The 72089-nt window shown below is 43.9% G+C and overlaps 1 protein-coding gene across 1 annotated transcript; it reads right to left on the bottom strand.

Annotated features, from left to right (window-relative positions):
* Positions 1 to 24617: 24617 nt before the first annotated feature.
* Positions 24618 to 57653, bottom strand: MPHOSPH6 (M-phase phosphoprotein 6). Its single transcript, XM_056525821.1, has 5 exons — positions 57438 to 57653; positions 40507 to 40619; positions 30274 to 30364; positions 26978 to 27078; positions 24618 to 25373 (listed from the first exon to the last, which is right to left on the bottom strand). The coding sequence occupies exons 1-5, from the start codon at positions 57483 to 57485 to the stop codon at positions 25235 to 25237; spliced, it is 492 nt and encodes a 163-aa protein (XP_056381796.1). The 5' UTR covers positions 57486 to 57653; the 3' UTR covers positions 24618 to 25234.
* Between the last annotated feature and the right edge of the window lie 14436 nt (positions 57654 to 72089).

Raw genomic sequence — 72089 nt, 5'->3', positions numbered from 1 at the left:
TGTATCTGCCTTCTCTGTACCCCTCTCTGCCTGTACTGCACTGGCTGTGGACATTGTAAGAAATGGCATTTCTAATGTATGGCACATGTGGTTACTAGCTTAGTGCTTCCATGTGTCTCATACTAGTAGTAACATGAATGTGAGGTACATAGGGTTATTCATCTATTCACTTTATTAACTCTATGGGGAGGGGGAAGTTAAGACGGGTCTTTTATATGCCAGTATTAAACTAAAGTATCTTAGGCTGTCTTTAATAACTTAGTAATTCCATATGCCTTAAATTAATAGTAAAAAAAATACTACCCCATTTTACCATGTGTCCTATTTTAACCATGTGTTTACCGTCTCCTGACGGAAGACCCAAGTAGGTGGACTTTTACAAAACTCCAGGCACAAATGAAACACTTTTACCTCGTGTAGGCCTTGATCAGCATAATGTATGGAGGATACATGGTGTTATTTAAATCCTCATGTCATGTATTAGTTCAAAACATGTGGGAATATTTAACAAAACCTGTGCAGAGAGAAAAGAATGGACCTGTTGCCCATAGCAACCAGATTGCTTCTGTTAGATTTAAAACGGCCTCTGATTAGTTGACAAGGGCAACTGCTCCACTTTTCCTTTCCACAGGTTTTGATAAATCTCTGCACATGTGCATAAGTATTCTCCCAGGTTTTTCTTAAAAATTAGGACATTTGTACATTGTCAAATCAGTGCTAAAATAGTGGACGCAATTCTTGCATATACAGGATGTAAAGTGTGCAAAATAGGGAGCAAGGAAAAGAGGGTCTATCTGTGTAAGAAAAAGAGGGTCTAGCTGTGTAGGAAAAAGAGGGTCTAGCTGTGTAGGAAAAAGAGGGTCTACCTGTGTAGGAAAAATAGGGTCTAGCTGTGTAGGAAAAAGAGGGTCTAGCTGTGTAGGAAAAATAGGGTCTAGCTGTGTAGGAAAAAGATGGTCTACCTGTGTAGGAAAAAGAGGGTCTACCTGTGTAGGAAAAAGAGGGTCTACCTGTGTAGGAAAAAGAGGGTCTACCTGTGTAGGAAAAAGAGGGTCTAGCTGTGTAGGAAAAAGAGGGTCTACCTGTGTAGGAAAAAGAGGGTCTACCTGTGTAGGAAAAAGAGGGTCTAGCTGTGTAGGAAAAAGAGGGTCTATCTGTGTAGGAAAAAGAGGGTCTACCTGTGTAGGAAAAAGAGGGTCTACCTGTGTAGGAAAAAGAGGGTCTAGCTGTGTAGGAAAAAGAGGGTCTATCTGTGTAGGAAAAAGAGGGTCTACCTGTGTAGGAAAAAGAGGGTCTACCTGTGTAGGAAAAAGAGGGTCTACCTGTGTAGGACAAAGAGGGTCTAGCTGTGTAGGAAAAAGAGGGTCTACCTGTGTAGGAAAAAGAGGGTCTACCTGTGTAGGAAAAAGAGGGTCTACCTGTGTAGGAAAAAGAGGGTCTACCTGTGTAGGAAAAATAGGGTCTAGCTGTGTAGGAAAAAGAGGGTCTATCTGTGTAGGAAAAAGAGGGTCTAGCTGTGTAGGAAAAATAGGGTCTAGCTGTGTAGGAAAAAGAGGGTCTATCTGTGTAGGAAAAAGAGGGTCTAGCTGTGTAGGAAAAAGAGGGTCTACCTGTGTAGGAAAAAGATGGTCTACCTGTGTAGGAAAAAGAGGGTCTAGCTGTGTAGGAAAAAGAGGGTCTACCTGTGTAGGAAAAAGAGGGTCTACCTGTGTAGGAAAAAGAGGGTCTATCTGTGTAGGAAAAAGAGGGTCTATCTGTGTAGGAAAAAGAGGGTCTACCTGTGTAGGAAAAAGAGGGTCTACCTGTGTAGGAAAAAGAGGGTCTAGCTGTGTAGGAAAAAGAGGGTCTATCTGTGTAGGAAAAAGAGGGTCTAGCTGTGTAGGAAAAATAGGGTCTAGCTGTGTAGGAAAAAGAGGGTCTACCTGTGTAGGAAAAAGGGGGTCTAGCTGTGTAGGAAAAAGAGGGTCTACCTGTGTAGGAAAAAGATGGTCTACCTGTGTAGGAAAAAGAGGGTCTAGCTGTGTAGGAAAAAGAGCGTCTAGCTGTGTAGGAAAAAGAGGGTCTACCTGTGTAGGAAAAAGAGGGTCTACCTGTGTAGGAAAAAGAGGGTCTATCTGTGTAGGAAAAAGAGGGTCTATCTGTGTAGGAAAAAGAGGGTCTACCTGTGTAGGAAAAAGAGGGTCTACCTGTGTAGGAAAAAGAGGGTCTACCTGTGTAGGGAAAAAAAAGAGGGTCTAGTTGTGTAGGAGAGAGTCTGCCTGTGTAGGAAAGAGAGAGGGTCATCTGTGTGGATAGTTAATATAATGTAACTAAAATAGAATATCATGTGTAGAAAGGATTCTTGAAACGATAGCTAGGACTTCCCTCTACCCTAAAAAGAAAAAAAAAGGGGATATCCAGGAGATTTGTAGACATTAAGGTCAGGAAACGTATAATCGGATTGTCACACGAAGGCAATAAAAGCGGATTATCTGTTCTGGACACATTAATCCTGGAGCTAAGAGGACAGTATCATTTAAGGGGATTAGAGGTATAAACCGGGTGATTTGATTTTACTGTCTGGACCTTGAAAAATTTTGGAAAGAGGGCGCTCTGTCTGCTAGTAATTCCATCAAAGGGAATACTTACAGCAAGAAAAATCTCTAACAGAAGACATTTACTGTTAAATATTTTAGGAGCAGAATATAAGGTGTTTTTCTGCAGTTGGCCGCACATATATCTTTAAAGGGGTACTCCGGTGAAAACCTTTTTTCTTTTAAATCAACTGGTGGCAGAAAGTTAAACATATTTGTAAATTACTTCTATTAAAAAAAATCTTAACCCTTCCTGTACTTATTAGCTGCTGAATACTACAGAGGAAATTCTTTTCTTTTTGGAATGCTCTCTGATGACATCACGACCACAGTTCTCTCTGCTGACGTTATTATAATAATAAATTGTTGTCCTTAGTGGGATTTGAACCCAAGTCCCCAGCACTGCAAGGCAGCAGTGCTAACCACTGAGCCACCATGCTGCCCTTAGCATACATCTGCTATGCATGGTTGCTAAAATTGACAGAGATGTCAGCAGAGAGAACTGTGCTCAATTGATGTCATCAGTGTTCCAAAAAGAAAGGAATTTCCTCTGTAGCATTCAGCAGCTAATAAGTACTGGAAGGATTAAGATTTTTTAATAGAAGTAATTTACAAATATGTTTAACTTTCTGCCACCAGTTGATTTAAAAGAAAAAAGGTTTTCACCGGAATACCCCTTTAAAGTTAGATACATACTGTAGATTAACCAGCTAGTCATTTTTTATTATTATTTATTTCATTGGGGCCTATGGACCCATTAAGTGTATTCCCTGGTGCAAAAGCTAAATATAAGCTAAAAGCTAAATATACACACTCATTCGGTGAACTGCGCTGTGAACATTCGGTACCTGAGGATAAGATGGCTCCAACTAGAGACCATAGTGGAAGATTGTAAAGATCTGGTTGATGGAGGTCTGACTTCTAGGACCTTCCTCAATCCAGATAACAGGGTGTTGAGTTAGCTACTCCTAAAGACAGGTACCCAACACTATGTCATTGAAGTCTCTGGAGTAAGGGATCAGCTGAGAGTACTTAAATTGTGAGATCCCTACCAGTCAGATATCACATAAAATGTCTCTACTGGGAATACGCCTTTAAGTTCTGAATGCAAACTTTAGGCATCATGTAAAAAATGTGCTAGCTCCGATTTCTGTGTGTTTAGGAGAGAGAAGAAGTAAATGCTGAATAAAAGCATTTTGGCAAAATTGTTTTTAATGTCTAGAAGTGCTAGTCTAAGCAAAAAGGTGAAATTGTTCTATTAAATTTGTACACTGAGCTGTGAAACCAACTGGAACGTTTCAAAGTCGAAACGGACACACAATAAGCTTCTCTAGGCTACATGCGGAAATCTAAGACAATCTGCAGTGAGGGCACACTGTTTATCCAACTCCAATAATCTGATTGTGAGGAGGACTAATCCCCTTGTTGGGTTAAGTGGGCGGTCATAATGCCATTAATGACCTATGGCCTAAGGTCAAAAAATGTATAAAAATTATGAATTTCAGAAAAATATAATCAATGTAATCCACATGTGAGCCGACTATTTCTCAGATATATTAAGTTATTTTAATATCTATAAGGCTAGCAAAAATATCTATACCAAACTAATGGTATGATGTAGTGTCCCTAAATATATGATATTCACCAATTGAACTAGAGTATGCCCACAAACAACTCAAAATGAATTCTTTATTAGCAAATACAATAAATATAAAATCACATTAAAAGTACATAGACACCAGGACACACATAGGACAATATGTATGAAAAAAGGCACACAAACAATAGACCCTGGGGTATAAAAATATGACAAATAAGCATGGGACATTGCCTATTAATGCCTAAAATACAGGAAGGTAGATAAAACGTATACTGCTTGAACCCACTATGTCAAGGTGATCACTACTTATGCTGCATACTGCAAACTAAACCCAAGGGGGACAAAAGGAACAAAAAACCTAAGTCTCCTGAAGCGATGAAACATACGTTGTGGTATGTATGTATGGATCTGGCTCTGTACATGGCATTAGCTTTATTGTTACGCTAAGAATATAAAAATATGCAGATTTATTCATTATAAGTAATAAACATTAATAAAGACAATGATATATATGTATATATATATATATATATATATATATATATATATATACGGTATATATAAATTAATAATAAGATGAGTATATAAAGCTTTATAAGCTTATGTTAGTTAGCTACAAGTCAGAAGTTAGCAACTATGTCACGATATAACATCAGTTAAAGGTTTAGGTTAGATATCATATATGGATAGAGAAACCTACATCATATGATACCAGGAATGGGTAATATCTAATCTTTGGATATATGGAATGGGAATGTTAAATAAAACTCCCCGTCCACTCCTTACATATGACTAAGGTAAGAATTCTTAAAGACACAGTACAGGATATCTCATCTACTGTACACTAATCGGGAATGCTCCCTATAATGTGGAAGTGTTACTTATATTATATGGTGAAGGGTAAATAAAATAGACTATGCTATATGTATTATATGAATGCACTAATATGCATAGATTATGCCCTGTTCTCTGCAAAAGAAAGAAAACGTGATCTATATGCTAATCAACCTGGAAATTAGAACAAAAAAATCTATTCACTATATTATTGATTTCATCCACATGTTCAAATGTCCAGAGGTGCAGCTTAACCTCTTAACGACCACGGACGTAAATGTACGTCCTGGTTTGGTGGGACTTCGCGCACCAGGACGTACATTTACGTCCTGTGTATGATCGTGAGCATCGGAGCCGTGCTCGCGTCATACACGGCAGGTTCCGGCTGCTAGCAGCAGCCTGGGAACCGCCGCTAATGGCCGACATCCGCGAACGCGCGGATGTCCGCCATTAACCCCTCAGATGCCGTGATCAATACAGATCACGGCATCTGTGGCAGTGTGGTACTTTGAATGGATGATCGGACCGCCCGCAGCACTGCCGCGGCGTTCCGATCATCCAGCATGGCGGCCGGAGGTCCCCTCACCTGGCTCCGCCCACCTCCCGGGGTCTTCTGCTCTGGTCTGAGATTGAGCAGACCAGAGCAGAAGATCACCGATAATACTGATCGGTGCTATGTCCTATGCATAGCACTGAACATTATTAGCGATCAAATGATTGCTATAGATAGTCCCCTATGGGGACATAAAAAGTGTAAAAAAGAAGTTGAAAAATGTAAAAATAAAAAGTAAAAAAAAGTGAAAAATCCCCTCCCCCAATAAAAATAAAAATTGTCAGTTTTTCCCATTTTACCCCCAAAAAGCGTAATTTTAAAAAAAAATAAACATGTTTCAAAATATAATTTTAATGATCGCGTAAGGTGAATGGCGTAAACGTAAAAAAGTGTATGGTGTAAACGTAAAAACAGTCCAAAAATGCTGCTTTTTTGTCACATTTTATTTAAAAAAAATGTTTAAAAAATGATCTAAAAGTTTTATATATGCAAATGTGGTATCGATAAAAAGTACAGATGACGGCGCAAAAACAGAGCCCTCATACCGCCCTATATACGGAATAAGTTATAGGTGGTCAAAATAGGGCGATTTTAGATTACTGATTTTGTACAAAAAGTTTTAGATTTTTTTTAAGCGGTACAAAAATATAAAAGTATCTAGCCTTGGTTATCATTTTAATTGTATTGACCCACAGAATAAAGAACACATGTCATTTTTACTGTAAAGTGTATAGTGTGAAAACAAAACCCTCCAAAATGTGCAACATTGTGGTTTTCATTTAAATTTCCTCCCTAAAAATTTTTTTTTTGAGTTCGCCGTACATTTTATGGTAAAATGAGAGGTTTCATTACAAAGTACAATTGGTCACGCAAAAAACAAGCCCTTATATGGGTCTGTAGATGGAAATATAAAAGAGTTATGGATTTTAGAAGGCAAGGAGGATAAAATGAAAACGCAAAAATAAAATTGGCCTGGTCCTTAAGGTTAAAATGGGCTTGGTCCTTAAAGGGTAGCTCCAACCATCCATTTTTTTTCTATCCCTGCCTATTGCCCATCTATCCCTAACCCCCTCCTTACATTTTTTTTTTTACTATATTAAAAATGCTTTATTTGTCTGCCTGGTAGTGTGCTCACTACCAGGCAGACGTCCCTAGCAGGCACAACGTCACTGATTGTAAATACAACCAAATACAAGTAAATACAAAGTCACTGATGCCTGCTGGGGCCGACACTTCCGCCCTTAGTTCACTATACAGAGTGCCTACAGCTGTTTCACCACTACAACTACCAGCTTGCCCTGACATCTACTGGGTGTGAGGGCATGCTGGGAGTTGTAGTGGTGAAATAACTGGAGGCAACCTGTGGTGAAAACAATAACTGTGTTAGCGCCACGGCGTTACCCCGAACCCCGCTCCCCCCCTGTTCAAATCAATAGTTGCCGCATGCCGCAGTGCAACCCCAAACCCCGCTTCCCCCCTGTTGAAATCAATAGTTGCCACATGCCACAGTGCTACCCCGGGAGGCGGGGCCGGCGTGTGAAGCCAGGGAACCAATGCGCTGCGCAAATTCATGCGTGACGTCATGCCAGCCTGCAGCCGGCCACTAGGAGGGAGACCCCTAGTGGCCGGTTTTCAACATTAAAATAAACAATTTTAATGACATTTTTTTTAAATAGATTTATATTAGAGATATGTTGTAGTACATAAGTACTAAAACATATCTAAAAAAAAAAATAAAGTTTGGTGACAGTGCCCATTCAAGGGGTTAAAACTCTCATGCCAGAGTATATTATATATTTTTTGCCCCCCTCCTAAATCTCTAGTGGAGCATAACCAATGACTTCTTCTACAGACTGTAGGCTGTCCACATAGAACACATCCGCCACTGCTTCCCTGTGTCCTTAGGATTAGATACCCAAAAGGATAAATAGTAAAAGCTAGTAATAACACCCTAACCCCTAGGAATAGCATGGCTGACTGTAGCCAATGTGTCAGTGACTTGGCAACCAATAAGAAGGTGAATATATTGCACGCAGCCCCCTTTCGCCATACTGTCAAAAGCATTCAAAGGATGTTCCTTAGAGAGGTCACTTACACGAAAGGTAAGGAAGGCTAATACTCGCTGGTACACTAAAATCTCTTTTTTTAAAAGGGGTATTACAGATTTTTTGGGTTCTGTAAATGAGACAGGGACAGCAAACTTAGTAGTTAGTTACCAATAAACTTTCCTTACATGTGTTTGGTGGCTGGTATCAAATTTCTTTATCTTTCTTTTCTTTACAGCCCACAAAATTACAAAATGGGTGTCATCTTGGACCTTTTCTAGTTTGCTGTGCAGCCAAAGTCAATACATCACAAGTCCGGCGAAAGAGGGCTTGGCTGCTTCGTCTGTTGTGTGTGAAGTCATTTCATGTGATCAATGGGAGTGTTGATGTGCTCCAATGAGTGTGGTGGCCGATGTGTAGGAAGGAAAAAAAAAAAAAAAAGGTTTTCTCCCACCTTGAAACAAAGTATCCTGGGGATTGTAGTTTGAGGAAGGCCATGAAAACTGGAAGTAGCCAGTTGCCAAAAACAAGCCAGCAGCGCGATGGGGTACATAGATCACGGCCATTTACTACCAACACAAGAACAGATTCTTGGCAAGGATGTCCATTGCTGTAAGGCCCTTACTTAATTTGAGCAGATTTGGATCGGTCATTTATATTTTGTGTGAATATAGAAAAAAAAAAACAGTTTTAGGCAGTTTCATTATTTTTCATTAGACCCAGTGCCAGGCCAGGACTTGCAGTCTTAAAATTACATCTGTGTTATGCAATGTCACACTAAATAACCTGTTTGTTTGATACCTTAGGCTATTACAGTTGTATGGATAATCAAAAAGTAGTTTTTTTTTGTTGTTTTCACGTTACTTATACACAATAAAATGTATTTTATACAAAAATAAAAAATCACTTTGATGTTTGGTTGTTTATTAACCCCTTGGGGACGGAGCCCATAATGACCCTAAGGACGGGAGCATTTTTTGCAAATCTGACCACTGTCATTTTAAGCATTAATAACTCTGGAATGCTTTTACTTATAAATTTGATTCCGAGATTGTTTTTTCGTCACATATTCTACTTTATGTTAGTGGTAAATTTTCGGCGATACTTGCATCCTTTCTTGGTGAAAAATTCAAAAATTTCATGAAAAATTTGAAAATTTTGCATTTTTCTAACTTTGAAGCTCTCTGCTTATAAGGAATATGGATATTCCAAATAAATTATATATTGATTCACATATACAATATGTCTACTTTATGTTTGCATTATAAAATTGATGAGTTTTTACTTTTGGAAGACATCAGAGGGCTTCAAAGTTCAACAACAATTTTCCAATTTTTCGCAAAATTTTCAAAATCGGAATTTTTCAGGGACCAGTTCAGGTTTGAAGTGAATTTGAAGGATCTTCTGGTTAGAAATACCCAATAAATGACCCCATTATAAAAACTGCACCCCTCAAAGTATTCAAAATGACATTCAGTCAGCGTTTTAACCCTTTAGGTGTTTCACAGGAATAGCAGCAAAGTGAAGGAGAAAATTCAAAATCTTCATTTTTTACACTGGCATGTTTTTGTAGACCCAATTTTTGAATTTTTACAAGGGGTAAAAGGAAAAAAATCCTCTCAAAATTTGTAACCCAATTTCTCTCGAGTAAGAAAATACCTCATATGTGTATGTCAAGTGTTCGGCGGGTGCACTAGAGGGCTCAGAAGCGAAGGAGCAACAATGGGATTTAGGAGAATGAGTTTTTCTGAAATGGTTTTTGGGGGGCATGTCCCATTTAGGAAGCCCCTATGGTGCTAGAACAGCAAAAACTCCCACATTGCACACTATTATGGAAACGACACCCCTCAAGGAACATAACAAGGGGTACGGTGAGCCTTAACACCCCACAGGTGTTTGACAACTTTTTGTTAAAGTCGGATGTGTAAATGAAAAAAAAAATATTTTTCCACTAAAATTCTGGTTTTTCTGGTTTTTCCCCAAATTTTACTTTTTTACAAAGGGTAATAGGAGAAAATGCCCCCCAAAATTTGTAACCCCATTTCTTCTGAGTATGGAAATACCCCATGTTTGGACATTGAGTGCACTGCGAGCGAACTACAACGCTCAGATGAGAAGGAGCGCCATTGAGCTTTTAGAGAGAGAATTTGTTTGGAATGGAAGTCGGGGGCCATGTGCATTTACAAAGCCCCCCCGTGGTGCCAGAACAGTGGACCCCCCACATGTGACCCCATTTTGGAAACTACACCCCTCACAGAATGTAATAAAGGGTACAGTGAGCATTTACACCCCACTGGCGTTTGACAGATCTTTGGAACAGTGGGCTGTGCAAACAAAAAAATTAAATTTTTCATTTTCCCGGACCACTGTTCCAAAAATTTTTCAGACCCCTGTGGGGCGTAAATGCTCACTGTACCCCTTATTACATTACACGAGGGGTGTAGTTTCCAAAATGGGGTCACATGTGGGTATTTATTTTTTTGGGTTTATGTCAGAACCGCTGTAAAATCAGCCACCCCTGTGCAAATCACCAATTTAGGCCTCAAATGTACATAGTGCGCTCTCACTCCTGAGCCTTGTTGTGCGCCCGCAGAGCATTTTACGCCCACATATGGGGTATTTCCGTACTCAGGAGAAATTGCGTTACAAATTTTGGGGGTCCTTTTTTCCTTTTACCTCTTGTGAAAAAAAATTTACAGCGATACCCCATATGTGACCCTAAACTGTTTCCTTGAAATACGACAGGGCTCCAAATTGAGAGAGCGCCATGCGCATTTGAGGACTAAATTAGGGATTGCATAGGGGTGGACATAGGGGTATTCTACGCCAGTGATTCCCAAACAGGGTGCCTCCAGCTGTTGCTAAACTCCCAGCATGCCTGGACAGTCAGTGGCTGTCCAGAAATGCTGGGAGTTGTTGTTTTGCAACAGCTGGAGGCTCCGTTTTGGAAACACTGCTGTACAATACGTTTTTCCTTTTTATTGGGGGGGGGGGGACAGTGTAAGGGGGTGTTTATGTAGTGTTTTACTCTTTATTAGGTGTTAGTGAAGTGTAGTGTTTTTAGGGTACATTCACACTGGCGGGTTACGGTGAGTTTCCCGCTAGGAATTTGCTTTGCGACGAAAAATTTGCCGCAGCTCATACTTGAAGCAGGAATCTTGCTGTAAACCCGCCCGTGTGAATGTACCCTGTACGGTCACATGGGGGGGGGCAAACCACCAGCTGTTTCGTAACTACAACTCCCAGCATGCACGGTCTGTCAGTACATGCTGGGAGTTGTAGTTTTGCAACAGCTGGAGGCACACTGGTTGAAAAACCTTCAGTTAGGTTCTGTTACCTAACTCAGTATTTTCCAACCAGTGAGCCTCCAGCTGTTGCAAAACTACAACTCCCAGCATGCACGGTCTGTCAGTACATGCTGGGAGTTGTAGTTTTGAAACAGCTGGAGGCACACTGGTTGGAAAATACTGAGTTGGGTTCTGTTACCTAACTCAGTATTTTCCAACCAGTGTTCCTCCAGCTGTTGCAAAACTACAATTCCCAGCATGTCTGATCACAGAAGGGCATGCTGGGAGATGTAGTTATGCAACAGCTGGAGGTACGCAACTACAACTCCCAGCATGCCGAGACAGCTGTTTTCTGTGTGGGCATGCTGGAATTTGTAGTTTTGCAACATCTGGAGTGCTACAATTTAGAGACCACTGAACAGTGATCTTCAAACTGTGGACCTCCAGATGTTGCAAAACTACAACTCCCAGCATGCCCAGACAGCAAACAGCTGTCTGGGCTTGCTAGGAGTTGTAGTTTAGCAAAATCTAGAGGGCAGTATAGAGATCACTGTGCAGTGGTCTCTAAACTGCAGACCTCCAGCTGTTGCAAAACTACAAATTCCAGCATGCCCACACAGCAAACAGCTGTCTGGGCATGCTGGGAGTTGTAGTTTTGCAACATCTGGAGGGCTACAGTCTAGAGACCACTATAGTGGTCTCAGACTGTAGCCCTCTAGATGTTGCTAGGCAACTACTCACCAGCTTCCGTCGCATCCGGGAGCCGTCCTCTTCTGCCGCACGCCGCCGCAGATCTCCATCGCCGCTGCAGATCCCCGTCGCTCCGCTGCCTCAGGAGGGGTAAGTGGACTCCGGCGCCGCTCCTCTTCGTTTTCCCCGTTCTGCCCCGCCTATTGTGGGAGGGCAGGACGGGGAAAACGAAAGTAAACCCCCCCGCCCCTGATCTGCCATTGGTGGTCGCGTCTAGACCACCAATAGCAGAGATAGGAGGGGTGGCAACCCTGCCACCTCACTCCTATTGCTTTAGGGGGATCGTGGGTGTCTTAGACACCCGCGATCCCCCTTCTATTCCGGGTCACCATAGACCCGTAATGACCCGGAATCGGCGCAAATCGCAAGTGTGAATTCACTTGCGATTTGCGCCGATCGCCGACATGGGGGGGGGGGGTCTAATGACCCCCCTGGGCATTTGCACGGGGTGCCTGCTGATGGATATCAGCAGTCACCCCGGCCCGGTCCCCGCCCGGCGCGCGGCGGGGGCTGAAATTCCCATGGGCGTATGGATACACCCTTCGTTCTTAAGTACCAGGACGCAAGGGCGTATGCATACGCCCTTCGTCCCCAACAGGTTAAAGTGCAACTCTGATGTGCTTTTTCTTTTAATTATTTTTATTTAACTATTCCCATAAAGAGACTCTTAGCAGCAATCTTCTGATTGCTCATAGAATACACTGCTATGCTCCACCCCGCTACCTACTCACAACTGCCATATTTGATGCAGAAAGGCATAAAAACAATATATATTAAAAAGTTGTCCCCCGTTCCTATATCATGATGCCAGGCTCAATCGCTCCATTCTCATGGATAGCATGGGGGACTCGATCCTTGCAAGGCTAAAGAGACTTAAAGAGTACCGGTCACCAAATAAAACTTTGAATATAGTGTTCCTTGTGTAATTAGCATACACTTTTTTTTTTATCTGACTATGCTACAGGGGCTGTAAAGTTAGTGTAGTTCATAATATAGTGTCTGTACCTGTGTGTGACGGTTTTCACCCCAATATTTATTTTTAACAGCATACAAAATGACTGTTGTCTCGGATTTTCCCCAGCTTGCAATGCGGCCTGACTCAGTCAGCTGATGACAGGGAGCCTGTCTGCTTCAATGGGTAGAGGGATCACTGATGTGTGGGAGGGAGGAAAATGGAATTGTGGGATTTGTAGTCAAAAAAGAAAAGTCAAACAGGAAATACAAGTTCACAAAAAGCTAGCCACAGTGTTATGGTAATCTCATGACATAGCCATTTAGCCCCAAGACAAGCGCAGATCCTTCCTAAGCATGTCCATTACTGCCTGCCAGGTACGTACTAAAATCACGTATGTACCTGTATCATCATTAAAATGTAATAGAAAAAAAGGTGCCTAGGTGGCTATTAGTGTTGAGCAGCATAGGCCATATTCGAATTCGCGAATATTCGTGAATATATGGCCGAATATTCGTCATATATTCGCATATTCATAATATCCTCGTTTTATTTTCGCATGCGAGAAACATGCGCGAAAATTTGCATAAAAATTAACATAAACGAAAATTCGCATATGCGAAAATTAGCATATGCTAATTTTCGCATATGTGAAAATTCGCACGCCAGTTTCACACAGTACTATTAGAGCCTTCTTTACACCAAACAAGCTAGAAGGAGAGAGGGATGATCACTGTGATGTGTACTGTGAAAAAAATAAATAAAAAAAAAACGAATATTCGTAATTACGAATATATAGTGCTATATTCGCGAATTCGCGAATATGCGATATTCGCAAATAAAATTCGCTTTGCGAATATTCGCGAGCAACACTAGTGGCTATGTTTTGTTTCTTGCTGCAGATAATACAGTGAGTTTGGTCTCCTCCCGGCCTGCCAGGAGTCCAAACTCAGGAAGTGTTTCTCTGCACTGAGCTTGATTGTCAGCTGCACAGAGCCTTACTGAAAGATGCATACAGCCTCACTGAAAGATGCACAGAACCTCACTGCAAGATGCAGAGCTTGAGGTCTCCTACTCATCACAACACTGCAAACATGTGAGGACAGAAGTGGTCCCCCAGCAGGCTCCAGTGATGTCATGCCTCCTGGGAAACTCCCAAATGTGAGCAAGAATAAAAGGTATGATACACAGCTTTTTAAAGCTCTGAATTTTTTTTTAAGGGTGGGAGGAGTGTTAGGCTAAGTTTCCACTTGAGTTATTGAGCCAAAGCCAGAAGTGTATTCAAAAGGAATGGGAAATATAATGGAAGGCCTTACACTTCTCCTCCCTTATGGATCCACTTCTGACTTTGGCTCAAAAACTGCAGTGGCAGTTTTCCAAAAACTGCAAGAAAAAAAACCTGTGGAAACTTAACCTTATGAGTAGTTAGTTAGTCTGAGTTTATTTAGAAAAGTTTATTTGGTGACAGGTACTTTAACTTGATAAGTCATTATTCTCCTGCTAATATAAACATGCAATGTTTTTAAAATGTATCTACATTGGTTTGTAGCAACACATGATATTAAATCATAACATCACAGGATCACTTGAGAGAGAAAAGATAAGGAGAAGCAGATCTGTTCTCAGAAAACATACTTGAAACAAAGTGTGGATGGCCTTATACATCGTTTCATCGTATTGTGTGAAATAAAGAAAACACAATTAGATATGTGCTGAATACCCGGCTGCCAATCACAATGCCACTTAACTATGCCAAGATCGTTTGTTGTACAAAACACTGCATCAGTTACTAAATGCAGCTTGTCTCTTTAAAGTACACAATTAACTTTGCATAAAACAATGAATGGAAATGTCTTCTCACTCTTAATAGAAAAAAAAACCCTGCAAAATAAAAGAACAACATAATGCAGCTATTGTTTTATAAGAAATGTTATTGTCTTTCTCCAGCAATACTTTATAGGCCTTTCTTAAGCTAAAATTGGGAGCCAATGTTCTATAGTGCCTCCACTGTTAAGAAACAATATTAAGAGCTTTATAATTGTGTAAAAATACTCCTTATTGTATTTTAATAATTATTCTTTGTAACAAAATATAATAAAAAAAGAAAGAAAGAAATATATACTAGTAGGACTTACTATGGCATTTGCCGCCTCTCAGTAGGTCCAGATAGCATCCCACCTAGATATCTTAAAAAAAATGGATAATTGGCCACCAAAAAAAGGCAACTTCTTGGACCCAAACCAGTAACATTATTAAGGGCAGATGTTGTGAAACTAATCTCATTGGATTTTTATTATGTCACAAAAGTGCTGCATAAAGGTGGTGCCGTGGAGAATGCCTATCTTGACTTCAACAAAACATTTGATACGGTTCCATGTAAAGAGCGAACAAACAGTGAAAACTGGATTTAATCCCTGGATACTTCAGTGTATTTGCAGATAGTTTAGGAATAGATTCCAGAGAGCTATTGGCAATGGTGTGTATTCTGAACTGGTTACAAATAGTGTGATACAAGGGTCAATTTTGGGTTCAATGACCTGGAGGAAGTCATGTAGTTCTTTCCATTCCAATTGACAAAGTACTCCCTGCTGCCACCAATGTGGGTTGTGAGTAGAGGTTTATTTACGCTGCTCAAAAAAATAAAGGGAACACTAAGAGAACACATCCTAGATCTGAATTAATGAACTAATCGTATGAAATACTTTTGTTTTTACACAGTTGAATGTGCTGACAACAAAATCACACAAAAATTATCAATGGAAATCAAATTTATCAACCCATGGAGGTCTGGCTATGGAGTCACACAAAATCAAATTGGAAAACCACACTACAGGCTGATCCAACTTTAATGTAATGTCCTTAAAACAAGTCAAAATGAGGCTCAGTAGTGTGTGTGGCCTCCACGAGCCCGTATGACCTCCCTACAACGCCTGGGCATGCTCCTGATGAGGTGGCGGCAACTCCTGGACAGTCTGTGGTGCAATGGGGCATTGGTGGATGGAGTGAGACATGATGTCCCAGATGTGCTCAAACAGCTTCAGGTCTGGGGAACGGGCGGGCCAGTCCATAGCATCAATGCTTTCCTCTTGCAGGAACTGCTGACACACTCCAGCCACATGAGGTCTAGCATTGTCTTGCATTAGGGGGAACCCAGGGCCAACCGCACCAGCATATGGTCTCACAGGGGGTCTAAGGCGCTCATCTTGGTACCTAATGACCGTCAGGCTACCTCTGGCAAGCACCTGGAGGGCTGCGAAACCCCCTCCCCCCACAAAGAAATGCCACCCCACACCATTACCAACCCACCACCAAACTGGTCATGCTGGAAGATGTTGCAGGCAGCAGAACATTGTCCACGGCGTCTCCAGACTCTATCATGTCAGTCACATGTGCTCAGCGTGAACCTGCTTTTATCTGTAGAGAGCACAGGGTGCCAGTGGCGAACTTGCCAATCTTGGTGTTCTCTGGCAAATTCCAAACATCCTGCACGGTGTTGGGCTGTAAGCACAACCCCCACTTGTGAACGTCAGGCCCTCATACCACCCTCATGGAGTCTGTTTCTGACCATTTGAGTGGACACATGCACATTTGTGGCCTGCTGGAGGTCATTTTGCTAGGCTCTGGCAGTGCTCCTCCTTGCACAAAGGCAGCGGTAGCGGTCCTGCTGCTGGGTTGTTGCCCTCCTACGGCCTCCTCCACGTCTCCTGATGTACTGGCCTGTCTCCTGGTAGCGCCTCCATGCTCTGAACACTACGCTGACAGACACAGCAAACCTTCTTGCCCCAGTTCACATTGATATGCCCTCCTGGATGAGCTGCACTACCTGAGCCACTTGTGAGGGTTGTAGACTCACCACCTGCAGAACCACTCCTTTATTGGGGGTGTCTTGCTAATTGCCTATAATTTCCACCTGTTGTCTGTTCCATTTGCACAACAGCATGTGAAATTGATTGTCAATCAGTGTTGCTTCCTGAGTGGACAGTGTGATTTCACAGAAGTGTCATTGACTTGGAGTTACATTGTGTTGTTTAAGTGTTCCCTTTATTTATTTATTTTTGAACAGTGTATTTTTTTTTTATCTGAACTAATAGGCATAGTTATTTAAAAAAAAAAAAAAACTTTAAATAATGTTTAGGAGAGAAGGGTTTATAATAAGAAGCTTCACCAAGGAGAGATCAGAAGCAGTATCCTAGAATTGTTCACTGAACGACTAGTAGATTTTTAAACAAATTTTCAGCAGATTTATAGTAAATTAAGTTAAATGGGATAAACACAAATATGCTAAGATAAAAAGGAAAGAATATAAGTTTGTAATTATTTTCTGCTGACAATCTACTGTGTCATACCTGCCAGGCTGTTTATATACCCCTAATTATTTTGCGGCAACTCATTCATTGCTTTCATCATTCAACACCTTTAAAAAGGAACCAATCATCAGATTTTACCCTATATAACGCTTGGCAAAGCATTATATAGGGGAAAACCTTTATCCTCACCATCCCAGGGGGACGCTCCTGCCTGCAGGGATGGTGAGGATATGCACTTATAAGATGCCCGCCCCGTAAGTAGTCATCACTCTGCTCCTTTTTTTCAGTGAGCAGAGCGATGATGCAGCCCATCAATCAAGCGGAAGGGGCAGCGCTGCCAGCCGAAGACACGAGACTAGGTGAAAGGAGCTCCCCGCCCAGGGGACTACTTACGAGTGTGGCAGGGAGCAGTTTATAAGTTCATATCCTCACATTCCCTGGGGGCAGGAGCGTTCCCCTGGGGATGGTGAGGATAAAGATTTTACCGATATAATTAGGGATGCACCGATATATCGGCGGCCGATACATATCGGCCGAAAATAGCTATTTCGGCAAAATGCCGAAACAACAAAAAGTGCCGATAATGACCCACCTCCCCTGCCCGCCCACAGCACAAGTTACAAACACTGCCAGTGGCAGAGGCACTCGTGGGCGGTGCAGGGGGGGCCGGCCGCAACATCTGGGGGGGGGGGGGGGGGGGGTTTGCGCTCTCCGGGATAGGATTAGGAATACTTCTTTTTATGTGCCCTGGCCGGCTCCTGTGTGTGGCTGCAGGCGGGGGCCGACCAGAGCATATAAAACCTAATACTGTGTACTAAAAACCAGGGGGCCTCCAGCTGTTGTGAAACTACAACTCCCAGCATGCCCAGACCGGCAAAGTCTGTCCGGGCATGCTGGGAGTTATAGTTTCACAACACCTGGAGGCCCCCTGGTTTTTAGTACACAGTATCAGTTTTATATGCTCTGGTCGGCCCCCGCCTGCAGCCACACACAGGAGCCGGCCCAGGCACATAAAAAGAAGTATTCCTATCCCGGATATCCCTGTGTCCCGAAAAATCTTTTCGGGACATAAGGATGTCCGCCGGTCACTCACCATTCTCCGGCGTCCTCCCGCGATCCTCCTTCGGTCCTTCGCCTCTATGGTCGTACGCACGGGACGTCACTGGCGTCCCGTGCGTACAACCATAGAGACGCAGGAGGACCGCAGGATCGTCGCGGGAGACCGCACGCTGGCCGGGGCCTGGTAAGTGACCGCGTCATCTTCTTCAGTGTTCCGGTCACCGCTCCTTCGGTCCCGGCACCTACTGCTATGGTCCATAGCAGTAGATGTGACCCCGGGCCGGAGGAGCGGTGACCGGAACACTGTGGGGGCAGCATATAGACATACAGCCTCCAGCCATACACTGGAAGCTGTATGTCTGTGGGGTGGGGGAACTGCTGACCTAATGTGGGGGGGGAGCTGCCTAATATTGTTGGGGGGAGCTGCCTAATATTGTGTGTGTGGGGGGGGGAGCTGCCTAATATTGTGTGTGTGTGTGTGTGTGTGTGTGGGGGGGGGCTGCCTAATATTGTGTGTGGGGGGGGGAGCTGCCTAATATTGTGGGGGGGGGGAAGCTGCCTAATATTGTGTGGGGGGGGAGCTGCCTAATATTGTGGGGGGGGGAAGCTGCCTAATATTGTGGGGGGGAGGGAGCTGCCTAATATTGTGGGGGGGGAGGGAGCTGCCTAATATTGTTGGGGGGGAGGGAGCTGCCTAATATTGTTGGGGGAGCTGCCTAATATTGTTGGGGGGAGCTGCCTAATATTGTTGGGGGAGCTGCCTAATATTGTGGGGGGAGCTGCCTAATATTGTTGGGGGGAGCTGCCTAATATTGTTGGGGGGAGCTGCCTAATATTGTGGGGGGGAGCTGCCTAATATTGTGGGGGAACTGCCTACTATTGTGGGGAACCTGCCTACTATTGTGGGGGAACTGCTGACCTAATGTGGGGGGGAGCTGCCTACAAATGTGGGGGGAGCTGCCTAATATTGTTGGGGGGAGCTGCCTAATATTGTGTGGGAACTGCCTACTATTGTTGGGGGGAGCTGCCTACTATTGTGGGGAACCTGCCTACTATTGTGGGGGAAATGCTGACCTAATTTGGGAACCTGCCTACTATTGTGGGGGAAATGCTGACCTAATTTGGGAACCTGCCTACTGTTGTGGGGGAGCTGCCTACTGTTGTGGGGGAACTGCCTACTATTGTGGGGGAGCTGCCTACTAATGTGAGGGAACTCCCGACCTAATGTGGGGGAGCTGGCAATCTAATGTGGGGGAGCTGGCAATCTAATGTGGGGGAATCTAATCTAATGAGCGGAGCGCTGCATTTTACCAGGAGACTGGGAGAAGTCATTTTCGGTATCGGCCGGACATTTTTTTTATTTCGGTTTCGTTTCGGTTCTGAAATTTCCATTTCGGTGCACCTCTAGATATAATGATTTGCCAAGCATTCTATAGGGTAAAATCTGATGATTGGTTCCCTTTAAGGATGCAGGGGATACATGTATGCGCTGCCACCACTCCTGGTCTATGAAGAGCGTTCAGAATAAAGCGCACGTCATAGCAGGTTGGACCCATCTGCTATTAGCAGCCGGGACCTGTGGCTAATGCCTGACATCACTGATCAGGGTGATGTCTGGCATTAAAGGGGTACTCCGGTGAAAAAAAAATATATATATATATTAATAATTTAAGTCAACTGGTGCCAGAAAGTTAAACCGATTTGTAAATTACTCCTATTAATTTTTTTTAATTCTTCCTGTACTTATTAGCTGCTGAATACCACAGGATAAATTATTTTCTTTTTGAAACACAGAGCTGTCTGCTGACATCATGAGCACAGTGCTCTCTGCTGACATCTCTGTCCATTTTAGGAACTGTCCAGAACAGCATATGTTTGCTATGGGGATTTCCTTTTACTCTGGACAGTTCCTAAAATGGACAGAGATGTCAGCAGAGAGCACTGTGCTCATGATGTCAGCAGACAGCTCTGTGTTTCAAATGGAAAATAATTTCCACTGTAGTATTCAGCAGCTAATAAGTACAGGAAGGATTAAGATTTTTTAATAGAAGTAATTTTCAAATCTGTATCTTTCTGGCACCAGTTGATTTAAAAAAAAAAAAAAATAAATAAAGTTTTTCACCGGAGTACCCCTTTAATTCTTTAGACACCAAAGAGTTGATTGCAGCATCTAAGGCCTCTTTCACACTATGAAATAGTTCCGTTTAGGAACTTCCATCACCAATTCCATCAATATATTGGCGAAACCCGGCCGTTACAAAACCCCTGACGGCCGTGACTAAATCGCATTGCAGCCTAATGGGTTTTGTAACTGCCCGTTTGCACCCGTATATGCCCGTAATTCATTACGGACGTGATACAGTGACGGGACATCGTGGCGGAAAAATTACTGCATGCAGTAAAAAATTACTGCATGCAAAAAAAACTAATCCGGAGGAGGAGCTGATTGGGACACCTTCAGAGAAATCACAGGGTCTTGATCAGCTGAGAGGGTGGCCCTTACCTGCCTCCTTACTGTCTGATTAGCACTTCAATTCTCCAGGATGCCATGGCAGGCTGGAGTAATGGAGCGCCAATAACACTGATCAATTCTGTGCTATATGAAAACAATATTAATTACAGTAAACATCTTCCATGTTTTCAAATACCTTATGGATATGTGAGATACATACACAAAAATATATAGGGGGACATTTTTCATTGCCTGGCTGTGACATAAGTGTAGGTGAACAGGATTTTCTGTGGTGATGTCTGTTGTCCTGGGACAAACTTTTGTACAGTCGCACGATCTTGGATAAATTTGTCCCGCACAGAAATCACCAGAACAACTGTTGCGTACACATGCTTTCAGCTTGTGTACATTTATGTAGGGTTTCTAGTTGTTTGACAAAATCTAAGACAAATTCACAAAAGTCGCAGTTGATAAATCCATTACCACTGCATTAAAGTTTTCACAAATCAGTGTATATCTACCCACCTTGATTTCTTGTGTAAATAAAAAGTTGCATGAAAAGTCGCAAATTTTACACTACGACAATTTTACACACAGGAAAACTAATTTCCGGGCTGCAAGAAAATAAAATAAGAGGACTCACATGGGTGGGGCTTAGACTTGCTTGGGCTTTATTGTAAGTAGAGAGCAGCAAGCAGCTTACATCAGAATAGATAGTATCTAATAAACCCTTTCAATCTCCACCTCTCTAAATCCTGCAGCTAAACATTAAAGGGGTACTCCGGTGGAAAACCGTTTTTTCAGATCGGTTCAAGAAAGTTGAACAGATTTGTAAATTACTTCTATTAAAAAAATCTCAATCTTGTACTTATCAGCTGCTGTATGCCCCAAAGGAAGTTGTGAAGTTCTTTCCAGTCTGACCAGAGTGCTCTCTGCTGACACCTCTGTCCATGTCAGGAACTGTTCGGAGTAGGAGCAAAACCCCATAGCAAACCTCTCCTGCTCCAGGCAGTTCCTAGCATGGACAGAGGTGTAAGCAGAGAGCACTGTGGACAGACAGAAAATAACTGTACAACTTCCTCTGCAGCATACAGCAGCTGATAAGTACTGAAAGGATTAAGATTTTTTTAATAGAAGTAATTTACAAATCTCTGTGAACGAGAATATATTAGACCCTTGCTACTCTGTTGGCTTTCTGCAATACTGATTGCTGCACATGTTCTAGTAGATTGATACATGGCTGATTACTGGAAGGAGTGTGGACTGTATTGTAAATTTGTGAAGGAAAAAAAAAAAAAAAAACTTTAAGTGGGCACTGTCAGATACAAAAGCTTTTGATATGTTGTAAAGCATGTATAACCAATAGGTTTTGCAATTGCTTTCATTAGAAAAATGTTCAGTATTTCATACTGAAAAAGCCAGTCAAACAACTGTCCCCCCTGCCTGCTTGGACACATACTAGTCCTGCTGTGTCCCTGCATCATCACCTATGTCATGGACACACTTCCTTGATTGACAGCTGTGAGCGCAGGGCTCACAGCTGGAGGAAAAATCCTCCCACTGTCAGCTTGTGTCCCGCTTCTGTCAGTGAGGACAAGCTGGGAGTTGTAGTTTTGCTAATGCTAGGGGAGATGTGAGCAGACAGCATACTGAGGGAGGGGGCAGAGACCTGCACAGTGAGGCCAGGCCCCTTTGAGAGGAATTCAGACTAGTGAGCTGAATTAAAAATGGAATAAAGAAATAAATAAAGGTGCAAGACACAAAAATGATATGTACATGGTCAGGATTTTTTTTTTTGTTGGATCTGACGGGTACGTTTTAAAAAAGGGGGAGAAAAAAATACACCAAAAGTTAAATTTCTATAAAAAAATATTTAATGAGCTGAGCTGTTCAAAGTTAATTCAGCAGAATATAATATTTTTTCATATAATCTGTTACAACATACTGGTAACACAACTCATACATTAACCCAGAACGTAGACATTTATGACAAGATTGTAAACGCATCTCTCCACTAAAGGTACTCACTGTATTTATATAACTTGCTAGGGTAAGGTATTGGTATCCTGCTAATGGAACAGATTGGCAGTGACATAAGCTTTACAGCACATGATGTTACCCTGATAAGAGACACAACAGGACATCATCAACTACAAGAGTCCCAAGCAGGGGAAGAGCTTTTAAGATTTGAAAATACATACAGTGGGTAAAAAAAAAATAAAAAAAAGTCTACACCCTTTTAAAATGCCAGGTATTTCTGATGTGAAAGAATTAGACCAAGATAAATCACAGCAAAACCTTTTCACATATCTGATGCACAGGATTTAAAGCTGCAGATACTGTATGTGTGAAAACACCCTTAATATGAACAATTTAATTACAAAAACAAACATGTTTCAGGTGAAAAGAAAAAAGTATATATAATAAAAACATACTATAACCTGCCTACATAAGTGTGCACACCCTCAGACCTGCTACCATTTGAAGTGACAGACTGGAGCGCTTTTGCAAGGAAGTGTAACCAAATATTGCCACGTCAAGATGTGCCATACTAATAGACTGATTGCTGTAATAAAATCAAAAGATGCTTTAACTTAAGGGTGTGTAGACTTTTTATATCTACTGTATATACTTATGTATACAGAGACACATGCAAACTCATTTAGATGCAGCAAGCAACCAACCAGCCCATGGCCTAAGGTTTTTGGCTTTGCCATCGGACTGTGACATCACATTCTGATACCACCAAATGTCACAGTTCTAGAAATAAATCTGCATATCACGTTAAGTAGCTTGTCTAGTGACTATAAAAGACACTGTTATACCCCAGAGCTGTGCTCACAATTCTGTTGGTTGCTACTTGAAAGAACTATCAAGCTTGGTGACAAGAACATCCCTAACAGCTTAGCTGTGCACCTGTAATTCACTGGGACAGTTGTTTCTTTCCTAAATCAGATTACGGTACAGTGACTGGTGTAAAGCTACCCTTTATGGCAAGTTATATACAGAAACAATACAGCATGGTAGAAGTAGAAAGACAAAGCCTGGCACCGCTAACGCAATATAATCGAGAGTGTAGTAAGGAATAAAAATGGTAGCCAACAACGTGTATCAGTCCTGATATAAAGTGCATAGGAAACGGGGGTGCTATTATCAAGAATGTCCACAGGTAAGTATTCACAACAATGTATAAGGAAAGAAGATAATGCACTCACCGCTGGTCACGATGCAAAAATTCAAGCTTTATTTCCAAGAGAATACAAAAGCTTCAGTAGACAGGACAGGTACACCGGGAGCAGTGTTACAGGTGAGGTGGAGGTGTGACGGAGGGGCAGAAACTAGTTTTGCGCTCAAGGGCGCTTCCTCTGGCCCATACGGGCCAGAGGAAGCGCCCTTGAGCGCGAAACTAGTTGCCGCCCCCTACGTCATGCCCCTGCCTCACCTGTAACACCCAAGCTCCCTGTGTCCCTGTTCTGTCTACTGAAGCTTTTGTATTCTCTTTGAAATAAGAGAGAGGGCCAGAGGAAGCGCCCTTGAGCGTGAAACTAGTTGCCACCCCTCCGTCACACCCCCGCCTCACCTGTAACACCCGAGCTAACTGTGTACCTGTCCTGTCTACTAAAGCTTTTGTATTCTCTTGGAAATAAAGCTTGAATTTTTTGCATCGTGACCAGCGGTGAGTGCATTATCTTCTTTCCTTATACATTATTGTGAATATATACAGAAACAGCAAGCAAAGAACGTTGGAAGATTTCAGCCTTATATCAGAAGAATTAGGAATGCAACTATGCACATCCGTTACTCAGGGTCAGTACAAGATAAGTATTATTATTTATACATAACTGCACCAGCAGAAAAGTGAGTGCAGTTCTGAAATATAATACAGGCTGTAACTCAGGATTAACATAGGATAAGTAATGTAGATGCACAGTGAATTCACAGACAGTATTTAGAATCCAGCTCTGAAGTACCAAACCATGTAAATTGAGATCAGTACAAGATAAATACTAGAGATGAGCGAACTTACAGTAAATTCGATTCGTCACGAACTTCTCGGCTCGGCAGTTGATGACTTATCCTGCGTAAATTAGTTCAGCCTTCAGGTGCTCTGGTGGGCTGGAAAAGGTGGATACAGTCCTAGGAAAGAGTCTCCTAGGACTGTATCCACCTTTTCCAGCCCACGGAAGCACCTGAAAGGTGAACTAATTTATGCAGGAAAAGTCATCAACTGCCGAGCCGAGAAGTTCGTGACGAATCGAATTTACTGTAAGTTCGCTCATCTCTAATAAATACATCATTGTATTTGAGAAACTCCCAACCTGTTATGTGATATAAGTGGTCGGTGGCTGCTAACGTCTAATCTTAGTTCACAGATGTAGGGGTGTGTGGGCGAATAAAACAATTGTTGAAATAAAATTAAAAAGATACATTCACACTGTAAATCATAGCAACCAAATCGTATCTACTTTTAACTTGTACCCAATACAAAAGAGTAAGAAAGGAATTACACTGGCCAAGTCAATAGTTACCGAAAACCTTTTTTTTTTTTTTTTTCCATACAAAGCACCAGTCTTACCCATTGTTTGTCCAGGCATTACAGCTCAGTCCCAAATGGGTTTGATCTGCAATTGCAGACACAAATTATGGTTTACAAGTCTCACACAACTATGAAGCTTCAAGGTACAAACAACCAGTGCATAGAAGGTCTCCATTTGATTTACAACTTCATTAAAAAAAATAAAAATAAAAATGAACTGTACATTTGTTAGTTTCACGCACAGGCTTTCATATATAAAAACAGTCCTTTGTGTTCTGCAGCGGCTCAGTCAAGAGGTTTCTTAAAGCCTTTCTTCACTTTGCTGCTCTTAATATTACTATTTTCATCCTCTTTTTCCTGAATGGCTTTGTGTTCTCTCTTCGTTGCAAATTTCTTTTTGATGCTGCCCACTAATGATTCGTATCTGCAGAGAAGAACAAGAAATAAAAAGGGATTTTGTCAACATAGATTTTTGCTGTTTGTTACATAATGGGCTCTGTAATAGCATCCAATAAAGGGATGCAGGGCAACAGCACCTCTATCTTCTACTATAGGGTACAACACCAAAAGAAAAGATGACAAATAATGCAGTAAATATACTAAATGGATGACAGCAGAAGCATTATACTCAAGCGTTGCTCCAGAACAATGAAGTCTTTTACTGCTAATAAGCCACAGAACTATTCTGACTGCATGGCTTATAGTCCTAAAAGCCAAACTGGAACACGGTTATGCCTAATGCTGGTCCTGCAGGAAGGATGCCTAACATATTGTTACTCTCTTATGCGTTCTTTTCATTCAAATGTCATGCACCACTCCCTTTAGCCATTAAACGTAACACAGTGTAAATGTATCACCTGGAACATTCTTTTCAACGTTCCTTTCCCAACCCAGCAATGATCAGTCTGTGTTTAAAGGATCACACAACCATATACAGTGGTCCCTCAACATACGATGATAATCCGTTCCAAACGGACCATCGTTTGTTGAAACCATCGCATGTTGAGGGATCCGTGCAACGTAATGTATAGGAGGGTGGTCTACAACCTGCGGACCTCCAGATGTTGCAAAACTACAACACCCAGCATGCCCGGACAGCCGTTGGCTGTCCGGGCATGCTGGGTGTTGTAGTTTTGCAACATCTGGAGGTCCGCAGGTTGTAGACCACTGTTGGAGGAAGTTGTACTCACCTGTCCCAGCCGCTCCGGACCGTCACTGCTGCCCAGGATGTCGCTGTCGCCGCGTCCCTGACGCTTCCCCGGCATCCGCGCTCTCCGTCACCGCCATCACGTCACTATGCACACCGCTCCTATTGGATGACAGGATGGCGTGCGCAGCGACGTGATGACGTCGATGGAATGCGGCGACAATGCAGGGGATCCCGAAGAGTACGCGCCGGAGCCCCGAGGACAGGTAAGTGATCGTCAGCACAGGGCACCGGTGGCAGCTGAAGCAGTCTGCGCTGCCGGATAGCCGTTTATGCGATGGCCCCGACATACAAAAGCATCGTATGTTGATGCTGCCTTTAACATGCGATGGCCTCTGAGAGCCCATCGCATGTTGAAATGATCATATGTCGGGGCCATCGTAGGTCGAGGGGTCACTGTAAAGCCAAACTTTCTTCTGAGAGGAGATCAGATATTCCCCTTTGAGACCCACCAACCTGAGATAAACTAAAGCTCTGGTTTTGTGGCCCTTTAAAATTTTGGTTCAGCTTTGTTTTTGGTCTTGAACTGATCCTAGGATTTGGTAATAAATCTAATTTCCTGCCTTATTCCCAACACCAGAAGACCAGCTGGCTATAATGTAATTGACATTCTTTGTCTTTAGCACCTCCAATACTTTCTTCCCTTCTTTGACGAATATCTTAATTATTTGCCATATACCCAACACTTCCCCCACACGCCAGAGCCTTGAAGACTTCCTGCTATGATTCATGGCCGTGTTAATGGATTCAGTAGAGAACATATATATTAATGACACTTCTCTCATCACTTCCTGATCATGGAATAAGATGATAAATCCTACCGGCGGGCCATTTCTTCATCTGACACATCCGCATCCATTTTTCCTTCATCACGGACCTCCTCTTCTTCCGTTGTCTTAGAGTTCATCAGGACCATAAGCTTCTAAAAACAGAAAAAGGAAGACATAAGATTGATATCGTATGCCACTGTGACAGCCTACCTAGCACTGGGGCACCACATACTTCACATTCATACTGGATAGCAAGTGAGATTTTTCTATTTCCTTGTAATGTGATTTGCTCTCAAGAAATATATGCAAAGGTAAAAGTGACAATGTGTCCTTAAAGGGGAAGTGTCAACACCACAGATTCTTTCACATTAGGGCAAATATAAAAATAGTTGTCTAATATATTTATATGCCCTTTTGGAGAATTTACAGACCATGGGGGTCTATGCCTAAAAAAAAAAAAAAGGTATGACAGCATGTGACTAGTCCTAATGTTTCTTATTGGATAAGAGAATTATTAAAAAGAGCCTCAAATCAGACTGTGCAAGGACAAGATCCCAACTGGTAACACCCAGATGTCAATTTGCTCAAAAATGTGTAAGAGAAATAAAATTAAAAAAATGGAACAACACAGATGTAAAAAACATGCTTTATAATTGTTGTATCATGGGGAATGCAAGTATTTACTAAAACAGGCAGATCCAGAGGCCACAGGTCCTTTAACATACAGGTCCTGATTTACCAAAAATTAAGAGACAAATTGGAGAGATTTAGCCCATAGAAACCAATCACAGCTCAGCTTCCTTATCTCAACAAGATCTGGTAAAGTGAAAATAGGGCCAATGAGTAGAAGTGTTTTCGGGGCTTACCTGTCAGCACTATAAAGGGTAAAAAGGTTTAGGGGGTCTTTGTTATATTAGCTGGTATGTATGTAGAGCTAACATATATATCTAAGAAACCAGGAGAGACAGCCCTGAGAGGGAATTTAGATCAATCACTGAAATCCTTCCTCCAGGTACTACATAGAAACCTTCTCTGGCAATCTGATCACTAGGCATGGGACACATAAGTTATACACATACTACTAGGGGTTAAAAAAAAAAAGGAATGAAATAGTTGCCAAAGAGCAGGACTGAGTGGCATGGATTAAAAAACGTAAATTTGGAGATTTATTTTATTTTAGGCTTAAACAATAATAATAAAAAAAAAGATACAATGCTTAGAGAATACCTCACCTTCTACAACCTTTAACCCCTTAAAGGATTCAGTCCATATGGGCCTTAAGGACTCAGACAATTTTATTTTTGCATTTTCGTTTTTTCCTCCTTGCCTTCAAATCAAAACTCTTTTATATTTTTTATCCACAGACTAGTATGAGGGCTTTTTGCATCACTCATTGTACCATAAAATGTATGGTACAACCAAAAAAATACTATTTGTGTTGGGAAATTGATAACTTTCTAATTTTTCCGTATAAGCGGCGGTATGAGGGCTAATTTTTATCCGCTGTGATCTGTAATTTTTTTTGATACCACATTTGCATATATAAAACTTAATCGATTTTTTTAATCAATTTTATTTGGAATAAAATATTAATAAAAAAAGCAGCAATTTTGGACTTTTTTTGACATTCACTGTACGGGATAATTAACATTATATTTTAATAGTTTGGATATTTACGCATGCTGCGATACCAAATATTTTCCTTTTTTTAATTTTTTTTTTACACTTTTTGGGGGTAAAATGGGGAAAACGGACAATATAGATTATTATTGGGTGAGGGGATTTTACAAATTTTCTTTACTTTCATTTTTTACTTTTATTATTACACTTTAATAGTCCCCATAGGGGACTATTCATAGCAATTATTCGATTGTTAATACTGTTCAGTGCTATGCATAGGGCACAGCACTGATCAGTGTTATCGGTCATCTTCTGCTCTGGTCTGCTCGATCTCAGACCAGAGCAGAAGACCCGTGGAAGGCAGTGGAGGCAGGTGAGGGGACCTCAGTCTGCCTTTCTGGATGATCGGATCGCCGCGGCAGCACTGCTGATCATCCATTTTAGTGACCGCACTGCCGCAGATGCAGTGATCTGTATTGATCATGGCATCTGAGGGGTTAATGGTGGACATCTGCGCGATCGCCGATGCCGGCCATTACGGGCAGGTCCCTGGTCCGAGCATCACTCTTATGCTCGCGATCATGTATAAGACGTAAGTACCACCTCACCAGCACGTACATTTACGTCCTGCCTCGTTAAGGGGTTAAAGAGTATATGGGATTGGGGTACATAAAATAAAAGGGCTGCATAACACAACACGGCTGTGATGACAAATCACACACAGTGAAATGATGCCCCCTCAGTCATGTCAACACATCATCCACCAAGTCTAGTGCTGTGTGTGTACAGGGCTAGAACCAAAGCAGGAGGACAGCAGTGGAATAGTCACTACAAGAATATAAGGAATGGTTTAATGTTAAGAATATTCTTAGACAACTGCTTTGAACCCTGGGATAAGTATTCACATGTGCACACAAAGGCAGTGATTGTGTAGTTCCATCGCAGGGATCATCATGCTTTGCTAGTTCTTCTGGCAACCACAATACAGTAACCCCCCGACCTACGATGGCCCCGACATATGATAAAATCGACATACGATGGCCTCTCAGAGGCCATCGCATGTCGATGTCAGTATCGACATACGATGCTTTTATATGTCGGGGCCATCGCATTAACTGCTATCCGACAGCGCAAAATGCTTAAGCTGCTGTCGGATAGCAGTGTAATGTGCCCCAGCAGGTTCACTTACCTATTCCCGATGCTCCGGGTCCACTTCGCGATCCTCCGGTGTCTTCTGCATCTTCTCCAGGGTCCGGGCCTTGCTTTCCGGCGCCGTTATTACGTCACTACGCACGCCGCGCCGGCGCAGCAGCGTAATAACGTCACCAGAAAGCGAGGCCCGGACCCTGCAGAAGATGCGCAAGACACCGGAGGATCGCGAAGAAGACACCGGAGCAGCGGGACAGCATCAGGAGCGGTGAGGACCTGGTCCGGAGTGACGGGGACAGGTGAGTACAGCTTCCTATACTTTACATTGCACGGATCCCTCAACATACGATGGATTCGACAAACGATGGGTCGTTTGGAACGAATTACCATCGTATGTTGAGGGACCACTGTACAGAGATACATATAATGTTTACTTTTAGTGGGTGGGATTACCAAACTATCAGCTCTGAAAAGCAACAAAAAGGTGGTCAATGGGCAAACTTTACCAGATAAAGGCATGTGACATCTACAGTACATGCCATCTGATGTGACTGATACAATACTACGAAATGCATTACCTCAATCTCCGGATTAAACCCTTTGAAGGACATTCTGCCATATAGGAAATCTTCACATGGAAGGAAACTTCTTTCTTCGATAATAAAATTCCTGAAGACATTGTTAGAAATACAGTTAGTGTGACTGCATATTTATACACCTTATTATTGGGTCATATTCGAAAAAAGGAGAACTAACTTCATGTACTGCAAATGTTTTGTGAACCAAGTAAAAAAGGTTTTATTTTTTGAGTGCAGAACATGAATACTATATACCAATTCTTATACCCTGTGTGTTACCAATGAACAGTAGCCAGGTAGGCAATGGCAACATTTTATATGCTAGATGCACACGAGTATCTATTATGGAAAGAAATTCCACCTTAATAATGCAACTTAAACTTAACGGTTCAGACAACTTCATGACTGAAATGTTGAATACGCAATTAAATGAACAAAGGCCCCATTTACAAGAGAATATTGTGCTGCTTTCTAGATATCTTAGATATTGTAGAGGGGGGGGGGGGGGGGGTGGGGTGCAAAAATAGAAACAAGACTCACATAAGTCAGCCAACACATAAGAACTATTCTGAACATATATCCTTGACCCTAAACAGTATAAAGGACCTATTTTTGTAGGTAAAGCAGTTTCAAAATTCTGCTAGTTGACTAAAAGGCTGTGACAGCACAGTGTTCTATATGTTGTCAGGCCAGCCCGCCTCACACCATAGAAGTGTACACACATTATAAGTCTGATGACAAGTAAGTATCATATATACATAGAATATGTGGATTAGAGATGAGCGAACTTACAGTAAATTCAATTCGTCACGAAATTCTCGGCTCGGCAGTTGATGACTTTTCCTGCATAAATTAGTTCAGCTTTCCGATGCTCCGGTGGGCTGGAAAAGGTGGATACATTCCTAGGAGACTCTTTCCTAGGACTGTATCCACCTTTTCCAGCCCACCGGAGCACCGGAAAGCTGAACTAATTTACGCAGGAAAAGTCATCAACTGCCGAGCCGAGAAGTTCGTGACGAATCAAATTTACTGTAAGTTCACTCATCTCTAATGTGGAAAACAATTGGTTACGGACTCCAAAATCTTACACATCTCTTTCCATTTATACCTTAATCTGTATCTATCTATCTATCTATCTATCTATATATAAAACTCAATGTGTGTGTGTATGTTCCAGCATCACGTCCAAACGGCTAAAGATATTAACATGAAACTTGGCACACATGTTACTTATATGTCAACAACAAACATAGGATAGGTGATTTAACCCTTACCCACCCCGATTTGCCAGGGGCGGAGTTTATGTTTAAAGTCCCATACAAGTCAATGGGAAATATATGTTACTGCATAACTTCCAAACGGCTGGAGATATTTCGATAATACTTGGTCACATGTTACTTATATGTCCACTTAAAATATAGGATAGTTAATGTAACCCTTAACTACCCCATTTGTGAGTGTCAGGGCTTTAGTTTAAAGTCCCATGAAAATCAATGGGAAATGTATGTTCCCACATAACTTCTGTACAGCTGGAGATATTTCAATACCTGGTACACATATTAAGGGACGGGATAGGAGGACGGGATAGGAGGACGGGATAGGAGGACGGCATAGGAGGACGGCATAGGAGGACGGCATAGGAGGACGGCATAGGAGGACGGCATAGGAGGACGGCATAGGAGGACGGCATAGGAGGACGGCATAGGAGGACGGCATAGGAGGACGGCATAGGAGGACGGGATAGGAGGACGGGATAAGACAATAATATATGAGGACGGGATATGAAGTCAAAAGCTTCCTCCTTTGTTTATTTTCCTTCCCAACAAGGATTAGGAAGGAAAAATCGGGCAACGCCGGGTACTCAGCTAGTGTTTATATATATATATATATATATATATATATATATATATATATATATATATATATATATATATATAGCTCAACGTGTGTGTGTGTGTATGTATGGAAGTTTTTGTGGAACATACACACAAACAGCTAAAGATATTAACATGAAACTTGGTACACATGTTACTTATATGTCAACAACAAACATAGAATACGTGATTTAACCCTTACTCACTCCCATTTGCCAGTGGCGGGGTTTATGTTTAAAGTCCCATACAACATAACTTCCAAACCGCTGGAGATATTTCGATAATACTTGGTCACGTTACTTATATGTCCACTTAAAATATAGGATAGTTAATTTAACCCTTAACTACCCCCATTTGTGAGTGTCGGGGTTTTCGTTTAACCCCTTAAGGACCGAGCCCTTTTTCACCTTAAGGACCAGAGCATTTTTTGCAATTCTGACCACTGTCACTTTAAACATTAATAACTCTGGAATGCTTTTAGTTATCATTCTGATTCCGAGATTGTTTTTTCGTGACATATTCTACTTTAACTTAGTGGTAAAATTTTATGGTAACTTGCATCCTTTCTTGGTGAAAAATCCCCAAATTTGATGAAAAAAATGAAAATTTTGCATTTTTCTAACTTTGAAGCTCTCTGCTTGTAAGGAAAATGGATATTCAAAATAATTTTTTTTTGGGCTCACATATACCATATGTCTACTTTATGTTTGCATCATAAAATTTATGAGTTTTTACTTTTGGAAGACACCAGAGGGCTTCAAAGTTCAGCAGCAATTTTACAATTTTTCACAAAATTTTCAAACTCGCTATTTTTCATGGACCAGTTCAGGTTTGAAGTGGATTTGAAGGGTCTTCATATTAGAAATACCCCATAAAAGACCCCATTATAAAAACTACACCCCCCAAAGTATTCAAAATGATATTCAGTAAGTGTATTAACCCTTTAGGTGTTTCACAGGAATAGCAGCAAAGTGAAAGAGAAAATTCAAAATCTTCATTTTTTACATTCGCATGTTCTTGTAGACCCAATTTTTGAATTTTTGCAAGGGATAAAAAGGAGAAAATTTTTACTTATAATTGAAACCCAATTTCTCTCGAGTAAACACATACCTCATATGTCTATGTTAATTGTTCGGCGGGCGCAGTAGAGGGCTCAGAAGGGAAGGAGCGTCAAATGGTTTTTGGGGGGCATGTCACCTTTAGGAAGCCCCTATGGTGCCAGGACAGCAAAAAAAAAAAACATGGCATACCATTTTGGAAACTAGACCCCTCAGGGAACGTAACAAGGGGTAAAGTGAACTTTAATACCCTACAGGTGTTTCACGACTTTTGCATATGTAAAAAAAAAAATTTTTTTTTTTCCTAAAATGCTTGGTTTCCCAAAAATGTAAAATTTTTAAAAAGGGTAATAGCAGAAAATACCCCCCAAAATTTGAAACCCAATTTCTCCCGATTCAGAAAACACCCCATATGGGGGTGAAAATTGCTCTGCTGGCGCACTACAGGTCTCGGAAGAGAAGGAGTCACATTTGGCTTTTTGAAAGCAAATTTTGCTCTGGGGGCATGCTGCATTTAGGAAGCCCCTATGGTGCCAGAACAGCAAAAAAAAATCACATGGCATACCATTTTGGAAACTAGACCCCTCGGGGAACGTAACAAGGGGTAATGTGAACCTTAATACCCTACAGGTGTTTCACAACTTTTGCATATGTGATTTATTTTTATTTATTTTTTTACCTAAAATGCTTGGTTTCCCAAAATTTTTAAATTTATAAAAGGGTAATAGCAGAAAACACCCCCCAAAATTTAAAGCACAATTTCTCCCGATTCAGAAAACACCCCATATGGGGGTGAAAAGTGCTCTGCTGGCGCACTACAGGTCTCAGAAGAGAAGGAGTCACATTTGGCTTTTTGAAAGCAAATTTTGCTCTGGGGGCATGCTGCATTTCGGAAGCCCCTATGGTGCCAGGACAGCAAAAAAAAAAAAAAACACATGGCATACCATTTTGGAAACTAGACCCCTCGGGGAACGTAACAAGGGGTTAAGTGAACCTTTATACCCCACAGGTGTTTCATGACTTTTGTATATGTAAAAAAAAAATATATATATTTTTTTTACCTAAAATGCTTGTTTTCCCAAAAATTTTACATTTTTAAAAAGGGTAATAGCAGAAAATCCCCCCCCCAAAATTTGAAGCCCAATTTCTCCCGAGTACGGCGATACCCCATATGTGACCCTAAACTGTTGCCTTGAAATACGACAGGGCTCCAAAGTGAGAGCGCCATGTGCATTTGAGGCCTAAATTAGGGACTTGCATAGGGGTGGACATAGGGGTATTCTACGCCAGTGATTCCCAAACAGGGGGCCTCCAGCTGTTGTAAAACTCCCAGCATGCCTAGACAGTCAGTGGCTATCTGGCAATACTGGGAGTAGTTGTTTTGCAACAGCTGGAGGCTCCGTTCTGGAAACAGTGGCGTACCAGACGTTTTTCATTTTTAGGGTACATTCCCACATGGCGTATTTGCTGCGTATTTGCTGCTGCGTATTTTATTTTCTCTGTTGAAGTCAATGGGTAGGAAAATACGCAGCACCAAATACGCAGCAAATACGCAGCAAAATACGCTGTGTGGGAACGTACCCTTATTGGGAAGGGGGGCTGTGTAGGGGTATGTGTATATGTAGTGTTTTTTACTTTTTATTTTGTGTTACTGTAGTGTTTTTAGGGTACAGTCGCACGGGCGGGGGTTCACAGTAGTTTCTCGCTGGCAGCTTGAGCTGCAGCAGAAAATTTGCCGCAGCTCAAACTTGCAGCCGGATACTTACTGTAATCCTCCGCCCATGTGAGTGTACCCTGTACGTTCACATTGGGGGGGAACATCCAGCTGTTGCAAAACTACAACTCCCAGCATGTACGGTCTATCAGTGGATGCTGGGAGTTGTAGTTTTGCAACCGCTGGAGGCTCCGTTTTGGAAACAGTGGCGTACCAGACGTTTTTCATTTTTATTGGGGAGGGGGGCTGTGTAGGGGTATGTGTATGTGTAGTGTTTTTTACTTTTTATTTTATTTTGTGTTAGTGTAGCGTTTTTAGGGTACAGTCGCACGGGCGGGGGGTTCACAGTAGTTTCTCGCTGGCAGTTTGAGCAGCGGCAGAAAATTTGCCGCAACTCAAACTTGCAGCCGGATACTTACTGTAATCCTCCGCCCATGTGAGTGTACCCTGTACGTTCACATGGGGGTGGGGGGGGAATACCTTCAGCTGTTGCAAAACTACAACTCCCAGCTTGTACGGTCTATCAGTGCATGCTGGGAGTTGTAGTTTTGCAACAGCTGGAGACACACAGGTTGTGAAACACCGAGTTTGGTAACAAACTCAGTGTTTTGCAACCAGTGTGCCTTCAGCTGTTGCAAAAGCTACAACCCCCAGCATGTACAGACAGCGGAAGGGCATGCTGGGTCTTGTAGTTATGCAACAGCCGGAGGCATACTACATTGGCTGGGGATGCTGGGGATTGTAGTTATGCAACAGCTGGAGACACACTGGTTTGCTACTTAACTCAGTGTGCCTTCAGCTGTTGCAAAACTACAACTCTCAGCAGTCACCGACAGCCAACGGGCATGCTGGGAGTTGTAGTTATGCAACCACCAGATGCACCACTACAACTCCCAGCATGCACTTTAGCTGATTGTGCAAGCTGGGAGTTGTAGTTATACAACAGCTGAAGGTACACTTTTCCATAGAAAGAATGTTCCTCCAGCTGTTGCAAAACTACAAGTCCCAGCATGCCCATAAGGGCATGCTGGGAGTTGTGGTGGTCTGCCTCCTGCTGTTGCATAACTACAGCTCCCAGCATGCCCTTTTTGCATGCTGGGAGCTGTTGCTAAGCAACAGCAGGAGGCTGTCACTCACCTCCTGCTGCTGCTCCTCGATGCCGCCGCACAGGTCAGTCCCTCGCCGCCGCCGCTCCTGGGGCCCCGATCCCAACAGGGACGCCGGGGATCAGGGTCCCCAGCACCGGGGGTCGTCTTCCCGCACCCGCTCACGTCCTCCGGAAGAGGGGCGGAGCGGGTTGCGGGAGTGACACCCGCAGCAGGCGCCCTGATTGGTCGGCCGGGAATCCGGCCGACGAATCAGGGCGATCGTGAGGTGGCACCAGTGCCACCTCACCCCTGCTGGCTGTTCGGGGCCGTCTCTGACGGCCCCGATCAGCCAGTAATTCCGGGTCATTGGGTCACTGGAGACCCGATTGACCCGGAATCTGCCGCAGATCGCTGGACTGAATTGTCCAGCGATCTGCGGCAATCGCCGACATGGGGGGACATAATGACCCCCCTGGGCGATATGCCGGGATGCCTGCTGAACGATTTCAGCAGGCATCCGGCCCCGGCTCCCCTCCGGCTAGCGGCGGGGGCCGGAAATGCTCAGGGCGTATCCATACGCCCTCGGTCCTTAAGGACTTGGAAACGGGGGCGTATGGATATGCCCTATGTCCTTAAGGGGTTAAAGTCCCATGCAAATCAATGGGAAATGTATGTTCCCACATAACTTCTGTACGGCTGGAGATATTTCAATACCTGGTACACATATTACGGGTCGGGATATGAGGACGGGATGGGGGGTGGAGATAGGAGGACGGGATAGGAGGACGGGATAGGGGGTGGAGATAGGAGGTCAAGATAGGTGGATGGGATAGAAGGACGGGATGGGAGGTCGAGATAGGAGGACGGAATAGGAGGTCGACATAGGAGGAAGGGGTATGAGGACCGGATATGGGGTTGGGATATGACAATAATATATGGGGATGGGATTTGAAGTCAAAAGCTTCCTCCTTTGTTGATTTTCCTCCCCAACAAGGATGAGGAAGGAAAAACCGGACAACGCCAGGTACTCAGCTAGTCATTTATAAATCTGCTGGAGACCCCACAGACTGAGATTTGGATCAATAAATCTGTCCTGCAGCCCATTCTACTATAAGCAGACAATAACAGAAAAGTTTCAAGCTTAATATTACATATGAGAAAGTTGCAAAATGCCTGCATGAATGAGAACCATCGAAGTATTATTAACCTCTAGAGGACATGTGACATACACGTACGTCTCGCGATCACTGTGTTGCCTGATATGGTGATTGGAACCGGCCGACTACTGTTACCACCAGCCAGGCCCTCATGGATAATGGCAGACATCAGGGATTCCGCTGATGCCGCCCCCATTAACCCTTCAGATGCCATGATCAATATCGAAATATTAAGATGGCGGGTACCTCTCTTCTCACATCTGCCTTCTAGCAGACCAGAGAAGTAGATAGCTGAAAACACTGATCAGTGCTATGCATAGCATTGTTCAGTATTTGCAACCCAAAGATTGCAATAAATAGTCCCCTGTGGGGAATGAAGAGTGTAAAAAAAAAAAAAATGTAAAATAAATAAATAAGTGAATAAGCCCCTCCCCAATAAAAGTAAAATTCCTCTTTCCCATTTTACAAAAATGTAAAAAAAATAAAAAATAATATATATATATATATTCCAATGATTCCAGAGCACACAGAAGTTTTTCCAAAAAAAGAGGTGATTTATTCCATTCCCAGTGTTACAAAATAGGTGCTACGTTTCAGCAGCCTCTCGCCGCCATTTTCAAGCATATTATTTATATACATATATATTTTCAAGCATATATATGGCACCACTGCGTACATAAATGTCTGACCTTTTCAAATAAAATGTTAATGGTCCCGTGCGGTGAACATTAAAAAATTAAATAATAATAATAATATTCAATTGATGCTTTTAGTTACATGTAAATGCTGTAACAACCCCCCCCCCCCCCCCCAAAAAAAAAAAATCTCCTGCCCAGTGCCCCGGGGTTCTGAAGACCTGTGTTCAGAATAGTGGCTATCCTTGTGCACGAAGCGGCAGTGGTCCACACAGGGATAAGTAGCTGATCATGGGAGTCCGACCATTGGGGCCCCCCCTGATTCATTCATTTCTATTGGCATTCCGAAAAGACCCGAGTATAGCTTTGGGGCATCATCGGTGCTCCTCTTGAAATGAATGAAGCACGTGCCGTCTACCGGTAGACGACACGCGCTCCTCGCTGAGAGTGTCAGGGTCTCATCCCAGTGATCTCAGGGGGGCCCAAGTTTATCCTGTGTAGAGGGGATACGTACATTTTTGCTGGAGTACTCCTTTAACTTAACCTCTCTTGCTCCGTTCCCACAGTGCTGCACTTCCTTGGGTCTGTGTCAGCACAAGGACCTACCTGATAAGCTATGGACAGGTCCTTGATACAGCACACAGTGTGGACTGACACAGTGACAGCAGTAATTGAGCAAAACACCGGTCTCAAGGAATTACAGGTTGAAGCCTTATGTATTTAAAAAAAAAAATTCCACATCCTAATACACACCCACTAAATACTGCAGAGCTCAGCATTAAAATGTAAATGGCTGGTAACCACAGGGCGTTTGCTTCATCTGCAGGCTCTGTGCACTTTTAATGCTTACATTTTTTTATTCCTAGGGGCAAAGCGATAGACCAAGGCTACGTGGCATTACAACTAGGGATGTCCCGATACCATTTTTTTAAAGACAGAGTACGAGTACCGATACTTTAATTCCAGTAGTCACCGATACCAAGTACGAGTACTTATATTTTAAAGGAAATCTGACACCAGGGTGACCCGGTTTCTGGCGCTGCTTACCGTGCTGATATGTGGGTCCTTGTTGTGTACAATGGAGGCGGCTGCTGTAGAATGAGCCAAGATTTATCTCTTCTCCATTGGACAGAACAGGGAATTTGCATTGACGGTGAGACCGATGACCACATGGTGAGCAACGGCAGAAACCGGGTCACCTGACCTATGTACCTATAAATTCAAGTTAGTGCAGGTGACTCTGCTGTAAAATTGTCTTTAATAGTAGGTAGTATCCCCCTGCAGACATTTGTAGCAGCCCCCCCTGTAGACAGCAGCCCCCCTTTAGATAGTGGGCCCCGATTTAAACAGCAGCACGCCCGGGCCCCGATTTAAACAGCAGCAGGCCCCCCCCCCCCCCCCGATTTAGACAGCAGCAGCCCCCCCCCCCCAATTTAGACAGCAGCAGGCCCCCCCCCCAATTTAGACAGCAGCAGGCCCCCCCCCAATTTAGACAGCAGCAGGGCCCCCCCCAATTTAGACAGCAGCAGCCCCCCCCCCCCCAATTTAGACAGCAGCAGGCCCCCCCCCAATTTAGACAGCAGCAGGCCCCCCCCAATTTAGACAGCAGCAGGCCCCCCCCCAATTTAGACAGCAGCAGGCCCCCCCCCAATTTAAACAGCAGCAGGCCCCCCCCATTTAAACAGCAGCAGCAGGGCCCCCCCCCATTTAGACCGCAGCAGCGCCCCCCCCCGCATTTAGACAGCAGCAGGCCCCCCCCCCCGCATTTAGACAGCAGCAGGCCCCCCCCCCGCATTTAGACAGCAGCAGCCCCCCCCCCCCGCATTTAGACAGCAGCAGGCCCCCCCCCCCCGCATTTAGACAGCAGCAGCCCCCCCCCCCCGCATTTAGACAGCAGCAGGCCCCCCCCCCCCCGCATTTAGACAGCAGCAGCCCCCCCCCCCCGCATTTAGACAGCAGCAGGCCCCCCCCCCCATTTAGACAGCAGCAGGCCCCCCCCCATTTAGACAGCAGCAGGCCCCCCCCCCATTTAGACAGCAGCAGGCCCCCCCCCCCCCCATTTAGACAGCAGCAGCCCCCCCCCCCCCATTTAGACAGCAGCAGCCCCCCCCCCATTTAGACAGCAGCAGGGCCACCCCCCCTCCCGTTTAGACAGCAGCAGGGCTCCCCCGCTTAGACATTAGTAGCAGCCCCCTCCTTGCAGGCAGCTCACCTCCTCTGTCGGGTGCTGGTGCTGCCACTCTGCTGCCCCGTTCTCCCGTCCGCATCGTGACGTCCTATGGAGGAGCATGTGACATACACGTCACTCTGCTTCCTGCATAGCGTTACGCAGGGGAGGAGGCGGAGTGATGTGTGTGTCACATGCTCCTCCATGGAACACTATGATGCAGACCAGAGGACGGGAGAACGAGGCTGCAGAGCGGCACCAGGTATCGGGCATGGTATCGTGGACATTAAACGAGTCCCCAATACCATGCAAATGGCTAGTATCGGCCCCGATACCAGTATCGGTATATCCCTAATTACAACACAATATCTGGCAGTCAGAGTCAATAAAATGTGGCACTACTGTCATGTGATTTTTGATGGACTTACATGGTAAAAGGCTGTTGACCGATGTGACACTGACAAATACAACTTTTCACATTCACATATATTTTTAGCATTGTTCTTATATTTGATCTGTTATAGATGCAAAACTCCTTACTCTTTTTCCTTCAGCTCTGGCAGGTCAAGGAACCAGTGTTCATCGCTAATGATTTTCTTCTCCTCCTCTTCTAACTGTTTCTTGGTTTCTGGGTCAAGACTCCTTTGCATAAACTAAAGAAAAAAATAAAAATGTACTTAATATAGTTCATACAACGTCATACTTTACCCTGGATTTACAAGACTGCTTTTGCCATAAGAGGAGGGGAGAGCTATGCCAACAATTTATTTCTTGTAGTTTTATTTCTGGGATTGGTAGGGTGAAAGGCATTACGACATTATCAGACCCCATAAATGGTTCTATTCAGTTTTCCCAGACCCCTAAATGCCACATCTTTATGTTGTAGAAAAAAAGTGAAGAAATAAGCACTGGCAGATGGACAGACAGACACCATGTGTACCTACTGTCTAACAACAGACCAACTATATATTGTCATAACATGCAAAATAAGCCAAGATCTGCTATTAGGTCCAAGCATAACACACAAGCTGCCAGCATATCAACTCATACTTATGGCCTATCCTGCTCAGGATTCAGCCAGGTCCCCGCATTTCATATGATTGCAGAAATCTTTGTGGGACAAAAGCTGCAAGAACTGGATATTCAATACATCTTGTAACACTCAGATTGGAGCTAGAGATTCCAAAAGAGAAGTGACCATGTAGAGAGCCATAGGGTTGTCTTTATAAACAGACCGAGAGGGGAGTAGCTAATATATTATATTATCCCAGCTCTGAAATGGGCTTCTCACAAGCCTCTGTAATAACCTATTGCGTTCTCTCCTCCATTAGTCCCATCTATCCAGCAGAAGTGTTTATTCTGAGAAGCAGCATTCTTACAATTACACCAACTCACAACAGGAAGCAAAGAAAGTCATTTAACCAAATGGTGACATAAGCGTTACTCAATGGTTGTTTTAAGCCGGGCTATTCATTGTGAAGCACTCCAGCACTTTCACACCACTAAACACATTTCAGTAAATGGCTGAATAAGAGTGTTTGGAGGCTGGACTCTCCCCCACTTATTAGGCTTCCATTAGACATACCTAGCAGGCCGCCTTACATTAGGAAGGAAATCTTTCAGTGCATGACCAGAGCTTGTGCTTATAGTACAGGTCAGCAGCTTCCAAGGCTCATTATTCCGCTGTTCTTTAATGTACCTGGTTTCATGTCAGTGCTCGGATTACATGCACTTACCAAGTAAAAGGGCACCCTGCTGCTTTTAATGCAGATGTATAAAGGTGTGTAAACTGCCTGAAAGCACCTGCTCCTGCCTAATACACATGGAGGAATAGCTGGAGACACATGCCTTCAGCTGTATACACCAGACAGTGTAACAATGTGGGGTCCATTACATGGAAAGCAAGGCCCGATTCTTCTAGCCATTAGAAGGGCTCATGGATTAGGGAGAATCAAAGCTTGAAGTTTCTTGGTTGTCACCTGCATTTATGTCATTTAAATACGGTTGTGATGGCTTTTTACTGTAATATGACCGTAAAGGAAAGGAGGGGAGAAGCCCAGCACTCAAGCACAGCAAAGAGTTCAACATCTAAAAAGGGGTTGTGCACCTTGAACAGTCTTTTTAATAAAACATTGCAGGGAGTATAATGTTTTCCTTACACATACTGCGAGCATTCTCTACTGCTCAGTCTTCAGTCCCCACACGCATACATGGCAGCCTGGGAAGGAGCACGTGATGGGGAGCACAGTGGAGGAGTCACAGTGATGAGTATAGTCACAGTTTTCTAAGGCAAACATGTACTGAAGACGAGCTTTCTGACTGCATACAGGGAGCGAGGCTATGCGATGTGAGAGAACGAGGCCACAGAGAAGGATCCCAGTATGTGTAAGAAAAACATTACACTCACTGCAAGGTGGCCAACCCCTTTAAAAGGAGAAATCCGGCAAAAATAAACATACCCCCTATCCACCGGATAGCTGAGCAGGTGGCATGTGCTCCCATTCATTTCTATGGGAGGGCTGAAAAGACCCAAGTACAGCACTCTGGCACCATCGACATTCTCATATAAATGAATGGAGGACGTGACGTCTGTGTAAGCGACACACGCTCCTCATAGAGAGCATAGAGAGAGACAGGGTCCTGTGAATAGGGGAGGAGTTACTCCTTTAAGGAGTTTCTTGATTTTAATCTTGATTTCTCTTTTTTCTGATTATCAGAATTTCACATATACACACACACACACACATACACACACACACACACACACACACACACGATTGTCCCTTCATCTATCCACAGGGTGGGGGGTCCTACCACCGATATCCCCACTGACCACATTGGGGGTCCTTTCAAGTAGGGATCGACATTTTTATTTTTTTAATTTTTTTTTTAGGGCTGATACCTATAACCTGTGAACGTTAAGGCCGATAACTTATACTGGAATATCGGTATAAGTTATCGGCTATTTCTCCCCCGCGGATAAAATCAAATTCACACAAATCTGATTGTGAGTGTGTGACATGAAAAATGTAAGAAGTTCATTTGATTTAGTGCCCAGCCCCAGCGGACATAGGGGGGGAGATTTTCTGTACAGACATTCCCTTGTGTGAACATAGCCTTACTCAGCGCCTTCAGACGGGGCACTATAAATCTGGTGATAGTCTCTTTAAAATGGTTATCCCCATAAAATCAAAAACAACCACAGCATCCAAGCCCCCCTCTGTTTTAGCTTTGTTTCTAACAAACATGAAATTGTGCTCCACTTCTGGGTCTTTGCCGACACTGCCTAATAGCTTTCTCCCTGCTTAAAGGGGTATTCCGGTGAAAACCTTTTTTCTTTTAAATCAACTGGTGGCAGAAAGTTAAACATATTTGTAAATTACTTCTATTAAAAAATCTTAATCCTTCCTGTACTTATTAGCTGCTGAATACTACAGAGGAAATTCTTTTCTTTTTGGAATGCTCTCTGATGACATCACGAGCACAGTTCTCTCTCTGCTGACATTATTACAATAATAATAATAACGCTTTGTTTATTGTTGTCCTTAGTGGGATTTGAACCCAAGTCCCCAGCACTGCAAGGCAGCAGTGCTAACCACTGAGCCACCATGCTGCCCTTAGCATACATCTGCTATGCATGGTTGCTAAAATGGACAGAGATGTCAGCAGAGAGCACTGTACTCGTGATGTCATCAGTGTTCCAAAAAGAAAGGAATTTCCTCTGTAGCATTCAGCAGCTAATAAGTACTGGAAGGATTAAGATTTTTTAATAGAAGTAATTTACAAATATGTTTAACTTTCTGCCACCAGTTGATTTAAAAGAAAAAAGGTTTTCACCGGAGTACCCCTTTAACGTCAATGGATGTAAATGTACGTCATGGTGCCATGGTACTTAACGCACCATGATGGACATTTACACGCCTCCATGATGGCGAGCAACGGAGTGGTGCTCGCGTCATGCGCGGCAGGTCCCGGCTGCTATCAGCAGCCAGGGACCCACCGGTAATGGCGGACATCCGCGATCGCGTGAATGTTCGCCATTAACCCCTCAGATGCAGTGATCAATACAGATCATGGCATCTGCGGTACTTTGAATGGATGATCGGATCGCCCGCAGCGCTACCGCGGGGATCTGATCGTCCAGCACGGCAGCCGGAGGTCCCCTCACCTGGCTCCGGCTGTCTCTCGGGTCTTCTGGTCTGAGATCGAGCAGACCAGAGCAGAAGATCACCGATAATACTGATCAGTGCTATGTCCTATGCGTAGCACTGAACAGTATTAGGAATCAAATGATTGCTATAAATAGTCCCCTATGGGGACTATTAAAGTGTTAAAAAAACAAAAAATAAAAAAATAAATAAAGGAAAAAAAAATTGTGAAAAATCCCTTCCCCCAATAAAAAAGTAAAAACGTCAGTTTTTCCCATTTTACCCCCAAAAAAGCGTTAAAAAAAATGAACACACATATTTGGTATCGCCACGTGCGTAAAAGTCTGAACTATTAAAATATACTGTTAATTATCCCGTACAGTACCCACCTGTGGGAGCTGCACGCAGCGCTTCAGCCTCAGAGTCTGCCAGGTCACCAAAACGGGGCCAGAGTATGGTGATGTCCCGACTCCGCTCCCGTGTCACATCACGCCCCGCCCCCGCAATGCCAGTCTATGGGAGGGGGCGTAATGGCCAGATGCGGGACCCCCGCGATCAGACATCTTATCCCCTATCCTTTGGATAGGGGATAAGATGTCTTTGGGCCGGTGTACCCCTTTAAGACTGAGAATGTCTAATAGAAAAGCATTGACTGCTTACTGCACATGTGCATAGCACAGGCTAGGTGAAATGAAAGGGAGAGCCAGCACCATTTTCTTGAAGTCCCGGTTCTTTACCAATCTTCAGACACAAACAAAATGGTAACAGTGGAATTGAAAAAACTACAAAGCCCCCTCCCACTCTCCTTTTGCACACAGACGGGCGAGGTCTAGTTTTCAGCAGCCAGACAAGTTGCTTGCTTTCACCAGATTCCTCATCTTAGCTCCCTCTGCTGGTCAACAGTGGGAGATATGACAAGTTATTACATTTTTCATATTTTGTGACAAGTAAATTTGTTTTTAAATATTTAAAAAAAATATTGAAAAAAAATAATATATTTAACCTCTAAAAAAAATTTCATATTTGGTGACACATTCCCTTTAAAAGGGAGAAGCTGTGTCACTAAGGCACGTATTATAGCAAAGACAAGTAAAATGACAGGGGTTCACTGAAAGTGTGCAACTACACCCAACAGTTACAGTTTTCATGAGACATAGTCGATGTAACTGAAACCTAGAAGATCCCCTGTAAAAACAATTCCCCAAATGGATGTGAAGTGCATTAGTTTATTTGTCAGCAAAACATTCTGAAAAAAAATAAAATAATGTAAACAATGGTGTCATAATGTCATGCTCTTCACATCATTGCCTACTGATCAACCACTAAAAGAAGCCTTCTTGCCCTATTGTGGTTGTATATCAGAATATACCATCACATCAGCCTAAAATTGACCCGCCTGGAAATCATAAATGGTCCCATTCAAGTGTCAAGGCTTAGGGAACCATCATATGAAAAAGAAAGAAACAAATCTAAAAATCTTACTATTTCAATCAGTTTGAAGGGTGTTTTCGGCTCTAACAAGGGCTGCAATGACGGCTTCACATGCTCTGCCCACGAGCGAGAACCTTTCAGCGGCAGAATCTGACAACACTACTTCTTGGAAATTGAAGTTCAAAGACTAAATTGCTCCACAAATTAGTAAAAATGGGGGAAAAAAATCCATAATGCGCCCACCTAGTTGGAGGGGGGTTACTGAGATCTACAATTAGCACTCGGCCACTCTGACACCTCCTATTTTAATCAGAGCATTCACCCAAGTCAATAACTTCTACACAGGAAGCTCCATTAAACTTCAGGACAGACGTGCATGTAAATTGCTCAAAAGCTAGAAATCTCAGGACTGACTGTCATTTGAAAGGCTGGTAATACTTTTCATGTGCACCACTAATTGTATATGGGGAGGGGGTGGTGCTATACACCTCAATTCTCTGATTCACACTGTAGGATATTACCGTATTTTTCGTCCTATAGGACGCACCGGTGCAGAATCTAAAAAAATGAAGATTTTGAACCCAATAGTGGTCTTCAACCTGCGGACCTCCAGATGTTGCAAAACTACAACTCCCAGCATGCCCAGACAGCCGTTGGCTGTCCGGGCATGCTGGGAGTTGTAGTTTTGCAACATCTAGAGGTCCGCAGATTGAAGACCACTGCATAGGAGGTAATACTCACATGTCCCCGCCGCTCCGGACCCGTCACCGCTGCCCTGGATGTCGCTCCATCGCTGTCGCTCCGGAACGTCTCTGCTACCGGCCGGGTATCCTCGCTCTCCGTCGCCGCCATCACGTCGTTACGCACGCCGACGCACGTAACGACGTGATGACGAGGAAGGAGAGCGCCGGCCATACAGGGGATCCCTGAACAGAGAAGACACCGAGGAGGCAGGTAAGGTCCCCCCCGGTGTCCTGTAAGCACTAACCCGGCTATTCAGTCAGGCTGTTCGGGACCGCCGCGGTGAAATCGCGGCGGTCCCGAACAGCCCAACTGAACAGCCGGGTTAGTGTCACTTTCCCTTCAGACGCGTCGGTCAGCTTTGATCGCCGCGTCTGAAGGGTTAATACAGGGCATCACCGCGATCGGTGATGTCCTGTATTAGCCGCGGGTAACGGCCGTTGATGGCCGCAGGGACCACCGCGATAGGGGTGTATTCACCGTATAAGACGCACCGACTCTTTCCCCCCAGTTTTGAGGAAGAAAAAGTGCGTCTTATACGGCGAAAAATACAGTAATACATGATGGCAGATTAGCACTATTCCCTTAATGGCTGCCAATACGCCTTTTTATCATGATTAAAAGAACCGCAGACCCACAGAGTGTCCTATGTCACCTTGGAACAGGCATTCCTGTCACATGCCACTCCATGGAAAAGAGTCCCTTCCTGCCTCTTTGCCGTCCGATTGTTGCTAGGTTACTCCAGCCAGCCTCAGGAGGCTGGAGCAATGGAGTACAGATTACACTTATGAATGCTATGCTATGACATAGCATTGAACAGTGTATGCAATCAGAAGATTGCATGTAATAGGTGTTAAAAAATAAATAAAAAATGTGAATTAAAGGGGTAATCCACTAGAAAACTTTTTTCCTACATCAACCGATGCCAGAAAGTTAAACAGATTTGTAAATTACATCTATTTAAAAATCTTAATCCTTCCAGTACTTATCAGCTACTATATATGCTCAAAAGTAAGTTCTTTTGTCTTTGAATTTCCTTTTTGTCTGACCACAGTGCTCTCTGCTGACACCCCTGTCCATTTTAGGAACTGAATTGGTAAACATGGTGTGTTTAAAACTTAACATTTAATTATAATTACCATAAAATAAATCGCCATCATATAGGGAATCGTATGTTGTCCCTCCGACTGCTGTTATCAGCAATTTGTCAGAGGGCAACAAATATATCTCCAATAAGATCAGTGTACACCATATAGAGTGCATCTATCTGATCAATTGCTCACTCCAATGCCCCTACAACTACCCAACGAGTTTCTGTCGCTGGGTGATTGGGTCCTAAGACTGTATCCACCTTTTCCAGCCCACCGGTGCACCTGAAAGCTGAACTAATTTAGTCAGGCTAAAGTCAGCAACCGCTGAGCCGCGAGGTTCGTGCAGAATCGAATCATTATAACTTCGCTCATCTCTAATAACAGCCACCACTCAGGCACAATATGGTTAACAAGAGATACACAAGGTGTAATATAGGATCCCCGTATGTCAAATAAGTGAAAGGTGTGCTAGTGTAGCATGCTAAACCCCCAGGGTCAAATGGCAAATTTATCAGCAACAGTCTGACCCCACCTATTGCGGGGGTGCTAATTTTCAGATAGCCAGTGACCTGTAAGAAAAAAGGAGAGAATGACCTCAGTTGCGCCATGAATGACACGATGACCATCTATGGGTAAAAACACACAAAAAAATATGCAGTGTGGTCATCACCTGAAAATGGAGTCAGTCACAACAACATGAACATAATATATCATCGGGATATGCCGCAAGCAATGGTAGATGCATCCCCTGTTCAAAAGAGTCCAACCAGGACTGGACCAGGCAGTTAATGGGCTGTCTGATCTGCTCTCTGGGGATCTGTTGGTGTCCTTCTCCTCAGTGCTGTCGGGAGAAAGTGCGAGTCCGGCCGCTATATAAAGACAAACTGCGGTGGCGTCTGACAGCATCACTAAGCGCTCGCGCTGTATACTTAGCGAGGCACTCTCCAACAGCGTCGGGGCTGGAAAAACACTCCTCCTCCCCCATCCCCGGTTTTATAATTACCTGTTCCGGGGGCCGCGCTACTTCTGGCTCCTGCACGACCTGTGTTACGCTGTGCGCTGCGCAATGACGAGTGACGTCCTCAACACGACGTCACCGTCAGTCGTCACAGTCACATCTCTGGACGCCGCCGGAGCCAGAAGTAGGGGATAAATAGAAGCCGATAACTTATACTGGAATATTGGTAACCTCCACAGATTATCGGTATCAGCCCTAAAAAAATAAAAATCGATATTGGTCGATCCCTAGTTTGCACAGCTAGTATTTAGGTAGTGAAACAGTGTAGTAGACCTGGAATAGACATTGGTAACTGTATGGAGACTAAAGTGCCCACAGATATCCACAAAGGGGCATCTGGGCACCACAGCCTCACAGATAGCGGTCGGCCAATTAGTGAAGTGAGCAGAGAGATTTCCTGTCATCCGTGTCAAGATTTAAATAAATTAATGTTGTAATTGTTTTAGCCTAACATTAATGTTGCTATAGCCTTGCAAAATTGTAAAAACTTTATTGGCACATCTTAAAATCCACAAGATATACACAGGGCCATGAAAAGTTAGGAATTTCAGACAGCCATATTGGGAGATTTATCAAAACCTGTGCAAAGGAAAAGTTGCCCATAGCAACCAATCAGATTGCTTCTTTCAATTTGCAGAAGCCTTCTTAAAAATGAAAGAAGCGAGCTGATTGGTTGCTATGGGTAACATTTTCTCTGGACAGGTTTTGATGAATCTCCCCCATAGACACTAATTGGGGCAATTACTAAGCTGTGCCAATTGCTTTTTTTGCATAAAAGTAATCCCTTAATTGTGATTTTGTACATGAATGTGCACCTTTTCAACAAATATGCTGCTTGTGCCAAGGGGAGGAAAGAAGGCAGGAAGCGGGCAGGGAAGGGGTTGGGCTTTGCATAGACCATTCAGGGGGCACGTCCACGTCACATATGACTTTACACCTAACTTGCAACAGCAAAAGTGGCAGAAATCGATGCTTGCTCAGAGCTGGTTTAGATTTCTATGCTGGGTGCTACATGTAGCTACAGAACCACTAGATTTACTCTACTTAGTAAATCCGGCAAACTAAAAATAGATGTAGCTTTATATAAGTGCAGTGAATGAAAACTCAGCACTTTTTAAATGTCCCCCAATAGCTTTATAGGCGGTGACTTGCTATTATATAGCCTGTTATAGCTTAATCTAAAACAAAACAAGAATACAATGAACAGTAAATTAAAATGTTAGTAGAAGGGGTGCACTCAGCCCCACTCAGGGGAAACATTCCCTAACCTGCCTAATGCGGGAGGTAGGTAGGCTGGCCTTGGGTCTAACCTATTCTAAGTCCTGGTATGCCCTTGGCTAGGCCCTAGACCTAGGTAGGGTGGCACCACTAAAAAGTGCGGTCCCACACTGGACCCTAGCCTATTGTGCAAGTATCGCGTTCTATCCTATATGATGGGTAACATCTGGCTCCTAAATGGATCCCACGATCCTCCCTTCCTATCCTCCAGTTGTGCAGACCCTTGGTGCACCCCTAGGACGGATTCTCTGTCCTAGTGACATTAGCCTAGTCCAAAAAAAAAGTTAAATTTAATTGTTCATTTAGGCCCCCTGGGGCACAGCAATTCAGGTTGAAGATCCAGCGACACTCCTTTTGGAGGAGGGCCCTTTCTAGGTCATCGACTCTCGGGGAGGGATACACCCTCCTTAATCCACAAAAAGTGAGGCCGCTGGTATCCCCAGAATGAGAAATATTTATGTGTCTGGCTAGGGGCTTATCCCTTTTATGTCGGATGTCGCCCAAATGTTCAAGGACCTGTTTCTTCAGGTCCCTGATAGTTTTTCTACACATAGAGGCAAAGGCAGTCACAGCGGACAAAATAGATGACCGCTTTGGTATTCCAAATAATAAAATCGGAAATAAGGTATGTTCTGCCTGTAAGGTCATTTGTGACAGATTTTGTGGTTGCCATAAAACTACAAGCCCCCATCTGTGATTGCCCTGTGGCTTCAGATGGTCGAGCCATGTGCCTTGGTCATTTTTGAAGGGTCCCAAATGGCTGTGTGTAAGGCGGTCCCCCAGATTTCAGCCCCTCCTGTATGTTATTTGAGGGTCAGGGCCTATGGCATCTCTCAGGTCCTCATCCATTAATAATATGGGCCAGTGTTTTTGGATGAGTGATCTTATCTGGGGTGGCCCTATCAAATGTGCCAACCTTGGTCTGGGGTGTCAATAGCCTATCCCTCTCCATGCTAAGTGCATTTCTATGAGCCTGACCCAATGTGTATTGCAGGCAGCCGCGGCCTAGGAAACTGTATTGTAGCCCCTTTGCTTGTTTTTTTGTATTTTGTATTTGGGGATGTATGAGGACTCTTTTTGCGCTGTGATTAGTTTTAATCAATGAATGCACACAACTAGGCCATGTTCACAACTAGGAATTTCCATGTATAGTTCAGGTGAGTCCTGTTGAATTCACCATGATTCTGCTGCGCTGTGCACATAGCGGAATTTCTTGCCAGATGTTTCTGGCACAGAAATTCCAATTTCGGTGTCCACAGAAAGAATGAACACATCCTCCTTTCTGCGGACTCCACATAGACAGCATAGCCGTGCCTGCAGTCTCCAGAATGTCCGCACAGTGGCCCACATTTATCATTGCAGTGCAAGTGAAGCCTTTTTTTTTTTGTGTGCTGATAATGTGTAGGAGCACCAAATTTATTAAAAGGTAAAAGAGCTTTGATAAATTTTGTGCCGGTCACATTTTCTGAAATTTCTGTCTACACATACACCAAAAAGCTACACCATGTCTGGGCTGGTGTAGTTTTAGAGACTTTTCAGTGGCTTTGCACCTTTTTTTGTTCCTTTTTACAAAAAGGGGCAATGATAAATCCCTTCCATATCATGTCTATTGCCAAAAATCAGTGGATTGCAACTCAAAATCAGCAGAAATGTGTAAACAAAAAGGGGCAAAAAAAAGGCACAAAAAAACCTGCTTGCCCCTTTTTTAGACACACAAAAAACAGTCTAAAGACAATGATAAATGTGGGCCAGTGATTTTCCTTGCGGACCCCCCCCCCCCCCACATGTTGGCTATCGTAATTGGCGATACAGATAACATCCAGAATCGTGAATATCGGCCGATAATATCGACCAAACCGATAATAGGTCGATCCCTACTACAACACTACACTACCAAATAATAAAGGGTAAAACACTACATATACACCCCTTACAATGTCGTCCCCCCCCAATACAAATGAAAAACGTGTCGTACGGCAATGTTTCCAAAATGGAGCCTCCAGCTGTTGCAAAACAACAACTTCCAGCATTTCCGGACAGCCACTGACTGTCCAGGCATGCTGTGAGTTTAGCAACAGCTGGAGGCACCCTGTTTGGGAATCACTGGCGTAGAATACCCCTATGTCCACCCCTTTGCAATTCCTAATTTAGTCCTCAAATGCGCATGGCGCTTTCTCTGTCGTATTTCAAGGAAACAGAAGGGCAAAGGTTTATGCAGTGAGTAGTGGATGCATGGAATAGCCTTCCTGCAGAAGTGGTCGCTGCAAATACAGTGAAGGAGTTTAAACATGCATGGGATTAAAAAACAAGACAAAAAAAAAAAATACATGCATGGGATAGGCATAAGGCTATCCTTCATATGAGATGGGACCAGAGACTATTGATAGGATTCAGATTATTGGGCAGACTAGATGGGCCAAATGGTTCTTATCTGCCGACACATTCTATGTTTCTATGTCTCATTTCTGTACTCGGGAGCAATTGAGTTACACATTTTTTTTGGGGGGGGGGGGGGGGGCTTTTTCTCCGTTTGCCCCTTATGAAAAGGAAAAGTTGGGGTCTACACCGGCCTGTTAGTGTGAAAAAAAAAATTATACTAACAGGCTGGTGTTGCCCCATACTTTTTATTTTCACAATAAAAGTTCGTAACGCAATTTCTCCTGAGTACGGAAATACCCCATATGTGGGCATAAAATGCTCTGCGGATGAACTACAAGGCTCAGGAGTGAGAGCGCACTATGTACATTTGAGGCCTAAATTAGTGATTTGCTCAGGGGTGGCTGATTTTACAGCGGTTCTGACATAAACGGGGGTGGGGGGGGGTGGGGCAGCATTTTTGTGAAAAATATATATATTTTTTCATTTACACATCAGACTTTAACGTCATCAAACACCTGTGAGGTGTTAAAGGGGTATTCCAGGCTAAAAAAAATTTTTTATATATGAACTGGCTCCGGAAAGTTAAACAGATTTGTAAATTACTTCTATAAAAAAAATCTTAATCCTTCCAATAGTTATTAGCTTCTGAAATCGAGTTGCTGTTTTCTGTCTAACTGCTCTCTGATGACTCACGTCCCAGGAGCTGTGCAGTTCCTATGGGGATATTCTCCCATCATGCACAGCTCCCGGGACGTGACATCATCATTGAGCAGTTAGATAGAAAACTTCAGAAGCTAATAACTATTGGAAGGATTAAGATTTTTTAATAGAAGCAATTTACAAATCTGTTTATCTTTCCGGAGCCAGTTGATATATATAAAAAAGTTTTTGCCTGGAATACCCCTTTAAGGCTCACTGTACCCCTTGTTATGTTCCTTGAGGGGTGTAGTTTCCAAAATAGTATGCCATGTGTTTTATTTTTTTTTCTGTTCTGGCACCATAGGGGGCTTCCTAAATGTCACAGGCCCCCTAAAACCATTTCAGCAAAGTTCACTCTCCAAAATCCCATTGTCGCTCCTTCCCTTCTGAGCCCCCTAGTGCACCCATGGAGCACTTGACATAAACATATGAGGTATTTCCTTCCTCGAGGGAAATGGGGTTACAAATTTTTTCTTTTTGGGGGGGGGGGGGGGGGGGTTCTCTCCTTTTAGCCCTTGTAAAAATAAAAAATAAATTTAAGATTTTGAATTTTCTCCTTCACTTTGCTGCTATTCCTGTGAAACACCTAAAGGGTTAAAGGAGATCTCCAGTGCTGAAAAACTTATCTCCTACCCTTAAGGACTTTTTTTGCACACCTGACCACTGTCACTTTATGCATTAATAACTGAGATGCTTTTGCTAGGGATCGACTGACATTGATTTTTTAGGGCTGATACCGATAATCTGTGACCTTTCAGGCCAATATTCCGGTATAAATTATCGGCTTATCGCAATCCCCCGCACCCCCCCCGCAGAAGCCGCTGCAGATCAATGATCTAAAATGGGCGCTCTAAATCAATGAACTGCAGCGGCTTTTGCGGGAGACCTCCGCCCGCTTCTCTCCCCTGCCTGTCCTGGGGTCCTCCCTAGTCCAACCACCACCGCTGCTTCCCCATTGCCTCCCCCATCCCCGGTTTTATAATTACCTGTTCCCGGGGCCCGCGCTCTGCTTGTCTAGGGAGCTGTCGGAAGCATTAGAGGTTTGCTATGGGGACTCCTACTCTAGACAGTTCCTGAGACAAGCAGAGGTGTCAGCAGAGAGCACTGTTGTCAGACAAAAGAACAACTCAACTTCAGCAGCTGATAACTACTGGAAGGATTAAGACTTTTTAATAGAAGTAATTTACAATCTGTTGCCCTAATCATATGGACCTACAGAATAAAGAAAATCCGTGCTGAGGAAAAGTTGTTGAGTTGCCCATAGCAACCAATCAGATTGCTTCTTTCATTTTCCAGAGGACTTTTCAAAAATGAAAGAAGCGATGATCGGTTGTGGAGTGGGGAAAAAACAAAAAACGCAAAAATTTTCTTCAAGGCCCACATGGGCTGTGTCCTTAACCCCTTAACGACCATGGACGTATGCACTGTGTAGAAACAGAAGCCCCCAAAAGTTACAAAATTGCATTTTTTCCTTCAATTTTGTCGCACAATGATTTTTTTTCCGTTTCGCCGTAGGTTTTTGGGTAAAATGACTGACATTATAAAATAGAATTGGTGGCTCAAAAAATAAGCCATCATATGGATTTTTAGGTGAAAAATTGAAATAATTATGATTTTTAAAAGGTGAGGAGGAAAAAACATAAGTGCAAAAATGGAAAAACCCCCGGTCCTTAAGGGGATAGGCTTTTTTGTCACATTTTATTTATTCACTCATTTATATTAAAGAAAAATTTTTTTTTTTTTCAACATTCGTCAATAGAAAATCTTTGATTTGCAAGATCAGAAAATTATCTGACTTGTAATGAGAAAGACACCACTAAAATACTGCAAAAAATATATACGGTATATAAATTAATAAAATAATTCTGTGCAAATACTGGCGGACCATACTGCGTCCCATCTTCTGTAGCGTACTGTGGTGGGCCCATTCATTTCAATGTCACTAGGGGAAGCTTACGGCCACTGAAATGAATGGGGCCCTTTGCAGTACGCTACAGTATACGCAAGCATCATTTTTCTGACAGGATGTCAGCAGATCCCTCTAAGGCAGTGGTTCTTAACCTTGTTGGAGGTACTGAACCCCACCAGTTTTACTGCAAATCAGTGTGACTTCTGCTGTTGTCATTCAGAGACCAGTTCAGAAATGCGCGGCTTTACCTTGGCAAGTGCCACTCATGTCATTTTCCCAACAATGGCAGTGTTCCCCCCCCCCCACGTTAGGCAGGCGGTGTTCCCCCCCCACGTTAGGCAGGCGGTGTTCCCCCCCCACGTTAGGCAGGCGGTGTTCCCCCCCCACGTTAGGCAGGCGGTGTTCCCCCCCCACGTTAGGCAGGCGGTGTTCCCCCCCCACGTTAGGCAGGCGGTGTTCCCCCCCCACGTTAGGCAGGCGGTGTTCCCCCCCCACGTTAGGCAGGCGGTGTTCCCCCCCCACGTTAGGCAGGCGGTGTTCCCCCCCCACGTTAGGCAGGCGGTGTTCCCCCCCACGTTAGGCAGGCGGTGTTCCCCCCCACGTTAGGCAGGCGGTGTTCCCCCCCACGTTAGGCAGGCGGTGTTCCCCCCCACGTTAGGCAGGCGGTGTTCCCCCCCACGTTAGGCAGGCGGTGTTCCCCCCCACGTTAGGCAGGCGGTGTTCCCCCCCACGTTAGGCAGGCGGTGTTCCCCCCCACGTTAGGCAGGCGGTGTTCCCCCCCACGTTAGGCAGGCGGTGTTCCCCCCCACATTAGGCAGGCGGTGTTCCCCCCCACATTAGGCAGGCGGTGTTCCCCCCCACATTAGGCAGGCGGTGTTCCCCCCCACATTAGGCAGGCCAGTGGTCTTCAACCTCCAGATGTTGCAAAACTACAACTCCGGGCATGCTGGGAGTTGTAGTTTTGCAACATCTGGGGGTCCACAGGTTGAAGACCACTGATGTAGGCAGTGTTCCCCCACAGACATACAGCCCCCAGCCATATACAGTGTATGGCTGGAGGCTGTATGCCTGTGTACTGCCCTCTTCAGTGCTGAGACCACCGCTCCGGCTATAGCAGTAGGTTTGGGGACCGGTGGTCGGAGCACCGAAGATGACGTGCTGCTGGTCACTTACCAAGCTGGCCAGCGCGCGTCTTCCTCCTTCTCTATCCTCCAGTCCTCGGCGCCTTTGTTTCCATGGGCGCACACACGGGACGTCAGTGACATCCCGGAGTGCGCTATGTCCCGGCAGCCCTGCGTTTTTAAACTTAACGCGGGGCCGCAGGGAGTTAATAGTGATGGGGGGGGGGGGGGGAATTGCCCTGTCGCTACAGGACGGGCAAACACCGGCTCTGCTCAGGGCCCTGTGCCAGCTTGGTTTGCCTGTCCTGTTGCGACCTCCCCTGCCAAACCCCAGGGACTGACTCACCGAACGAACCCAGGTTCAGAACCACTGCTCTAAGGTATGGCAGAAATGCATTACAGTGATCCCTCAACTTACAATGGCCTCAACATACAATAGTTTCAACATACAATGGTCTTTTCTGGACCATTGTAAGTTGAAACCAGACTCAACATACAATGCTACGGACAGTCCAGATCTGTGAAACATGTCAGTGGCTGGAAGATCTGACCAATCAGAATGGGCATTCACTGGTAAAGCCCCTGTGTTACTGAAGTGTATGCACTGACTGATGTATGGTAGCGCCCCCTACAGTACAGGGAGGTATTACATGTTCTGTACTCATTACCTGTACCAGGGTTACCTGCTCCTTTGGACACCAGATGGGGGCGGCTAAATGTAACTTTTTAGGACATTGCGTATACTGTACAGAACCCTGAAGAAGCTTCTGCCCTCTACATAGACCACTGTTTCCCAAGCAGGGTGCCCCCAGCTGTTGCAAAACTACAACTCCCAGCATGCCTGGACAGCCTTTGGCTGTCCGGGCATGCTGGGAGTTGTAGTTTTGCAACAGCTGGAGGCTCGCTGCTTGGGAAACACTGACACAGACAGTGATTTATAGCTCCCAGCAGATCGCTATTACTTTTATATGTAAGGACTTGCTTATCTGTATTAATTATCTACTTACGTTTCTTTAATCCTCACTTTTTCCTATTTTTGGATGACATTTTGGTGCCTTTAGAACCAATTACCAGGTTTCCATAGAGTTATGGTCTCAACATACAATGGTCATCCCAGAACCAATTAATATTGTAACTTGGGGGACCACTGTATAACAAAGACCTTAGATCAGTGTTTCCCAGCCAGTGTGCCTCCAGTTGTTGCAAAACTACAACTCCCAGCATGCCCGGACAGCCCTTGGCTGTCCGGGGCTGCTGGGAGTTGCAACAGCTGAAGGCACACTGGTTTGGAAACACTGTCAAAGGCATGGACTATTAGAGGCCATAACAATCAAGCGTTAGATGCAGGGGTACAGGTTATGTTGGGATTTGTAGTTCCACAGCAGCTGGAGAGCAACAGGTGATCGAGCAATGCTGGGACTTCTAGTGCAGCCAGGACTATCGCTGTAGTGCAAGTGTTCGCTGAAAAGTGAGTCTGTGGAACTGCAAATCCCAGCATACCAACAGACAACGCAGCTAAAAAAGTCGGCAATGAACTACAGCAGAACACAAGAGGTTCTGCAGCAGCAACTGGCAACCCAGCCCCCTCTTTGCAGCCATGTGTTCCCTCGCGAGCATACATCGTGGCGGCCCCAGCCTGCGCCATTCCCTCGTCACCTTCATCCGCAGGAGATTCTTGGACAGCTTCCCCACTTCGGCGGCCATGGTGAAATCCTGAGACGCAGGTGGGACACGGAAACACCGGGGAGAAGCAAGATTCACTTCACAGGCCTCGGCTCCACACCGGAGCCCTAGAAAGAGACAGTACTAATCACCGCCAGGAAGAGCAATCGATGCGCCGAGCAGAGCGGCTGCGAACCACGTGACCTGCTTGCAGACGCGTTCAATGTTCCCCAGTCTGTGGTAAAACTACTACCCACATCATGCGGCTGTCCGGGCATGATGGGAATTGTAGGTTTGTTACACTTTCTTTCTTTTTTTTTTTCTTTTTTTCTTTTTTATATTGTTTATTTTAAAGAGTTTTTTCAATTTGTAACAAATACATCAAGAAAAAAGTAAAACAGAAGACATACTTTCTTATGCAATATGTGTGAACGATCGTTTATAATATTATTATATATCTTTACCTACTTGGTTTCTTAATATGTGAAGTAGACTCCATTTTCCATTTTTGCACTTTCGTTTTTTCCTCCTTACCTTTAAAAAAACCACAACCCTTTCAATTTTGCACCAAAAAATCCATATGATGGCTTATTTTTAGCGCCACCCATTCTACTTTGTAATGACATTAGTCATTTTACCCAAAAATCTACGGTGAAACATAAAAAAAAAAATTATTGTGCCCCAAAGTTGAAGAAAAAACATAATTTTGTATCTTTTGGGGGCTTTCGTTTCTACGCAGTACATTTTTCAGTATAAATGACACCTTCTCTTTATTCTGTAAGTCCATGTGATTAAAATGATATCCTATTTATATAGGTTTGATTTTGTACTTTTGGGGAAAAAAATCATAACTACATGCACGAAAATGTTTACATTTAAAATTGTCCTATTCTGACCCCTATAACTTTTTTATTTTTCCGCGTATGGGGCGGTATGAGGGCTAATTTTTTGCGCCGTGATCTGAATTTTTTAGCAGTACCATTTTTTTATTGATCGGACTTTTTGATAGCTTTTTATTCATTTTTTCATAATATAGTGACCAAAAATACGCTATTTTGGACTTTGGAATTTTTTTTCGCATACGCTATTGACCGTGCAGTTTAATTAATTATATTTTTTTTATAATTCGGACATTTCTGCTTGCGGCGATACCACATATGTTTATTTTTATTTTCAATTTTTTTTTTATTGGGAAAAGGGGGGGGGGATTCAAACTTTTATTAGGGAAGGGGTTAAATGATCTTTGTGAACTTTTTTTTCACCTTTTTTTTTTTTTGCAATGTTATAGCTCCCCTAGGGGACTATAACATGCAGTATATTGATCTTTTACATTGATCATTGTTATCCCATAGGATAACATTGATCAACGATTCTGCCACTCGACTGCTCATGCCTGGATCTCAGGCACTGAGCAGTCATTCGGCGATCGGACACACAAGAGGCAGATAAGGACTCTCCTTGTGTGTTCCAGCTGTTTGGGACGTTGCAATTTCATCACGGCGGCCCCGAACAGCTGACTGAGCTAGCCGGGAGTAGTTTACTTTCACTTTAGATGCGGCGATCAACTTTGAATGCCCCGTCTAAAGGGTTAATAGCGTGCGGTACCCCAATCAGTGCCGCGTGTTATTAGCCACGGGTCCCGGCCGTTGTTAGAGGTCGGCCCCAACCCACTATGACGCGGGCCACGCCAAGGCCCTGCTTTATAGAAAGGAAGCGTTTTTTTTTTAAAATTAGGGAATGGGTTTTTATATAGTTTCAGAGACTTCATTTTTTCATTTAATCGGCAGCAGGTAAGGGTACTCTCCTCCCCCATTTTAAGCTCACGGAACCCCCCTGCAGTCATGTTGCGGGGGTTTATTGGGCTCCCCTAAGCTACTGACAACTTCCACTTTCATTTTAGATGCCGTGATTGGTATTGATCGTGACATCTAAAGGGTTAAATGCCGGGCAGCGGCGGATTGACACTGCCTGACATAAGCAGTGAGCGTCTGGATACTAATGGTAGCCGACACTTACTGCTCTGAAGCGAGCGTCCTTAAAGGGGTACTCCGCACCCCTAGACATCTTATCCCCTATCCAACGGATAGGGGATAAGATGTCAGATCGCCGGGGTCCCGCTGCTGTGGGCCCCCTGGATCTCGGCTTCCCCCTTACACCGGCAACGCTGGAGGCTTCGGAGCCCAACCACAATGGCGGACGTGCGTGACGTCAAGACTCCGTCCCATGTGACGTCATGCCCCGCCCCCTCAATGCAAGTCTATGGGAGGTCTGTCACGCCCCCTCCCATAGACTTGCATTGAGGGGGCGGGGCCCCTGAACGCGGCCCCGACAGTCTGCCGAAAGCTGCTGCTGTTCCGACCCCTGTAGGAAGCATCGTCCGACACCCCCCCCTCCATGTATCTCTATGTGTCGGCTGGCGCTCAATGTGGGTTCGGCAAGCCCCCTTCCAGCAGACTGCTGGGGCCCCATTTGGGAGATCGCAATCTATAACTTATCCCCTATCCTTTGGATAGGGGATTAGTTATTTTTCACTACAGAACTCTTTTAATCCGGTTTAACCACAATACAACCCTGTCAGTTTTGTCTTAAAACTTTGCTAAAAATAGTCACATGATTTTATGTTTGTCTTTTTATTAATTGACATTTCTGTGGCTCTTGTGCTGCAACAGCCGCTGGTCACTGAGCACTTAAAGTTGAAAAGAAAAAAAAGAAAAACAGACAGCACCCATGGTATAATAACGTAAGTTACTCAGTAAACACAACAATAGGGGGGCGCATACGAAGAAAAGTTGCACTAGTCAAGTGTTATTTTGGATAAGGCATGTGTGTGTGAATCCCTGCTGCTCTCCTCGCCACAATCAATAACATAATAATTCAGCAGCTTCCTCCAAATACGGCGGGATCAAAAGCAGGTGCTGGGTACTTTTACAAATCAGCTGGTACCAGAAAGTGAAACAGATTAGTAAATTACTTCTATTTAAAAATCTTAATCCTTCCAGTGCGTATCAGCTGCTGTATGTTTCACAGGAAGTTCTTTATTTTATTTTTTTTTCTGTCTGACCACAGTGCTCTCTGCTGGCACCTCTGTCCTGTCTCCAGAGCAGGAAAAAATCCCCATAGAAAACCTCTCCTGCTCTGGACAGTTCCTGACATGGACAGAGGTGTCAGCAGAGAGCACTGTGGTCAGACGGAAAATACATTTGAAGCATACAGCAGCTGAACTACTGGAAGGATTAAGATTCTTAAAGGGGTTATCCAGGAAAAAACTTTTTTTTTATATAGCAACTGGCTCCAAAAAGTTAAACAGATTTGTAAATGACTTCTATTAAAAAATCTCAATCCTTTCAGTACTTATGAGCTGCTGAAGTTGAGTTGTTCTTTTCTAAGTGCTCTCTGATGACACCTCTCTCGGGAACCATCCGGAGTAGAAGCAAATCCCCATAGCAAACCTTTCCTACTCTGTGCAGTTTCCGAGACAAGCAGAGATGTCAGCAGATAGCACTGTTGTCAGACTGAAATGAACAACTCAACTTTAGCAACTGATAATTATTGGAAGGATTAAGATTTTTTTATAGAATTAATTTACAAATCTGTTTTATTTTCTGGTACCAGTTGATTTAAAAAAAATTTTTTCCACTGGAGTACCCCTGTAAAAAGGACATGTTTATTTTCCCATGATGCAATGCGTTTTGCCAGATATTGGCTTCATCATGAAGGTCTGAAGCAGCATGTCTGTGGGGGCTGCCTACCTACTACTATATATTAGGGCATAGGGAATTTATCCAGGTTTGTGTAGGTAAAGGTTTTTTTACACCTTTATTTTGTGTGGTGAACAATGTGTACGTCACTGTGTATCTTTGTAAGTCATGTTTAACCCCTTAAGGACTCAGGGTTTTTTAGTTTTTGCACTTTCGTTTTTTCCTCCTTACATTTTAAAAATCATAACCCTTTCAATTTTCCACCTAAAAATCCATATTATGGCTTATTTTTTGCGTTGCCAATTCTACTTTGCAGTGACATTAGTCATTTTACCCAAAAATGCACGGCGAAACGGAAAAAAAAATCATTGTGCGACAAAATCGAAGAAAAAACGCCATTTTGTAACTTTTGGGGGCTTCCGTTTCTACGCAGTGCATATTTCGGTAAAAATTACACCTTATCATTATTCTGTAGGTCCATACGGTTAAAATGATACCCTACTTATATAGGTTTGATTTTGTCGCACTTCTGGAAAAAATCATAACTACATGCAGGAAAATTTATACGTTTAAAAATGTCATCTTCTGGCCCCTATAATTTTTTTATTTTTCCACGTACAGGGCGGTATGAGGACTCATTTTTTGCGCCGTGATCTGAAGTTTTTATCGGTGTGATTTTTGTTTTGATCTGACTTTTTGATCACTTTTTATGAATTTTTTATGGTATAAAAAGTGACCAAAAATGCACTTTTTTGGACTTTGGAATTTTTTTGCGCGTACGCCATTGACCGTGCGGTTTAATTAATGATATATTTTTATAGTTCGGACATTTACGCACGCGGCGATACCACACATGTTTATTTTTTATTTTTTTTACACTGTTTTATTTTTTTTTATGGGAAAAGGGGGGTGATTCAAGCTTTTATTAGGGAAGGGGTTAAATGACCTTTATTAACACTTTTTTAACTTTTTTTTTGCAGTGTTATAGGTCCCATAGGGACCTATAACACTGCACACCCTGATCTTTTACACAGATCACAGGCGTGTATTAACACGCCTGTGATCAGTGTTATCGGCGCTTGACTGCTCCTGCCTGGATCTCAGGCACGGAGCAGTCATTCGCCGATCGGACACTGAGGAGGCAGGTAAGGGCCCTCCCGGTGTCCTGTAAGCTGTTCGGGACGCCGCGATTTCACCGCGGCGGTCCCGAACAGCCCGACTGAGCAGCCGGGTCACTTTCACTTTAGAAGCGGCGGTCAACTTTGACCGCCACTTCTAAAGGGTTAATACCGCACATCGCCGTGATCGGCGTTGTGTGGTATTAGCCGCGGGTCTCGGCCGTTGATGAGCGCCGGGACCGACGCGATATGATGCGGGATCACGGCGCGATCCCGCTTCATATCGCGGGAGCCGGCGCAGGACGTAAATATACGTCCTGCGTCGTTAAGGGGTTAAATTGTGCAACAGTCTGCTATACAGGGCCGCAGAGTGGAAGATAGCGATCTGTTAATAGTCTCCCCACAATCCTATTGTTTTTTAATTATCCTGTGTATAAAATGTTCCGGCTGGAGGTGGAGAAGTGGATCCGCTGGACCTGTGTGGATGATGGCGTGGGCCGTACCAGGGAGCTGAGTCTAAGGTGCCGCTGGTATTCACCAGAGCCCGCCGCAAAGCGGGATGGACTTGCTGCGCCAGGCGGCACCCAGGTCGCTACCCCTGATACGACTCGTGCACACAGGCTGCCGAGGTATAACGTGGCACAGGAAGGAAGAGACAACTCGTAGTCTGGACAGGCAGGAGGTCAGGGCTGGCGGCACAGCACAAGGTCTGGTCACGTAGCAAGAGGTCAGAATGCAGGCGGCACAGGTGCAAGGTCAAGATATGTAGCAAAGGTCAGATACACAGCAAGGCAAGACACAAATGAATGCAGTGAAGGCACAAAGATCCGGCAAGGCAGTAGAGGAAGTGCTGACACTTTACATTTCACTAATTAGCAAGAACCAATTAAGGGCATACTAGCTCTTTAAATCTCTGAGAGGTGGCATGCGCGCACGTGCCCTATGAAGTGGCCACGCGCGCGCCAGCAGACAAAGGGAGCAGGAGCAAGGTGTGGACATCCCGACATGCGTACAGCGGCACCGTTGGCACCGGGGTGACAGAACAGGTGTGCGCTCGCGGCCAGCATGTCTGGCCGCAGCGTAACCCCTAACAATACCCCCCCTTTAGGTCTCTCCCTCTTTTTAGGCCGCAAAAGCCTGAGAACCAGATCCCGATCTAGGATGTTCTCTTCCAGCTCCCAGGATCTTTCTTCAGGCCCAAACCCTTCACAATCGGCCAAGAAAAAGCGTCTTCCCTTAATGGTCTTGGTGGCCAGGATTTCCTTTATTTCAAAAACGTCAGAAGCACCAGTTACAGGAGTAGAAATGAAAATTTTCAGGGAGAAACAGTTGAGGACCAAAGGCTTAAGGAGGGAGACATGGAAGGAGTTTGGAATGGGAAGGAAAGGAGGCAGATGGAGTTTGTAAGAAACCGGGTTAATTTGGCGCAAGACTTTGAAAGGACCCAAGAACCGCGGACGCAGTTTGTAAGAGGGTTGCTTCAGACGAAGATATTTTGCAAATAGCCAAACCTTGTCCCCTGGAGAATAAAATTGTGGTGACCTCCTTTTCTTGTCTGCCAGGGACTTCATGAGGGAGGAGGCGAGAGCTAAAGAGCTCCGAGTATCCTACCAAATGGCTTGGAAGTTCCGAACGAGAACATCAACTGCTGGTACTCCAGAAAAGGCATGTAGAGGAAGAGGAGGATGAGCATGATGACCAAAGACAATAAAGAACAGAGAGGTTCTTTTAGACTCGGAATCTCAATGGTTGTAGGAGAACTCTGCCCATGATAACAGATTGGACCAGTTGTCCTGCCAGGCAGAAACAAAATGATGAAGATACTCCCCAAGAATTTGGTTCATCCGCTCTACCTGGCTGTTGCTTTGTGGGTGATATGCCGATGAAAAGTCCCATCTGACTTTGAGGCGAGAACAGAGGGCTTGCCAAAATTTGGAGATAAAGTTAACGCCTCTGTCAGAGACGATGTTAAGTGGTAGACCGTGCAGGTGGAAAATATGTTGGAGGAATTGATACGCCATCTGAGGAGCTGAGAGAAGTCCAGGCAGTGGAATAAAATGAGCCATCTTAGAGAATCAATCAACGACCACCCAAATGACTGTGCAATTGGTGGAGGACAGCAGATCAGTGATGAAGTCCATGGCTATGTGGTTCCAAGGACAATCAGGGACGGGCAGAGGCTGTAAAAACTTGCCGGCTTGTTTCAAAGTGTTTTGTCACTGGCACAGATAGCGCAGGAACAGACAAAGTCAGCGACATCACGCTACAGGTTTGGCCACCAGTAATGACAGGAGATGAGCAAAATAGACTTTCGAATTCCTGGGTGCCGGCCAGAGAAGAGGAGTGTCCCCAGTTCAACACCTTAGCTCTAAGGCAAGTTGGCATCAAAGTCTTTCCTGGGGGAACTTGCTGAAAACTGATCGGAGCTGCTAAAATCAGTCGATCAGGAGACACAAAATGACGAGGCATAGAATCCTGGCCTACCACATCGGAGGCTCTGGAGAGTGTATCGGCTCTGACTTTCTTGTGCCCCGGACATAAAACAACTTACAATTGCGTGGTATGCAATGGCAAGAAATACTCAACCCCAAGTGCAGTTGTGCACCTATATTGGGGTGGAGCTCCTGCACTCGTGGTCCGTTGCTATGGGCGATCCCCAGCATAAAATATGCATACAATGGAGGATGCCTGCAAACGGTCACAAGTACCACAAGGGCATCCTACATATGATAAACGTGTGGATGCATGACATTTAAACATTAGACAAATTCACCGATGTGGTCCAAAATGGCAGATAATCCTCAACCCCAAGTGCAGTTGTGCACTGTAAGCTGGGGTAGAGGTCCTGCATTTATGGACCACAATATATATTGTGGTCCATAAATGCAGGACCTCTACCCCAGCTTACAGTGCATAACTGCACTTGGGGTTGAGGATTATCTGCCATTTTGGACCACATCGGTGAATTTTTCTTGTGCCCCGGTCGAAAATGAATGAGGAAATTAAACCTGGAAAAGAAAAGTGACCACCTGGCCTTCCGGGGGTTCAGACGTTGTGCAGACTGTAAATAGAGAAGATTTTTATGAGATATATATATATATATATATATATATATATATATTGACAGGATGAGCTGACCCTTCTAGCAGGTGACACCATTCTTCCAGGGTGAACTTAATGGCCAAGAGCTCAGGATCTCCGATGATATAATTCCTCTCAGCAGAAGAAAATGTTGTCGAGAAGAATCCGCAGGTCACAGTTTTGCCCTTGGAAAATTTCTGGTTTAAGACAGCTCCGGCCCCTACAGAAGAGGCATCCACCTTGAGGAAGAAGGACTTGTTAGGGTCAGGTCTCGTCAGGACGGGTGCGGTGACAAATGCCGACTTCAACCGAGAAAATGCTTCTTCCGCTGCAGATGGCCATGCATCCTTCTTGGTAAGTTTTACTATCGGAGCTACCAGGGTTGAGAAGTGTGGAATGAACTGCCGATAGTAGTTGGCAAAGCAAAGGAAACGTTGTATAGACCGTAGGCCCGAAGGTCATGGCCAATTTAGAACCGAAGACAGCTTGTCAGGGTCCATCCAGATACCTTGGTTGGAGACATTATAGCCGAGGAATGGCAGACTAGTCTTCTCAAAGAGGCATTTCTCAAACTTGGCATAGAGGCGGTTGCTCCGAAGGCGTCGCAGGACCTGTCGCAAACGAGTGCGATGAACCTCTAAGTTGGGCGAGAAGATCAAGATGTCATCCAAGTACACCACAACACAAGTGTAAAGGAGGTCCCGAAACATATCGTTAACACATTCCTGAAAAACAGCCGGGGCCTTACAGAGGACAAAAAGCATCACAAGGTACTCGTAATGCCCATCACGAGTATTAAAAGCCATCTTCCACTCGTCTCCTTTCCGGATTCTGATGAGGTTGTATGCCCCTTGTAAGTCCAGCTTGGTAAAAATCTTGGCCCCCCGTAGTTGGTCAAAAAGTTCTGAGATCAGCGGAAGGGGTACGGTTCTTGATTGTGATTCAGCCCCCGCTAATCAATGCAAGGACAAAGAGACCCATCCTTTATCTCCACGATGAAAAAAACGACCCCAGCAGGAGAGGGGGATTTAGGAGCGCAGATTCAGCCGAAGATACCCATGCTGGCTCCTCGAAGACACTGCGTAATTCAGAAAAGAAGGCTTGCAGGTTGGATGTCACAGGATCTCCTTTGTCCCAGAGAGGAGTAGTCCAGGCCAGCGCCTTGCCTGAAAGAAGGCTGACCACAAAAGCCACTTTAGCACCTTCAGAAGGAAACTGATCGGCCATGAGTTCCACGTGCATGGCGCACTGGGTGACAAAACCTCTGCACAATTTAGGTGGAAGGCAAATACAGACGAAGTTTGGGACCAAGGGATACCACGGAAGGTGCGGTAACCAAAGGAATCTCAGAAGCGGGTTGCTGCTGCCACTGCTGCTGTATGGTGAGGAGCTGTTCCATCATGGCAGACAACTGATTCAGTTGCAGGGCCTGTTGCGCTAACTGTTGCGACTGCTGAGCCACAACTGTGGAGAGATCTGCGACACTAGGCAGAGAGACCTTGGCGGGATCCATGGCTGGATCTTACTGTAATGGCTGGAGGTGGAGAAGGGAATCTGCTGGACCAGTGTGGGCCTAGATGATGGTGTGGGCCATACCAGGGAGTGGAGTCTAAGGTGCCGCTGGTATTCACCAGAGCCCGCCACAAAGTGGGACGGACTTGCCGCAGCAGGCAATACCCAGGTCGCTACCCCTGATACGACTCGTCCACACAGGCTGCCGAGGTGTAACGTGGTGCAGGAAGGAAGAGACAACTCGTAGCCTGGACAGGCAGGAGGTCAGGGCTGGTGGCACAGTAGCAAGGTCTGGTCACGTAGCAAGAGGTCAAAAGGCAGGCGGCACAGGTGCAAGGTCAGGATATGTAGCAAAGGTCAGATTCACTGCAAGGCAAGACAAAAATGAACGCTTTCTCTAAGGCAATGAAATCACAAAGATCCGGCAATGCAATAAATAATTAGCAAGAACCAATTAAGGGCGTACTGGCCCTTAAAATTTCTGAGAGCCGGCGCGCCCCCAGCAGAAAGAGGGAGCAGGAGCAAGGAAAGTTACGGGCTGCCAGGCGCCTGTGACCGCATCCCGACATGTGGACAGCGGTGCTGAACAGGGGTGCGCTCGTGGCCAGCAAGTCTGCCCGCAGCGTAACCCCTAATATAAAAGAAAGTTGCACTATGAAAACATGATTTACAAAGATACACGGTAACCCTTTAACCCCTAAGGATCAAGTCCATTTTGGCCTTTAATTTTATTTTTGCGTTTTCGTTTTTTCCTCCTTGCCTTCTTCCTTATATTTCCATCCACAGACGAGTATGAGAGCTTTTTTTTTGCGTGACCAATTGTTCTTTGTAAAGACAACAAATATTTTGCCATAAAATATATGTTGAAACCCAAAAATATTATTTTTGTGGGGAAATTGAAAAGATAACCACAATTTTGCCATTTCTGAAGGGTTTTGTTTTCACGCTGTACACTTTACACTAAAAAGTACATGTTTTCTTTATTCTGTGGGTAAATTAGATTAAAATGATACCCATGGTTACATGCTTTACTATTATTGTAAATGCTTAAAAAAAAAAAACTCTAACTTTTAAAACAAAATTAGTATGTTTTAATCACTCTATTTTGACCACCTGTATCTTTCTCATTTTTCACATACATGGTTGTATGAAGGTTCATTTTTTGTGCCTTCTGACTACATGTAACTTTTTAATCCCTTTTTTTTTTTTTTTTTTTTTGGAATGTGATGTGACAAAAAAGCAGCTATTTTAGGTTATTATTTTTTTTTAAACTTTTACGATGTTCACCATACGCGATTATTAACCCCTTAAGGACCCGGGCTTTTTCCGTTTTTTCATTTTCAATTTTTCCTCCTTAACTTTAAAAAATCATAACTCTTACAAATTTTCACCTAAAATTATATATAATGGCTTAATTTTTGCGTCACTAATTCTACTTTGTAATGACATTAGTCATTTTACCCAAAAATCTACGGTGAAACAGGAAAAAAAATCAATGTGCGACAAAATTGATGAAAAAACGTTATTTTGTAAGTTTTGGGGGCTTCTGTTTTTACGCAGTACATTTTTTGTCAAAAATGATACCTTATCTTTATTCTGTAGGTCCATACGGTTAAAATGATACCCTACTTGTTTAGGTTTGAATTTGTATCACTTCCGAAAAAAATCATGAATACATGCAGGAAAATTTATACGTTTAAAATGGTAATCTTTTGACCCCAATAACTTTTTTATTTTTCTGTGTTCAGGGCACTTTGAGGACTCATTTTTTGCGCCGTCATCTGAAGTTTTTAGTGGTACAATTTTTGTTCTGATCAGACTTTTTGATCACTTTTTATTCACTTTTTTGTGGTATAAAAAGTGATCAAAAATGCGCTATTTTGGACTTTGGAATTTTTTTGCGCGTACGCCATTGAACAAGCGGTTTAAAAAGTGGTATATTTTTATAATTCGGACATTTCCGCATGCGGCGATACCACATATGTTTATTTTTATTATTATTTACATAATGTTTTTTTTTATTTTTGGAAATGCCGGATGATTCAAACTTTTATTAGGGGAAGGGATAATTGAAAGGGTTAATGATTTTTTTACACTTTTTTAATGCAATATTATAGCTCCTATAGGGGGCTATAACATTGCATGTACTGATCTTTTACACTGATTGATCCATCTCCATAGGAATGGATCAATCAGGGTTTTCGGCGATTGAATGCTCAAGCCTGGATCTCAGGCTTGAAGCATTCATTCGGCGATCGGACAGCACAGGAGAAGGTAAGAAGACCTCCTCCTGTGCTACAGCTGTTCGGGATGCCGCGATTATACCGCGGCGATCCCGAACAGCTCCCTGAGCTAGCCGGGCACTTTTACTTTCGTTTTTAGCCGCGCGGCTCAGCTTTGAGCGCACGGCTAAAGGGTTAATAGCGCGCGGCACAGCGATCAGTGCCGCGCGCTATTAGAGGCGGGTCCCGGCTTCACTTTGATGCCGGGCCCGCCGCGATATGATGCGGGGTCACGTGTGACCCCGCGTTATATCGCAAGACCGGGACTCATGACGTATGCATACGTCATGGGTCCTTAAGAGGTTAACATTCTATTTTGATAGGACATTTATGCATATGCATAGCACTGATCAGTATTATCTGCGATCTTCTTCTCTGGTTTGCTCAATGTCAGACCAGAGAAAAAAACACCAGAATGACAGCCGGAGCAGATTAGGGGACCTCTGGCCAACATGTTGGAAGAACAAATTCTCACGGCAGTGCGTGGGCGATTTGATCATCCATTCAAATTCCCACTTTACCGCAGATGCTGTGATCTGTATTGATTATGGCATCTGAGGGGTTAATAGCGGGCATTAGCTTGATCGCTGATGTCCGCCATTACCGGCAGGTCTCTGGCTGCTCATATAAGCCCGGACCTGCCGTGCATGATACGAGCACCACTTCGGTGCTTACGTGATGTACAGGACGTAAATGTACATCCTGGTGCGTTAAGTACCAGGGCACCAGGATGTACATTTATGTCCATTGTCCTTAAGGGGTTAAGGTAAGAATATATTTGTAATAGATTACTATTACACTTGTATATGCATCAGTCATAATATAAAATTTATATATTCCAGAGTAATACTGTATAAGCATAAACAATAGTGCTACATGCAGAGCATTGCACCTTTTTATTTTTTTGAGTGGCTATGGCCCATGCGTCCTGATCTTAATGTGGCAGCCTTAAAGGAGATCTGCAGTGTCAGACACTTATCCCCAGCCGCCCCCCCCCCCCCCGCCATCTTTTGTACGGGGCCATGGCTTGTGTAGGAGGCGTGTCGGCCGCAGCATGATGCCACAGCCGACACGATAACTCCATGAATTTCTATGCAGCGTTCATGCATTCCCGTCTCTCCCATAGTTCTGCATGGAGGGGGCGTGTCGTCGACCTTAGTGAGCTTGACAACACACGCATTAGCCGTGCAGAGCTGTGGCAGTGCTGGGTCTCTGTATAGGAGCTCACGGGGGGTCCCAGCGATACTCCTTTAAGACAACCTCTAGATATGACGATGAACACATTCATTCAACTTCGACCATGGCGTGGCTGGTTCTGAGTGAAACTGCTGTAAGGTCTTGTCAACTGTCATACAGCTCAGTTTCAGGGTTATGACAATCTTCTTATAGCTTAGGCCATCTTTATGTAGAGAAACAATTCTGTTTTTCAGATCCTTAGAGAGTTCTTTGCCATGAGGTGCCATTTTGAACTTCCAGTGACCAGTATTAAAGAAGATATCTTATGTAGAATTTTTTTTTCCAAAATGCCTGGCGCTGCAAAAAAAATTACACAATAAACAGGAGTAATGTGCTGGTGCTCCCCTGGTGTCCCGGTATCTCGCTCCTTATCCTTACCGTCGTCTTCTTCCTGGTCCAACCGTGATCAATGCATCACACTGACGGTCAGCAAAACGCCGGCCGCAGCGATGTCATGCCTCAACCAGTGATTGGCTGGCCAGCAGTGTAATGCACTGAGCCTAGGCAATCAGTGCAGTGACTCGTTGCATCACACTTCCATTCAGCCTAATATATATATATGCAATTACTGATGGCTGCATCCCCAATCAGTCCCAAAGAATTTCTGAAATTCTGCTTAACAATTTTAGGCAGAAATAATGCAGCATGAACATAACATGACAATGACTTTGTTTTCCATTCACCCTTCAAACTGCAGAATTTTCGAGATGGAATTTCTGTCCGTAAAATTGGCTCTCAATATCCAGAAGATAGATCTTGTTCATTTTTGTGGCGGATTTCTGTGGCAGAATCCACATGTACATACAACACTGGGCATGCAAATGTATGCACACACTAGGACTTTTCCAAATAAATGCATGCAAAGTGCAGAAATCCACATGTACATACAGCACTTGCCATGCAAATCTCTCCAGCTCATGTCTGCAGCGCGCCTTCTTCCTTACAGAAAAAGTGCTGGTACCAGGTTCTGGTCATGTGACCAATTAGTCTAAAAAGTCCCTCTGTGCACTGCCACTAATTTCCGCATCGAAAATCTGCACCAGATTCCATGCACAATTTCCAGACAGAATCCACACACATTACATGCGGAAATGGAGACAATGAGGGACATTTATCAATGTTTGCTTATGTATTCTTTTTTTTTTGTAATTTTTTCCTTACTTTTTTTTTTTTGCTTATGTGTGACTTATTTATCAACTGCTTTCAGCCTGTTGATAATTTTCTTTCACGGAAGCAATTTTTCCTTTTTTACTTTGGTAGTAGCTTTTTCTGCTCCATGTTTGAGCTGGAGTAAATTTAGACAATTTTTAACCTTGTTGCGACTTTTTTTTTGCGCAGTTGCGACGGTCGCAGTTGATAAATACCAGACCAAAGCAAATCCATTTTGAAAAATTTACTACGTAAGCAAGTTTGAATTTTCTTGCTTTTCTTGTTCTTCATGCAAATTGTCACACGAAAACACGTAGTCGCAGCTGCGACAATTTTTCGACAATTAAAGAAAACCTGACTAAACCCGTTGATAAATGTCCATCAATATGCCTGGACCACAAATACAACTCTGAAGGTTTAAAATAACCAGGCAAGCAGAAATTTCTCAGTGTGAACCTAGCCTAAGGGCCAATGCACACTGAGGAGTCCTGACAAGAAATGTTTTCTGCTTCATGAACTGACAAGTCTATTATTGAAGCAGAAAAGAATTCTCGTCAGGATCTTCCATTG

The sequence above is a fragment of the Hyla sarda genome, chromosome 6 (assembly GCF_029499605.1).
Source record: "Hyla sarda isolate aHylSar1 chromosome 6, aHylSar1.hap1, whole genome shotgun sequence".
NCBI lineage: Eukaryota > Metazoa > Chordata > Amphibia > Anura > Hylidae > Hyla > Hyla sarda.
The sequence above is the reverse complement of the archived record's forward strand: the minus strand, read 5'-3'. Positions and strand labels throughout refer to the sequence as shown.

Bases quoted from the DNA above. Each gene is read 5' to 3' on its own strand.
- MPHOSPH6 (XM_056525821.1), bottom strand. From the start codon at position 57,485: ATGGCCGCCGAAGTGGGGAAGCTGTCCAAGAATCTCCTGCGGATGAAG. The intron at 40,620-57,437 runs GTGACGAGGGAA...TTTTTTCTTTAG, and splicing joins AGAATCTCCTGCGGATGAAG to TTTATGCAAAGGAGTCTTGA. The intron at 30,365-40,506 runs GTAAGGAGTTTT...CAATGTCTTCAG, and splicing joins CCAGAGCTGAAGGAAAAAGA to GAATTTTATTATCGAAGAAA.